Source organism: Myxocyprinus asiaticus, chromosome 21 (assembly GCF_019703515.2).
Source record: "Myxocyprinus asiaticus isolate MX2 ecotype Aquarium Trade chromosome 21, UBuf_Myxa_2, whole genome shotgun sequence".
In the NCBI taxonomy this organism is placed as follows: Eukaryota; Metazoa; Chordata; class Actinopteri; order Cypriniformes; family Catostomidae; genus Myxocyprinus; species Myxocyprinus asiaticus.
Window position 1 is genome coordinate 20,056,230 of NC_059364.1, and position 62,216 is coordinate 20,118,445.

A 62,216-nucleotide genomic window follows, 5' to 3' on the forward strand; every position below is an offset into this window, starting at 1 on the left:
TTCTTGTAACTATTGCTCAGAGCATTAGAATTCACATCACAAAAAAATGACTAATAAAATCATTCAATCAAATTACCAGCTGAAAGGAAAATAAAATGAGCCATGCATACTTGAAGACATTCCAAAGTAGGAGTTTCCAGCCATTGTCAACTATATTAGACCAGGCCTAAAGCAGAGGGCCAAAGCCACCATGGCCAGCTCTCTGTGCGCGGCTTAAGGGCGAGAGTCTTATTTGCGCTGGCGGGCCACAAGGGTGAAACCTCATCCCTTGTTTACAGAAAGGGGCTCTCTCGTTTTAGAGCAGGTCGGGAAGTATCTGCACATGTGCTGAGCCAATAGATATCAATTCTCCATTAATGGTGTGTTGAATAAATCATGGGGAGGGAGTGTGGCTGGGCCGTGTGGCAGACAGCAGGGCAGCAGGAACGTGCGGGAGATGTCTGGATTGCATCTCGCTGTGCTGCACATGTGTACACACACATGCACAAATACATCAACACAAACATGACAGTAACATCACCTAGTTATTTAAATGAAAACATAGAATGAATGGATGCACAAAGATGTACAGACAATGATCACCTTTAATTAAAGAGGAATGGAACAATTGTAGATGATTTTGCTGATTTTGAGACAGGAGAGGTTTGTGGCAAACCTCCAGTCAGTTATATCTCATTCACATTTTTTCATTCTGTTGCAACAAATTCCTAAAGTATAGTTCACCCAAAAATGAAAATTCTATCATCATTTACTCACCCTCATGTTTTCCAAACCAATATGACTCTCTTTCCTCTGTGGAACAGAAAAGGAGACTCACTTTTCACTTTCATTGTATGGAAAAAAGATGCAATGAATGTGAATGGTGACTGAGGCTAACATTTTGCCTAACATCTTCTTTTGTACAGGTTTGGAAGAACATTTTTGGGTGAAATATCCCTTCAAGTTAAGAAAACCCTTAGTGATAATACCCTTGCAATTATATTGCAAGAGCTCCTCAATTATTCACAATTAATAAAAAAATTTGTTTCACACACTTACCCATCATCTACAGTTATGACAGAATTTAAGTGCCCTCTTTTTAAAACACGGTGAAGACTTTCTGATGACTAACTGCTTTGAATCAAGACGTACCACATATTGGACCCTGACTGATATTACTGTAATTATTGATATCTTAAAAGGGGACATTTGCCCCTCCCCAAACTCTCCAGGGCCCTCTTTCTATCACCTCTGATTTGTGTTACTTGACTGCCCATATACGATTGTGAGGGTGCCCCCTCCCCAAAGCCCTACATAGAGCCCCAGTCCACCCCACAAGCCACTCGCTGATCCCCAGCACCCACCCTGTTGCCCTGGAGACATGCTGCACCACATCAATATGGCCACAAACCTGCGCGGACTTGGGTGGGTGAGTCCCACTGCATTAGCTTCTCTCAGTGAGGGGGTCCTTTTCAATCTCTCAGAGGAACAATTGTGTCCACAGACCCAAGATGAGGCTCAAGTCTGGCTTCTTTTTTATTTAAACGGTACTCTATGCACAGGAGGGCTTATTAGATTAACAGAGAACACTATTCTTCCTCACAGGTGCTCTAAGATGTACTGGCTAACTTTATTACTCTCTGTAGACAAGCCCAAATCTGCTGACAGCACAGGTCTATGTAAGTGCTAAGCCTAATTCAACTTGAATCGTAACAGTGCAGAAATGTTTCTATTGGAGGTCTTGGCATGTTCCCACCCAGGGTTTTTCATACGGAGACCCATTGCAGTTACCTGGAGCAGATGCGCAAATCCCAGTAACGGATGAAGGTGTCATATCCACAGGTGAGGAGCTGGAAGGGAGATTCATAGACAATATCCAACACACCTGCACTGCGGCGGAACTCTGTACCCAGACACGACACCAGGTAACACCTGGGAGACAGAACGAGAGACAAGAGAAGATAGTTACAAATTATACCTTGTCAAACATCATTGAAGAAGATTAATACAATAATAAAAACACAGACAAGGACTTAAAAAGCACCTGAGAGAGAATTACGTATGCTTGGAGGCCAATCATTCCAGCGACTAGACAAGTGAGGTCATCTTTGTCTCACATCTGAGTATCAGTTTATTCAAAGTGACTTTAGACTCATAAAACAGGTTGTGTTTACTTGTTGTTGAGATTGGAACATCTATAGTCTTCACTTCTCACTTGAGTCAAACCAAACACCTTCATTTGCTCACTTAATCTCTCATTACCTTTAAATCCCACTATATTCCTATGTTTCCAATGACTACAGACCACAAAAAACTAAAATTAAGTCTTAGGCCAAGGAGATAAAAAGTAAACACCTTTCTGCCTTTGAATGGGCTGGCAGGGCAGATTAGTTTGGCGTTAAGGTAAGTTCCCAGATATCCGCGAGGGAATGAAAGAAGCTGGAAAACTGAGAAGAGTGAAAGAAAGGAGGAGAAAGAAACAGATAGAGGGTAGAGGGGGGCTGTCTGGGCTAGCACCACGGTCCTATGATCACAGACCGAATGGGCCTGCAGCGCTCTCCAACCCCCCCACCCACACCGCAGAGGCCAGATTATTGTAGAATCACAATTTCTTTGTTGCTATTTAATCCCCTCCATGACCGTGACTGTGTGCGACTTGTGGACCTTTGATACCTGGTCCATAGCAACCATTTAGTAGAGACCAATGGCCATAGCGACCGCCCCCCACGTTTGAGGTCTCCTGTGAGCTTGTTCACCGAGGGCAGACTGGTAATCCCCAACCTTCGCTCTGGGGGAGACAAGGGGGGTCTCTTTCTTAGACACAGGCTCTTTAAAGATAGTCCTGCAGAACCAAAGGCCAAGACCCCAGTGGGCCTTAAGACATCTCTCCTCTAGCCTTTGGGCATATGCATAAAGCAAGAACTCATAATTTACCCCTTGCTGTTAAAATAACACTGTATCAACAACTTGAACTGATGACAGTCCTAAACAATGAGGACAATCAATTAATTGATGCCAAACATTTGTTTACAAAGCATTGTCTCTTGACTGCAATTTGCATGAGATATTTTACTGTAGTGCTTTAGGAAATTTAAACTCAGCTCAGGACAGCACGTCCGGCGTCTACCTGGGACTCTGCAAATGTCAAAGCGCGAAGTGAGAAACATAAGTGTCGTAAAAAAAAGTCCTCACATCTGTGCTCTGATTTTAAAGCCAGTAATAGCACTGTTCCAAGTATAACAGCAAACAGCCAGGATTCTTAAATTGTTAGGTCACAGGTTTTATGATTCCCATGTTTTTTCCCCTTTTTAGAGAGAACCTGTGAAGATTACAGGATGGAGGATAACCATATAATCTTTTAAATTACTGCATCTGCATGGCAGGCGACCTTGTTCTTCCATGGCCGGCCTAGCGTCTGATCTTACAGTGGTGTGGCTGTTTGGGAACGTATGGTGAGACTGTCTCTCCTCTAAACATTGTCTGATCACAGCGAAGGGAGCAATCGCTGGTTGAACAAGAGCTTTTGATTAAGTGAAACAAGGTTAGAGGGATGCTAAGGAAAAATTTATATTCAATTTAAACTCAAAGTATAGAAGTCATTTACCAGAGTGATGGCATGTTTTATTAAGGTTAGAGGGTGAAATAGACAGATTAATTAAGACATGAGAGTGAGTCGACATCCCTCCTTTGGACTGTCCCAGTGGAGTAATATATATACAGTGTGTTTGCCAGCCCCACTCACAATGGACACTCTTCCTGTCTCGAACACAAGTTCACACCAACAGTAGCTAAAGAAGTGTGGTGTGCCTTCTCCTCCTTTAAGCAACCAAAACTATAAATTACAAAACAATGAGTGGGGCCCTATCGTGGCTTTTTTGCAGCTCTTGCCGAAGGAGACATCTAATGTTCAGACATGTGGAAGCTGAGAGGTCACTAACAGACAAGTTGGGGGCAACTGTGATTGTTTCAATCTGCTAAAGTGATCACACGAACAATGTAGCCACCAAATATAGACAGACAAACTTGCTTAGGGAAAATGCTTTATTTTCTACATCCTTTTAAAGCACTCCTCAAAAGGCAGCTGACCTCAACCTAATCCTCTATGACCTCTGGATATGCTTAAGCGCAAGCAAAAAAGTACTCAATATTACTGGCTGATCTTGTGTGCTCTACTTTTCTGCAGAATTATTTTGCCTTTCTGCATTGATTTTAAGGGAAAGTCTGCAGAAATCTGTGGAATTGATTTAATGAAGTTCCAAAACAGAAGTTCGGGAGGAGCTTATCTAGGCCTACCAATCATATCCCAAGGATATCTAAGTGGCTGCTTTCCTCACACCGGTGACAATTCTTATGGTATCCCTCCACCTCCAGTTGTTGTTGCCATCCTGTACCTGTCCCACAGGTGTGATATTCAGATGTACTGATCCTGTGCAGGTGTTACACGTGGTCTGCCACTGTGAGGACGATCCTGTCTCCCTGTAGCGCTCTCTTAGGCGTCTCACAGTACGGACATTGCAATTTATTGCCCTGGCCACATCTGCAGTCCTCATGCCTCCATGCAGCATGCCTAAGGCATGTTCACACAGATGAGCAGGGACCCTGGGCATCTTTCTTTTGGTGTTTTTCAGAATCAGTAGAAAGATCTCTTTAGTGTTCTAAGTTTTTATAACTGTGACCTTAATTAATGACCGTTCCACAGGTGCATGTTCATGAATTGTTTATGGTTCACTGAACAAGCATGGAAAACATTGTTTAAACCCTTTACAATAAAGATCTGTAAAATTATTTGGAGTTTTACAAAATTATCTTTAAAATACAGTGTCCTGAAAAAGGGACGTTTCTTTTTTTGCTATCTAAATACATAAAATCCCGAAATAAGTGTATAATTGTATTGTTTTTACTTCAGGGAAGAAGAAATGTTATCATTTCTTAAACAAAATCCAAAAAAGTTATACCTGTACTCAGGGTAGGGGAGTAACGGAATACATGTAATGGGATTTTGTATTTAAAATACAAAATATAAGTAACTGTATTCCACTACAGTTACAATTTAAATCATTGGTAATTAGAATACAGTTACATTCAAAAAGTATTTTGATTACTGAAGAGATTACTTTGCATTTTATTGTCATTTGTTTCATTTAATATTTAGTCCTTTCAGATGGAAAAAATGTATACATATAAATGATGCGATCCAAAGTGCATTTGAACAGCAGTGAAACACTTTCTTATGATGTGTTACATTCATACGAGCAGACAGAGAAGTAAGTTTGAAGTAAGTTTGGAGCAGAAGAAATAGAAATAAACCTTTTGTAAACTGTCAGCTTTACGCTGAGCTAAAATGCTATTTCTAGCCATTTTACATGCACATGTTACCAGGCACAACCATATTTTTTTATCAAGAAAATTCACGTTGGATCATAATTTCTTTTTTTCTAGTAAGACCTTTGATATTAGGGCAAAAATCTTATTCTTGATAATAATTTTTGTATTGTTTTCCTGTAAAAATATCTAAAAATCCTTAAAACAAGATCAATTTGATTGATCTTGTTTTAGAAACAACACTGCATAAGATATTTAAGTTTTTCAGAGAATGTATTTTTAATGTGTATTTTGTCTGGCAGAGTTTTTATAGTCAAATCAAGTGAAAAAATCTACCAGTGCTTAAGAAGTAATCCAAAGTATTTAGAATACATTACTGACCTTGAGTAATCTAACGAAATATGTTACAAATTACAGATTCTGTAATCTGTAGTGGAATACATTTCAAAAGTAACCCTCCCAACCCTGCCTGTACTGTGTCCGGTCAAAAATAACAGCAAAGTAAGTGGCCCTACTTGATCAGAATACGACGGTTAAAGAAGAAACTGGCCTCTAAACTGTCTGCTTCTCAACTAACCACCAACTGGCTCAATTTATGTCTTAATGTCTTCTCAACAGCCTAATAAGACAGTTGCAAATAAATGTCCTCCCTTTTTAATGTTCTGATATTGTTTGGGAGTTTTTAAATCCCTATTCTGCACTATAAAGAAGGTCATGTGTTTGCAATTAGTTGTGAGTGATGGTCTCAGGGCCATCAAGAAAAATGGTGGGGCTGGCCTCCCTAATAGTCTTCCGTCTCTGTTTGACCATTTGGGCCACACACACACTTTATGAAAGGGAACTTTAATGAATTGATGGATTTTGAAAAAGGGCAATGTTGAGGACATTTCTTTGGGTGTTAGATCCACAGGAAAAGGTCATTTTGAGCTAACGCTCTTGTAAGGTTAAGTGTAGAGGGTAAACTGGCACAGGGAAGCTATGGGAAACAGCCAGTGCCTTGAAAGGATGTGAGACAGGTACATAAAGAGCCCTGCTGAGGTTTTCAGGTCCTAAAACAAACAGAAATCGCATTGCGCCGTCTGCATGTTAACCAATTTAGCCCACAGTTGAAATAACCACCAGCAAAGAGGAAAATAAAAGAATGCCATAGGCCAGGACAATGGAGACTTTTAAATGTCACACGCGTTCTCTTAAAAACAATGAGATTGCAATTTGTATAACACAGCTCTTGGTAGGTCCAGGCATTTAACCCTTACTTTGAGAGAAAAAATGTGAAGAATTTGGGGGCAATTGTGCTATTCTTTGATGGCAAGTGCTAGGAGTTAGGGGTCCTTTATAAGCACCACTTGTGTGTCCCTGACTCTGGGTGATCATAGGCTTTTCACCTTAAAGAGGAGAAAGACTTTAAAGAAAGAAGGGAATTGCCATGTACAGTGCAACTGAAGCATTGGGCAATCAGAAATGTTTTATGATTTCTTTATAATGAATGTTTCAGTTGACTCAGACAAAACTACTTACAGGGTTCCCACACCTTCTGACCAATGATAAGGATTTTTAAAAACCATTTTATACAAATTGTACTCAAGAAGAACAATTTCTAGCCAACAAAATATTTTAGAGATGAGCATAACTAGAAAAATGTATAGTCACTACTTCAATTTCCAAGACATGTCCATGAAATCACAATTTTAAAATTCCTGGTATTTCCAGGTTTTCCATAAGCTCGGGAACCCTGATACATTCAGTCTGACATAAAACATTTATCACTGACATTAACTGTTGTTTATTTAGCGTCATCATTTACAGGTAAATATGAACTGTTAATTAAGCTGAGAAAAAGGCGGAACACATATCCATTTCCATAAAACAATTAAAATTTGTCTGTTTCCACTGCGTTTGTGCGGGATGGTAGCTTCTGTTTCGAGCACGATCATTATCAAGTATGTTTTTTCCAAGCACTTTACTTAAAAGACAGTTCAGAAGAAAATGTGCTACTAATATGTTGACTTACAGCAGAAAAATCTTTATGTCCCTCATACACAAACTCTTTCATTCCCTCATAGTGCCGTAATTAGTGCCTGGTCAGGTGGCACTTTGAAACATGAGGGTTTGACTGATCTCGGTCTGTACACGTCTTCTCTATTATTTCTCCACCCAGTCAACAAGTGCTACTCAAAATGAGCCCCGATCTTTCAAAACCATGTTAAAAAAAATCTCAAAAGTATTTGAAAAGTACCTGGAAGTCCCAGGCTAAACAAAAATCAGGAATCAGAACATCTATCAAGATCATAGGTGCTTCCACTATCTTCTAAACAAACTATTTGAAAAACAAATGACGTCACAATGAAAATGGTGAACAGAAAATAAAATATCAATTTATTCTACAATGGAGGGCAGTTCCTCATTATAATTTGTTGATTGTTTTAATGCAAAAATAGTATATGAAATGTTAGGCATCAAAATTAATGTTTGTGAAGAATCTCTGTAAACCGTACCATCATACAATGGCAAAACGCAGTAACTACGTCAACATCGAAACTAAGAAAATTAACTATGTTTTTTGATTGTCCAGCCAAATGTACTGCACAGTACATACACACATGATAATGCACTGATTGGATATATACTTGAATCTGAGCATAGTTGAGCCAAACTCGTCTGTCACAGGACAGATCATAGCCTAAAAGACTTGATTTTGGCTAAAAGACTCATTTTTGACAAAATATGTGGTTACTGCATTTTGCTTTGGCGTGGCAGAGTAGCCTTTTTCCGAAACCTATCAAATGCTTTTGTTTTTACATCACCAATGTATCTAAATTTACTGCAATTTTTTACTCAAGCTTACTCTTAAAACTCTGCCTTACAGTACTGTGAATATTGTTGGCTCATTTATGATAAATTGCTTGTGATGTTCCTTATTTGTAAGTCGTATAAGTTGGACTTTGGATAACAGCGTCTTCAAGATGATTTAATGGAATGTAAAAATACTACACAATGTTAATTCTACATATTTAAAAGAATGATATACATACAAATAACAGAGTCTAACTCTCTAATACTACTGTGACTTTTTTTTTTTTTTTAATTGTGAAGCATTTTTGTGCTAAAAATATAACTGGGCAATGTTTGGCTGTTTATCATAACCCATCTTTATTCAGAAAGAGAAAAACATTACAGAGCTACGGTCGTCTCTGTTGTGGCAAACAGAATGGCTGTTTGTTCTGATGTCTTCCATGAACAGGGTAAATGTAACCACTCTAATGTGTCTCATGTTTGTGCTGGGTGTCTAAGGGTTATGCTGGTGGACTTATGCTGGTGGAAATGTTATAAAAGCGGACACACACACACACACACACACACACACACACACACACACACACACACACACACACACACACACACAGCCCCCATCCCTGTCAGCCTCCCAACCCTCCACTCATCAGTCGGTTTCTCAGCCCCCTGTGACTGGTGGCTTTGTGCTCCTCACACAAGGTGCACCTGATTACTAGACGGGAACACATTATGGCAGGATACAACTGACCCTAGTGCAGCCACACAAAGACAGGAGGAAAGAGAACACGACTCACTCCAGGACAGGTCATAGTGCTCCTGAGACCGGACCAGTGTTTTCATACACTTAAAAATAAGATGATGTCCTACGAGTTAAAATGCATCTATTTTAAAATCACATAATGTGTATGATACAAATCAATGGAAGGCTCCTTACAAGGTAGTACAGCATTAAAGAAATGGTTTACCCCCAAAATAAAAATGTTGTCAATGTTTACTCACCCTTATGTAGTTTCAATCTGCATGACTTCTTCCATATAAGACAAAAGGAACTTTTTTTAAAGAACAGCTCACAGGAGAGGAAGATTATCAAATAATAATGACTTTTTAACTAAATATATTGTAATGCTGCTGTAATGCTTCAGAAGACTTGGAACAAAGTGCATGTGTAGTATGAGCCACTTTTATGATACTTTTATGTTGCTTTTTTTAATTTGTTTATTTATTGAACAAAACACACAAATTAACAAGACAGCAGCTTATACAAAGTAAGAGACCAATGACACACACACACACACACACACACACACACACACACACACATATATATATATATATATATATATATATATATATATATATATATATATATATATATATATATATACACACACACACACACACACACATATAAGAAAAACAAACAAACAAACAAACAAAAACAACAACAACAACAAAAAAAACAACAACAAAATATATAGATGTAGTGTATACAGGTACAGTGATAAGTTTAAGAAATAGGTTAATTTAGTGTGATATAATAGTAATCACTATTATTAATTACATTTTTCTGGTGATGTTGTGGAGAGAGAGAAAAAGATATAGATATAAACTCACTGCCTGATAGATAGATATCAAGACAATTTGAAACAATCATATTAATAATAATAATAATAGTTGTAGTAGTAGTAGTAGTAATAATAATAATAATAATAACAATAAAAATAATAGTAATAGTATTAGCAGTAGTAGTAGTAGCAGTAGTAAATTAATAACAATAACAATAATAGTAGTAGTAGTAGTAGCAGTAGCAGTAGTAGTAGTAGGAGTAATAATAATAATAATAATAATAACAATAACAATAATAGTAGTAGTAATAGCAGTAGTAGTAGTAGCAGTAGTAATAATAATAACAATAACAATAATAACAATAACAATAATAGTAGTAGTAGTAGTAGTAGTAGTAGTAGTAGTAGCAGTAGCAGTAGTAGTAGTAGTAATAATAATAATAATATTATCTCAGCTTTATGAGATTTTAGACCAGTCAATAAAATGATTGCAGATATACACAACTCTCTAGGTCTGGGAGCCGCTCCACCACCACCGGCGAGCACAACCAACAGAACCCCCCCGACACAGACACCAATCCCACCTCCGATCCACCTGGCCCCCACTCCCCGCCACCGGCAATCCCAACCCCCGTACCAATGGCTAAGCCTCTGTTTTATGTTGCTTTTGTGTTCTTTTTGAAGCTTGAAAGTTCCAGTCTCCATTCATTGCAATCACATGGAACAGAGCAACCTGTAAATTCTTTAAAATTCTTCTTTTGTGTTGTAAGCAAGAAAGTCCTACAGATTTGGAACAAAATTAATAAAAAATGAAAGATTTATAATTTTTGAGTGAACAATTCTTTAAATTCAAACTTGGCAAGGATCTGCTGAGCATGATCAAAAATCCTAAACAGAACTGTAATATATATATATATATATATATATATATATATATATATATATATATATATATATATATATATATATATATATACAGTTGAAGTCAGAAGTTTACATGCACTTAGGTTGAAGTCATTAAGACTCATTTTTTAACCACTCCACAGATTTAATATTAGCAAATTCTAATTTTGGCAAGTCCTTTAGGACATCTACTTTGTGCATGATATGAGTAATTTTTCCAACAATTGTTTGCATACACTAAGTTAACTGTGCCTTTAAGCAGCTTGGAAAATTCCAGAAAATGATGACAAGCCTTTAGATAATTAGCCAATTAGCTTCTGATAGGAGGTGTACTGAATTGGAGTTGTGCCTGTGGATGTATTTTAAGGCCTACCTTCAAACTCAGTGCCTCTTTGCTTAACATGGGAAAATCAAAAGAAATCAGCCAAGACTTCTGAAAAGAAATTGTGGACCCCCACAAGTCTGGTTCATCCTTGGGAGCAATTTCCAAATTCGTGAAGGTACCACGTTCATCTATACAAACAATAGTATGCAATTATAAACACCATTGGACCACACAGCCATCATACTGCTCAGGAAGGAGACACATTCAGGTGGTTTTAATGTTGTGGCTGATCGGAGTATATATATATATATATATACACAGAGTATTATACCGTATATATAAAAATATTATCCGGAAAATTGTCCCGTGTGTTACATCAAAGCAATGATGGAAGTTTTAAATGCAGGCAGACTAAATAATGTGTGTTGGCTGTTCACTGACTGTCACACCTCTGTGTAACCTTAATTGGTTGACTTGGTGATTCAATGGCCTGTTTACCTGTGTGTGCATCTGCATTCTGATAGCAACCCAGCCCATGTGTACATAAAGCTGACACCGGATACCCATGCCTCACAGATAAAAAATCATCAGGCACATAGGTGGGTCACATTAATCTTGACTCAACTTTGTTTTCCAGAGTTCTATAGAATTTTTATAGAAGATTCCCAGGAAAATATGTGTGGAATCACCTCAACTCCTTCCACACAATTTTTTCCATCTCAAATTTGGTGCCAGAACACACGTTTCCCCCTCCCTCTCTTTTACTTTCCCTCACCTGCCAATATGCAAGCAAGCTGAATTCAGCAGGTAAAGCTGGGGAATTATAGAAATCAGTCTGGTTGTATCAGCTTTAAGCCTGGCCTTTCATGACAGGAATTTTTAAGTCAGCTTTGAACTTCCTAAAGAGAAAAGACTGTGAGCTGACGGGATACTGGTGCAGCAACTATCATCATGATAAGGTTCTACTGTCACTTGGTGTGCAATTAATTACACTGACAAATTGTTACCGATCTGGGTTTACACAGGTTAAAAAGCATGTTGCAGTGAACTGAATGCTTGTGATGCCTGTGCATTAAATTATAAAACCTATTTAAAATGTAATGGTCAACCTTTTTTGTGTTAGGTATCTCCACAGCCCAATCAGAGATACCAATTCACTGATTTAAAATCTGATGTGTACCTTTTAATTAATATTCTTGGATTTCATTATGCATTATTGTTAATATTATTAAAGGGACTGAAAACATTCCAAGGAACGAAAACGAACGAACTTTTTTGCAGAACGTAACCGAAAATGGGAACGAAGTCCCTTTCAATTGTTCCGAAGAGAAAATGTTATTTGTAAGGCAGCAGCTATAAATGCTAGCGATAGATGCTATTTACACTAAGTAAATAGCCTAAATAAATGTGAATAAGCAAAATCACTCACTTTCTTCATAGTGCACTCAGACTATTTTGGAGGGAACTAACCAGTTAAAAGCTAAATGCAGGTTGATTGAAGTTACCTCTGATTGATCAATTACATGTTGCATCCACGAAAAGTTAAAACATTCTTGTGGATGTGCTTGACAAGCGGAGCTGCCTCTGTTCTGCCGCCGCTCCCATTAAAAAATGAATAGGCAAACAAACCAACCAACCATTCATCCATTCATCCATCCATCTGTTGTATCTATGCACATATGTTCTGCTACAAATCTCATCAACACAATTTGAAAAAACTTACATATTATTACATATTATTTTGTTTTAATTTCTTTAAAAAGTAACTGTATGTGTTAAGCCATTAATTGAAGCCAATTTTTTTTTAAAATGTTTTTAATCTTTTGTCAACTCTTTTGTTTTTTATGTTAAAGTCGTTATTTCTGCTTTAAAGGTTTAACAAAGCAAAATCAAAATCTTTCTGAATACCCCCTGGAACCTGCTTAAGTATCCCTGGGTGGGAATCACTAGGAGTATCAAATACTAGAACATATAACAGCTGGATATAGTCACATACAATAAAATTAGAAATAAAATTTCTAAAATGTATTTAGAAATAAATAAATTGAAATAAAATCATCTAATCATCTACAATCACCTTTCTGTGTCCCAGATTCGAAGAGGAGCTAAATTCTCACAGCAGACTGTTCTAGTCACAAAGTTGCTGCAAAGAGAAAAATCTGTGTGCTTTAGTAATCACAGAAATTTCAAGTTTGGCTATTTTTTTAACGGCCTGTTAAAATAGCAAAACTTTATAATGATAATTATCTTCAGAATATAATTAATATGGATTTGTTTGTTGTTAATATTTATATTAATAAAAACCTGGCTTAAAAATCTGTAATTAAGAGTCTTCAGTCCCATGTCAAAACATTTGCTCAGTAATTTTTTTCTCCAGTATACTTAATGCTTTTAGCATTTAAATACAGAACAAGTGACGTAACAGTAGAGTAATATTTTTGCTCCTGTAGAGAATACACACAGGACATTAAAAACAAATTTTGAAAAATGAATGGAGCGTAGCGAGGTGTAAAGAGTGGCTGAAGGGTATGTTGAGACAGCGGATTTTTTCACAGATGTGTTTTCATTCATGAGGCATCTAGGGAAAAAAGGAGGAACGGAGGGAAAAGAAAAAGAAACAAAAACACTCTGATACCCCTTTTAGTTGGATGACAGGTTGAAATTAGTTGAGCAGGTATGGGTGGGTGGCTGTTAGGTGGGTGTGTGACTGCAGTAGTTTTGACCTGTGTGATAGTCAGGGATTAAAGCCCTCCTGGACAGCTGGGATTGACGGGCGAGGCTCTGTAGCTCTACAGCTCCTTGCATTGTGTTTGGAGGTGAGCTGAACAATAGAGCCCTCACACTAGTGAACACACAGGAATGTGCCTGTTTTAGCACTCAGGTATTCCTTCAATGCCCTGCTGGGATGGTCTCTTTCATTGACAGAATGGTTTCTTGGTCTCTGTGCCAACTATGTAAAGTGTGGTGACAGTGTACCCTGCAATAAATGCGTACTATTATAAAATGGATGGTTTTAACTCTAAATTCTGATTTGATAATTTGAAGCCGTTTTAAAATAGAAATACAACAAATGCAGATAGTTCTATAATAAATATTATAAAATGGATAGTTCCGATTCTCCATTCTGATTGGATGATTTAGAAGCTGGTGTAAAATGACTATAATCTTATAGAACACTTGAGAGCACACATTCCACATTAATGTACCAAGTTGAAACATTCTATGGCAACTGCAAACAGCCAACAGTTAGGGTAATAAAGTATATTATTGGTGAAATAATATTTATGGACCCTTTTTACAGACTGTGTTGATGCATTTCTGTAACAACGTATCTCTAGCAAAAACATTTTTTTTTCTATTTTCACAATTTACAACATTATTCTTTTTGTTATATTTCCCTGGCATTAATAATAATAAAAAAGTCAACATAGTTGTGATGGAGTTTCAAATACAGCTGCTGTGTGAGTGACATTAAATTTGGCATCTTTCTCTCTTCTGACTTCCGTAATCCATCTCTCTAATTGTTTTCTCTCTTTTGGAAAGTTATGAAAATTTACTAGTGGAGTTTATTTTTTTTTTTTTTGGGGCTGTTGAAGCAAATTGGAATGCCAAAAATATATATTTTCTGCGGTACCCCATTCACCGCTGTAGAAGTTAGCCCAGCTATAGTCTACTTCCACATATCAAGCCCGGAAATATAAAAAAGGGGTCCATTATGATAATTATTCATAATAAATGTAACTATTTTCTGAACAGTGTTTTTTTATTCATTGTGCTGTTGCCACAATTTTATAAAAGCAATAGGCCACACAAGTGTGTTAATGATTTTTACCTCGAATAAAGGGATTTAAGGCACCCTTAAGAGCATCCTTTACCCATAGTGAAATCACTGTAACTCACAGTCTCTCACGGCTTATTGCTTTAAACCTACCTAGCAAAAGACATATAAAAACACACTACAAACAAATCACAAAGCTATTGACTGACTATCTCCTTTCTGCATCTCCCACTCTCACATACTTTCATACCTCCAGAGAAAAACCCAGAGAAAGAGCAGGGGGCTCTTTGCCCTCCCACTAACATCAACCAAAGAAATGGGCTTCACAATGGAATACCAGTGTGGCCTCAAATTAACAACCAGCCTGTGTGAATAAGCTCTGTAGTGCCTGGTGTCCAACTCCGAACCCCCAGCACAAAAACAGAGAGGGACAGTGACCCTTCATCTCTCTTGCTCTCACAAACACACCCACACAAGTGAGCAGAGACAGTAAGACTTGAATGAAGAGGTGTGCATTACAGTTGTTTTAAGACCAGGACTTGATTAATTGCATGAAGAGAAAAGTTTAATTTCTTAAATATAAATTAAACAAATAGTGCCACACAATTTAAAGATGCACTCAGTAATACTGCTATTTATGTATGCTCACACCTAGCGGTGAGGATGCTGCATCGAGCAAAAACAGCTCTCAGTTAACAATGGCATTATAGAAATTAGTTTTTTCCCCCTTAGTGTAAATGTCTAATTAAATGGGATTATCGAGATAAAGAGAGTAATTTTAGGCAGGTCATATGATCTTTACATGGCGGCGCTCAAGAATGTGTGCCCAGCACCATATGTAAAATAAAACAGCTTTGTTCGAAGATTGATATGAAGCCATTTTTGGTGTGAATGCTTGAAGACCAAGGAGAAAAAACAACAACTTAAAAACAAAGAGAGAGGGAGAGAGAGAAAAGAGAGAATGCTAGTAAAGTTGAGGGAACGTGCATTTTCGTCTGTGATGGCTTCAGTTGGTTTGTTCATTGAGGGCCCAAGCATATTGGCAAAGACAGCCATGGCAGCTGTCAACCCAGTTAGCAGTGGCCCATCAACCATATTCAACTCGCCTGGCCAGTGCTGGCATTTTAACATTTTTACTGTTGGGTAAACTCATTTGCCCCAATGAAGGCTGTGTGCCCTAATACAATATGCAGGCTGCCTGACCTTTGAACCCGTGTGACACAAGATACAACAGGGGCAAGTCCAAAGCTCTCTCTTCCCAGACCTTATTACTTTCTATTACTTCAATTACTTATCCCTCAATGATTCCGATGTGAAAAAACACAAGGGAACGAGTGAAAAAGGGAAAAATAGAACACCACAATTAAATATATTTTTGTCTCCCAGACAAGTTCTGATTGATCTGAAAGGGACTCCTAGTGATATTATAGCTGTAAAAGGTCAAAGCCTCTCTCTCGCCTAATGTGGCTCCACATTCCCTCGACCTTTACACCCCCCCCCCCGCCAAAAGCAAAGACCATGCACACAATCTCCCTCCAAACCCCCTGCCCCATGCTACCCACTCCGGACCCCAACTTCTCTGCCCCAAAAAACCCCAGCACGCCTTAGGATCATTAGAACATGTCAGGAGTTCACTGCCAACAAAACTATTTTGGTAACCTAATCAGCTGACATCATTATTCGAGGAACTGTGCAGCATGAAATTAGTGCTGGGGTCACACAAACTTTAATTCAGCCCCTGCTGGGAGAGGAACTCCACAGTAACAACATTGTTAGGGCCAAACCAACACAAGCAACCACACATATTTGGTCAAGACCACCGCAAACGCTTTTCGTACCAACTGCACGCATCACTAGAAATGTGCCTGAGCATTCCATATGCTGTTTTTAAAAGATCCCTCAAATATTATTGTTACATTTAAAAAAAAATTTTTTTTTGCATATACAATCACTGAGCTCTTTATTAGGAACACTATGGTCCTAATAAAGTACCAGACATGGTCTTCTACTGTTGTAGCCCATCCACCTCAAGGTTTGATGAGTTGTGCATTCTGAGATGCAATTCTGCTCACTACAATTGTACAGAGTGGTTATCTGAGTTACCGTAGCCTTTCTGTCAGCTCGAACCAGTCAGGCCATTCTCCATTGATCTCTCTCATCAACAAGGAGTTTCCATCTGCAGAACTTCCACTCACTGGATGTTTTTTATTCTTGTGCGTGAAAATCCCAGGAGATCAGCAGTTACAGAAATACTCAAACCAGCCTGTCTGGCACCAACAATCATGCCACGGTTGAAATCACTGAGATCACATTTTTCCCCCATTCTGATGGTTGATGTGAACATTAACTGAAGATCCTGACCCGTATCTGCGTGATTTTATCTTCTGCACTGCTGTCACACGATTGGCTGATTAGATAATTGCATGAATAAGTAGGTGTGCAGGTGTTCCTAAAGTGCTCAATAAGTGTATTTCCCTATCTGTCACTCACTCGATGTTGTGTCGATGTAGTGACACTAGGGGTCACTCTTGGGAGCCCCGAACACCTCTGCTTTTTTGAAAAAAGGCCAATGGAAATTGGCAAGTGGAATTTGCATGCCACTCCCCCAGACATATGGGTATAAAAGGAGCTGGCATGCAACCACTCATTCAGATTTTCTCTTCGGAGCCAAGCGGTTGTATTCATTGCACTGAATTCAATTCCCTCCAAAGACGCACCTCAAAACTGCTGGATTTACGGCGCATTTCAGCGGCTTCTCCCCCTCTGCACCTGTGGAGTGCAGAGAACGCCCCTGGGCGCTTCGGCAGAGTGCAAAAAGAGAATATATTCTAAAAGAGTATATTTTCATTCACAAAAAGAGTGGCACACACGGAACGTCTTTTTAAAGATGTCTTTCCATTTGTGTGTTATTCCTGGTTGCGGTCGTTATCTCTCCGCTTCTGACGGCCACGATCGCTGTCTTATGTGTCTGGGCGCTGCCCATGCGGAGACATCGTTCATGGATGGGTCATGTCCTCATTGCGAGAACATGACCATGGCAACGTTGCGGTTTCGTAAGAAAGCAAGCCACCCCAGCGGCTCCCCGCACTGATCCATCTACCTACAGGTTTGAGGCCACGTTGGTTAGCACTGGGGACGATTTGGGGACATCAATGGGACCACCTCCGCTGGGTATCCCCCCACGGACCTCCCATTCCCCAGTATGCTCGCTTGCCCCGGTTGGGCACTTGGATGAGACCACCAGCTCGTCTCAGGGGAGTTCGACCTCTTGTTCGGATCCCGGGAAGACGATGAGTTCTCAAGCACAGCATCGAAGAGCGGGCTCGTCCAGTCGAATGCAGAGGTTTCGGCTGGGCTTCCTCCTTCGGGAATGGTCGCCCAGTCTCAGGCCGATGCGGAAATGACGCACATGCTTTCCCGGGTGGCCGAGAGCGTCGGGCTAGAATGGACGCGGAATTTGGGCGCGCGGCTCGCGCTTTCCAACCCGTTGCAATGGCTGACCCGGACCGTCCGACTCGGCTACGCGATTCAGTTCGCCAGGCGTCCGCCCAGGTTTAGCAGCGTCCGCTTCACCTCGGTGAAGGGCGAGAATGCCGCTACCTTGCGTGCAGAGATCGCGACCCTTCTGCGCAAGGGCGTGATAGAGCCTGTCCCTCCAGCTGAGATGAAGAAAGGGTTCTACAGCCCTTACTTCATCGTACTGAAGAAAGGCGGTGGGTTGCAACCAATCCAGGACTTGCGAGTACTGGACTGGGCTTTGCACAGACTCCCATTCAAGATGCTGATGCAAAAATGCATTCTAGCGAGTGTCCGGCATCAAGATTGCAGGTTCACCACCTGATCCCCAAAAGGGGTCGTGGGAACCTTGGGCACATAGCCCGGTCGGGGTCTCAGGATCACACGAGAGTAACCCAGACTGAACTCCAGGCACGATTCGCTGACAGAGAACATCTGCAGGTCCCCTACCCTCTTGATGGAAGTGAGCGCAGTCTTCAAGGAGAGTGCCTTAAGATCAGCTGACTCCAAGGGCTCAAATGGAGCTCCCCGTAGACCGCAAAGGACTATAGAGAGGTCCCACGAGGGGACGAGGTGCAGTCTATAGGGATCCAACCTCCTAGCTCCTCTCAGGAACCTGATGATCAAGTCGTGCTTCCCCAAGTACTTACCATCTACTGCATCATGATGAGCCAAAATAGCGGCTCCATACACCTTCAAGGTGGAGGGGGACAGCCGCCCCTCCAGCCTCTCCTGCAGGAAGGAAAGCACCGATCCGACTGCACATCTCTGGGGGTCTTCGTGTCAGGAAAAATACCACTTAGCGAACAGACGGCACTTCAAGGCATACAGGCATCTCGTAGAGGGAGCCCTAGCCTGAGTGATCATGTCTACCACCGCGGGTGGTAGGCCACTTAGGTCTTCTGCGTCCCGTCCAAGGGCCAGATGTGGAGATTCCAGAGGTCTGGTCACAGGTGCCAGATGGTGCCCCATCTCTGAGAAAGAAGGTCCTTCCTCAGGGGAATTCGCCGGGGGGGGGGGGGGGCTGTTGTGAGGAGCGTGAGATCCAAGAACCATGTCTGGGTGGGCCAGTAGGGTGCTACTAGGACGATCTGCTCCTCGTCCTCCCTGAAATTGCACAGGGTCTGTGCAAGTAGGCTCACTGGGGGAAATGCATATTTGCATAGTCCAGGGGGCCAGCTATGTACCAGCGCATCTATACCGAGGAGTGCCTCATCAGGGTATACCAAAGCGGGCAGTGGGAAGATTCCCGGGAAGCAAACAGGTCTACCTGTGCACGACCGAATCGACTCCAAATCAGCTGGACCACCTGGGGTGGAGTCTTCACACTTCACTGAGGGTAACTTGTCGTGACAGCGCGTCAGCTGCGGTGTTGAGGTCGCCCTGGATGTGAGTGGCTTGTAGCGACTTGAGGCGCTGCTGACTCCAGAGGAGGAGACGGCGGGCGAGTTGTGACATGCAACAGGAGGATAGACCACCTTGACGGTTGATGTACTCTACCATCGCTGTGTTGTCCATCCGGACAAACACGTGCTTGCCCTGGATCAACGGCTGGAACCTCCGCAGGGCGAGCAGTACTGCCAACGACTCTAGGCAGTTGATGTGCCAACGCAGTCGTGGGCCAGTCCAGGAGCTGGTGGCTGTGTGCCCATTACACACGGCACCCCAGCCCATCTTGGAGGCATCTGTTGTAACCATGACGCACCTGGAGACCTGCTGTAGGGGAACCCCTGCCTGTAGAAATGCAAGGTCGGTCCAAGGACTGACGAGGCGGCGACAGATCGGCATGATGGCCACGCGATGTGTCCCGTGGTGCCATGCCCATCTCGGGACTCCAGTCTGAAGCCAGTGCTGAAGCGATCTCATATGCCTCAACCCAAGTGGTGTGGCCGCCGCTGAGGATGCCATATGCCCCAGGAGCCTCTGAAAAAGTTTCAGTGGAACCGCAGTCCTCCATCTGAATGCCTTCAGACAGTTCAGCATCGTTCGTGAAGCACGCCGTCATCGAGACTGAGTCCAACTCCAAACCGAGAAAAGAGATGCTCTGAACCGGGGAGAGCTTGCTCTTTTCCCAGTTGACCCGAAGCCCCAGTCGGCTGAGGTGACAGAGCACGAGGTCCCTGTGTGCGCACAACAACTCTTGAGAGTGAGCTAGGATTAGCCAATCGTCGAGATAGTTGAGGATGCGGACGCCCGCTTCCCTTAGCGGGGTAAGTGCTCCACATGTGCTGGTTCTCCGAAGGTGACCCCATGTGATATCTTCCGCAAAATCTTTTCCCGGTCGCCATGCTTTTTAGAAACTCCTCCCCCTTCGGGTAGGACCTACCAAGGGACCTCTTCATATGACATACTTCCGACAAGACCATGTGACGTATTCCACTCAAAATACCCACCCCCCTCTTTTTGGGCGGGGTGTGGTCTCCGCGGTGTCTTCCCCTTGGGAGGGACACTCCCCGACGTAGACACTTATGGTTCCCAGTCGGTTAACAAATTCCACTCTTTTTGGGGAGAAAAAAGAGGAAAAGAGGCCTCGGCTGGGCTAGCCTGTCCCTATTGTTGGGCAGTCGACTTGTTCCTGAAGGACCGTTCAACGCTCATAAGAACGTTGGGGGAGGTTATATGACGGCCTGGTGCGCTGGATACGAGGCACATAGCGGTCTGCCCGTCACATACTGCCGGTTCACGTAACACAGTTCAGATAGTTGTGGCGTTTTGTATAGGGACCCCTAGTGTCACTACATCGACACAACGTCGAGTGAGTGACAGATAGGGAACATCATGGTTTCTTTCGTAACTGATGGAGGGAACGAGATGTTGTGTCCCTCTTGCCACAATGCTTAACTACCCCGCTGAAATGGCCGGGACCTGGTCTCGGCTCCTCAGCACAAAACCTGAATGAGTGGTTGCATACCAGCTCCTTTTATACCCGTATGTCCGGGGGAGTGACATGCAAATTCCACTCGCCAATTCCCATTGGCCTTTTTCAAAAAAGCAGAGGTGTTTGGGGCTCCCAAGAGTCACTACATCGACACAACGTCTCGTTCCCTCCATCAGGGAACGGAGGTTACGAAAGTAACCATGACGTTTTGTTATTTGTTTATTTGCAGGTAGAATGCAAGCTAAAAGTACATAAAGAAAAGGTTTAATATTAACATACCTAATGCAAACAGTACTCTTTTAACCAATAACAAAAACAACATTGACAGCTTTGAGCTAAAATACTGATGCAAATAATTTTTCCGCAAGAAGTGTGATGTATTGTGATAAAATACTGTATTGCTATATATTTTTTATTACATTTTATTATGCATGCAACTTTACAACTAAGTGAACTTAGGTTATCCTGCTGGAAAAACCAGGTCATAGCAACTTAAAATGGTCAAGCTGGTTTTTGAAACATGGTAGCTGGATTCATGGTAGTTTACCAACTCTAACCCACTCGAGCACGATGGTCTTACAGGTCCCTACCAACTTGTAGTAAAGTGGGTCAAGCACTTAAACCAGCTTAGACCAGCTACCAAGCATAGGTTTTTTAAGCAGGGGAATCAAATATTCTAGGATGATCTCCTAGAATGTAATTTCTCTCTCTCGTCTCTGGTTGGAAAATCAAAAGATTAATTTTAGAGAATCGGTTTATTCAGACAGTTCAGATTTCATTTAAAAAACTGATTCACCACAGTCCCTGTGAAACATTTTACATCTTCTTTTTTCCAGTCAAATAAATGTTCAGTTAAATGCTGCTGTTTTTGATTGAGGGTGTTTTTGTTGTAACTTCATTATAGTTAAGTGTAAAATTATTTGTTCCTGTTGGTATCCCAATTGAGATCCTAATTGTTTGTGTCAGTTAAATATTTCTGATTTTTAAAGAGATGATCATATAGTTAATAGATTGCCCCTTTAAATAGCATCAATTTGTTAGTACATTTGTTAGTAAATTGAAGTGTAGCAAATAAGGGTACTTCTGTTTTAATATATATTTAAAAAATATATTTTTTTATTGACAGAAGGATTCATTGAACTGAGCTTTTTCTGCACTCCCTGCAGAAAAAAAATTAAATAAATAATAATACTTATGTCATAAATTAATAACCACTTGCTTGATCTAAACAAAATAGATGCCATTTTATCAATGCAATTAAATTAAATAATGCTTTTTAAATTTGCTGACAAAAACTGTTTAGAACTGTTTTGTTCTCATAATTTGCAAATTTGTTACCACAATTATTAAATTCAGAGTTGGTAAAAACATAAAAAAGATAGCCATATGTGATATTTTGTTGGAAAGATCTCAATTAGTAATATGCAATGAGCATTTGTTTCACTCAGAGGCCAAACTCCAGTGAGTATTAATTTATGAAATTCCCACTGGCACACATAAAATAAACATGAGTGTTTTTTTGTCATGTTCTTCCTTATTACTTCCTGAAACATATATAACATAAACAATGACATATTATAACCTAAAGCAGACTATCCCAATTCAAATTAGCCCAAACATAATATGATAAGTAGATCTTGAAATATTCCTCAACGAGTGAACATGAAAAACGATGCACAAAAGGGCACTCAACACACGTTGTGTGTGTGTGTGATTGTATACACATGTCCAAGTACTTTGTGTGTGCAAACACACATCCACATTTGTGCTCATCTAAAGGACTGGGATGCTCGTGAACACTTAATATTTCTGTACTTTGTAGTCTAATCCATTAATTTCCAATGGCCGGTCACTTTAGACCGGGAAAACCACAGGTGTAACAAAGTGAAATAAAACCATTACAATTTTATGAAAATGATCTAAAAAAAATTTGTGTTCAGATGCCCTATGTAAACAAAGTCATGTAATTTTATTCCAACTGGATGCAATATACAACAGTTTAAAAAAAAAAAAAAAAAAAAAAAAAATAGAAAATAAAAAAATATATATATTTGGTTCTGGTTTTGACCAGAACACAATATAAGGGTTAAAACAAATATTTCTAATCAACAAAATATTTAAAAAATCCTAAATTAAAATGTAATTTAAATAGCCTCTGGAATTAGACAATTCTGACTATTATTAATTTGGAAAATATTTTACAATAAATCTATTAAATCCGAATGCATCAGTTTCTCCCAAAAGCACATGGGTAATGACAGGGTTCAAAGGGAGTTTAACCCCCCATACATCAGCCTTGCAGTGGATGTTGTTCATTTGTTATAGCTGACCCCTGGCTTTGTTCAAGGGGATGTTAAAGTGCTTTCATCTTAGTCTCTAAATATGTTTGAATTGAAAAGGGTTATGATGTATTTATATTGGCTGGAGGAGGACAATAGACAGGGTCTTTCTCCTTCCCTCTCTATGCCGACCCTCCTACCCAACCACCCCCCACCCCCCCACCCCCCGTTCAGCTCACACCCGAGTTCACAGACCTTTTGGCTTTCTGTTCATGTCCCCTGCATCTGAGGTCAAAGGAACATTCCACACACCACCTTTAGCTTAGTGGAATGGAACAGCCCCATGTCAATTTAGACGAAAATTACACAAAAAAATCCATGAGAAAGTCAGCAACCAGTTACGCAGACATGGCCTTGTGTGTAACGGCTTATAAATAGTCACCTGTCTCTAATAACATGACAAGGTGCATCACAAAGCTATGATGACCTAGATAATTTCTGCGCCCCTTGCGCTAGCACTGTTATTTCCATCTGGAATTTACAATCGTATTTTTTAAATACCCATTCTCTTCCCATTTGGAGCTGCAGGCTGCTATGCTGCTATATTTGAGATGTTCAGACACACTAGAGGTCGAGGGCAAAAATAAAAAATAAATATAATATTGCAAAGTATTGCAATATTTTACCTCACAATACTGTATTGATATTCTCATACCAAGAATATTTTTTTTGTTTGTTATATTTTTCACATTAATATTTTTGAGAAAAAAGTGACAGACAACCACTCAAATTTGAGAGAAAACAAAACCTACTGTGGCATTTGGCCAATGAACACTCAACTACTGTATTTACAGATCCATCATATAGCTAGACTGCAAGAATTGTTTTGTATTTTGATAAGTACGTTGGAACCAAGTTACACTATTCCCAATTGTTGTTGTTTTTATCATCGGACACTGATGTGTCTATGTTCCATGCTACTTCTATGGCTCTATGATGAATTAAAGCAGGAAGTTCAGCATGTATTGCCCAAAGCACCGAAGTCCAATGAAGATGAATGATAAACAAGCAATTAAATGATCGTAATATATCAGTTTTGAATTGCAATCCACTACAGAATTATTATCGTATCTTCTAATTCCTACCCCTAACACACACCTGTAAGGTTTGTGTACTATGGAAACATATAAAAGTTATACAAAGTAAGTAATCGTCTTTAAGTCATCACTGTCTGAAACTCATATAGTACTGAGGGCATTTAAAATGTATCTGAACAAATTTTAACAAAGCTAGACTGTTCAAATCATTATGTTGACAGTCTAACTCCTGGTTAAGAGAGAACACAGCCAGTTGTGCATTACACAAGCAGAGACTAACTTCTAAGCAAAAATGTTTTTTAGGGAATAACAAAAGTTTCCATCTCAAATGCGCCTGGAGAACACCTGTATGTGGCATGTGTGTAATGATCTGCTTGTGCAAAGCTTGCATAGAAGGGGCATATTGACTGCAATTATTCAGGCCACCACCTGCAGTCAGAGGCTATAGCTCCCATGCTGTGCTTTCAGTAGTAAGCGTCTTGTATTTAACGTGTGGGAACGCACATTCTGTCCGTTATCGCTTTATTGTTGCAGACTCTTTCTTGTCTTGCTTTCTTTCTTGTTTTTTAACTAATTGAATTCTTGACTCCTAAGACACAGCTCACCCTCCCAGCCATGAGAGAGAGAGAGAGAGGGAGAGATGAGAAGCAAAATGAATGACATGAATTTCACTCTTTCTTACTTTTCTCTCTCTCTCTCTTTTGCTTGAATGAGGTGGAGCAAAGGGGGTGAAAGTGGGGCGGGGTGAGCTTAGGTTGGTATAGAGGGGTATGTCTCGCTGTACTTTCATACAGGGGGTCATAGGTCATGCTTCCTCCGTTTGCCAGAGAGTGGTGTTTTGGGGGCGGTTTAACCGACAATCATTTTCCTTGGAAAATTTCAAAGGTAGTACCCCACAACATCTTTGTAGTTGTGCTTCACCAACTCTAAACAAAACAGGCCTCCCCAAAAAGAAGCCTTTCTCACTTCTCCTTGGGGTTGCTTCTCTTTTTGACGCTTGCGCCCTGTGCCTTTCATTCCCCCCTGCTTGGTCGCTGTGGGCTCATTGCAACTACTGAGTTAGTGTGTACTGTGCTCTTTGAGGCATACAGATAGATGAAGAGCTTCTGTCCTGTGGTCTGGCCTATCCCATTACATACAGAAATGGAGATTTTAAAAGTGTAGTTTAAAATGCATGGGTGAAGTCTTTGAAATGTAATCTTTGAATTTGTGTTGTTTTCATACATTAAAAAATAAAACATAATTATAATTATACCATTTGACCAAAAAAAATAAAAAATAAATAAATAATAATAATAATATAATGACTCAAGAATGGCACAAATAACATAAGTGTATTCAACTTAGTCAATATTTTCAAAAATAATTTTTCAAACACATCTTTGGACAACTAGACCATCTAGAAATTTTTTTACTTTAAGCCCCACAAAAATGATCTAAATAAAATGTAGAAATTTAATGTTTATCATAGATGTGTATTAAAATAATTTTTTCTATGATTTACTTTTTTTAATGCATTTTATTTTTTAATAACTCTGGAAAAATAATGACTGTCAGGTCATTTACCCTTACACAAAATATTATATTCTCTGCTAAGGACATTGATTAGTCATGTTGAGAAATTCTCTGGGTGAATAACACACACCAGAATTTCTGCATTGGCCAAAGCGGACAAGCACATCTGATCAACTGAGTGAGGCCTCATCAATCTAAACTGTAATTAAACAATGTCTGAAAAACCAAACAAATGTAGGCCTAATTCTCTTAAGATCAGAAATGTGCAGATGGTATTAACTTTGGATCAAATCACACAATTCAAGATTTCATCTGTGCATCTTTGCTACTGTCTCTGTAAGTGGAGTGATTCTATAATTTACATCAAACTAAAAACAAACAAACACACACAAACCCAGCTTTTATTTTAAATGTACTTACTGAACCAAATGACAGGCTCTGTTGTGTATGAGTGTGTTACAGTATATGCAAAAGGGAAGAGTACCAGACAAGTGCTCCCTACTAATTCTACATCTACTGGTAAAAGGGAAGGGCAAATCCTTTTAAATGGGACGGGTCAGACAGAAACATCAAGGCAGTGAAGTACAGCATATTTGAGGAATATCGGGAGACAGACATTTGTGTGCCAGTGTCCTGCATCATGGAGGTGAGATGGTTTATTTAAAAATCATCAAAAATGTGTGTTAAAGGAATATTCAGGGTTTAATACAAGTCGACGGTATTTGTGGCTTAATGTTGATTACCACAATAATTAATTTAGATTTTAATTAATTAATTAAATTCCTCCTTTTCTTTAAAGCAAAATAAGCAAAAATTGAAACTTTACATCTCAAATAATACACAAGTTTTAACAGAAGAATTAATGCAAGTGATTTTATAAAATTATAAGCTTCACATTTTTGCCTTTAAATTGACCAAAAATAGGCACCATTCACTTCCACTGTAAGTACCTCACTGTAACTTTGATTTTCGCTTTGTTTGTTTTTTTGTTTTTTTGTTTTTTTTGTGGTCATCAGCATTAAGCCACAAATGCTGTCAGTTGAACTTAACTTGTATTGAACCTGGAAAATTATTTTAAATTACCGTTCCTTAAATGTCAAGTGTGTGCTTTTTTTCTTTTTTTTTTTTTTTTTTTTTTACATTTAAATACTTTCTCCTATCCTAGCTTAAAGGATAGTTCATCCAAAAATTAAAATTATCTTATCATTTACTCACCCTCATGCCAACTCAGATATATATGACTTTCTTTCTTCTGCTGAACACAAACAAAGATTTTTACAAGAATATCTCAGCTCTGTATGTGCATACAATGCAGTGAATGGTGATCAGAACTCTGAAGCTCCAAAAGCATATAAAGGCAGCATGAAACTAATCCATAAGACTCCAGTAGCTAAATCCATGTCTTCAGAAGCGATATGATAGGTGTGTGTGAGAAACAATATTTTTTTATTGGAATTAATTGTTAGAAAGGATTAATCAAGTTTTACAAAAATGGAATAACATTATGGTAACATTACAATTAACATATAGCCTATGGCTGTGTAACAAACAGTCAGTTTAAGGTAGCTAAAAGTATTATGCTGTTAAATCTCAATATAACTTTTCTAAACTGCTCAACTGACCACCCTTTACTTCCGTCATACAATAGAGTTGTTTGGGGGTGGGGTAGTTATAGCAATGGAAATTTCACAATGGAGTTGCATTGTGGGATATGGAGCTACTCAATATCTAGGAGTTGTGGGTCTGTCAACAGAAACTTCCCTTACCCACTTAACTATGTGGAACAGACTTCAAAAATGGCGTTTCAAAAAAAAAGTGGTTGTTTAAAGTGAAGTGATATGCATCCCTTTTTTTACTATCAATCTCCACTTTCACTTTCACAATATTCTTCTTTGCTTTTGCCGATTTGCATTCTTCATGCATATTGCCATCTACTGGGCAGGTAGGATAATTTATAGTAAAAAAGAACTTAAAGTTAAAAAAGTTGCATTTTTTTTAATGAGGGAAAACTTATTGAGTGCACCTTTAAATATTTATCTGTTTGCCGATTTGCATTCTTCGTGCATATCGCCACCTACTGGGCAGGTAGGATAATTTATAGTAAAAGAGAACTTAAAGTTAAAAAAGTTGCATTTTTTTTAATGAGGGAAAAATTACTGAATGCACCTTTAAATATTTATCTGTTTTCTTAACAGGCAAGATTTATACAAAAGCCTCTGAAATTACAACTAAACTTTACCTGAACCTGTGACTGCATCAATTCCTGAAAACTTTGTCTTTTCAGGTGCAAAAATCACTAAGTAATTCTACAAATTGACATCAGCCTTCAACGTCCTTCTAGTGATTAAAGGCTTAGAGGTCTGCATCCCGACCCGGGCCTGACGGGACCCAAGAACCCGACGGGTTTCAAGTAAGTTTTTCAAGTAGGATTTCGGGTTCAGGTTTGTAATTAATGAAAAAATAAACAGGCTTACCGAACTTGTTTCACACACACTCTCACTCACAGACACTCACGAACGGACGAGTTAGGGGCAGAATGTGTTTTTGCGTGCATCTGTTCTGTTTTCTCACTGCTAAACTCATGCTGGACAATGTCTTTGACATTTGCACCGTGTCTTGCTTTTTCTTCAGCATCTCAAGTAAGGATCGGAACATTTTAAACACCGTGTCTAGTTAAAAATAACTTCAAATTGTCAAAAATGCATTTCAAGACATTCTTTGCGCTGGGTCTAGATTGTTTTCAGTGCAGGTGTCACAAATATTCAACATTCTAAACAAGTTCAGGCTGCATAGGGGGACTGTTGCAGTGTTTTATTTTATTCCAGATTGTTATGCACCCAGTGAATTTTCAGCGAATAAACGGTAAGTCAATACATTTTTTTTCCTTCTGCTCTAGTGTACTGATGGCCTGTAATGCCTTGTTAAAACTGTATGTTTAATGTTTCAATACTGTTATGAATATTGCCTATATGCATTCATATAATACAACCTATTGCAACAATACTTGCTAGGAGATGAAATTAGATAGTAAGTGATTTTGTGTTTAGTTCGGGCTCGGGCTTAAAATCTGACAGTATCGTTCGGGCCAGGTAAGGTCAGGTTTGGGTTTCATTTTAAGGCCATTGCAGAACTCTATAAGGGCTTAGGGTGTTCAAGTTAAACCCATTGCACGAGTTCCGCCAGTAGTGGGCATTCGCACAACGTAAGCAATGACGTACATCCGAGTCCATGGGTGTATCTCAATCAGCTCCCTAGTTCAGTAGTCAGGGCACTGATCAGGGAGTCGGCCATTTTAAGGGCTGTATCATTTGCAAAATCTTTCCAGTACACTGTGTTCCCTAAAAATCTCACAATGCACCGTCACTATGTTCACTTACCAGAAATGCTGTCATGTCTTCTGAAATCTCTCAAGTCATTAGAAGACGAGCACAAGTGTAAATATATGATGTCAGAGTCTTATTTTCTCTTTAAAAGAGATGTTTTGAGTAATGTTTTTCATCCATAGTTACCATGAAAGGGAAAAAATATTTTAAATATTAGAGTTGTTGGAACGTGATGCCATGCGAGGTTCAGACGTGTGAACGGCGAGCTATGTGCACCTTGCTAGTTTTAACACTACTATTGTCATAAACTGGTGAGATTCGATACACCCTGTTCCATAACTGTTCTAGGAAGACAATGTGTCAAAGAATTCAAAATCTTCATTTGGCCGGTGAAGTGCGGGAAATTCGGCGAGAATTTTTTAACTTGTCGGCAATGCTGACGAAGATCGATGCTGGCTTGGAGGATCTTGCTGTAATACGTCGATCGATCACAGCCATGGAGACAAAATTCACTGAGGTGGTTACAAGAGTGGGGGATGTCGAGAAAAGGATTGATTATCAGGAGTCATCGGAGAGGTAATTATCTGCTAATCCGCAACCAAGGTGGATTTGGAGTGCATCTGGGAGAAGCTGGAGGATGTGGAGAATTGTAGAAGGTGAATTAACGTCCATATTGTTGGAATTCCTGTGGGAGCAGAGGGTCAGAATATGGTGGAATTCTAGGACGGACTCTTTCCGAGTCTGCTCAACATAACAGTCCATAAGCTGGAAATCGAGCAAGCTCACAGGGTACCGTGCTTGGCAATACACTGAGGGAGAAAGGCCCTGAACAATTCTGGCCAAATTTCTGAGATCATCCGATAAAGATCTTGTGTTACGTGAGGCGAGGAGTAAAGGAAGGCTTTCTTGGAAAAACCACAGCATTTTCTTGTTTCCAGACTTTGCAAATTCAACAAGAGAGAAATGTGATCAATTCAAGGAATGCAAGAAACTCTTACATCAATGGAAGGTCACTTTTGCACTGATGTTCCTTGCCAAATTGAGAATAGATGCTAAGGATGGCCGTAAAACATTCACATGCCCACAGCAAGCATTGTCCTTCATAAAGTCAATGGAGTGAGTAAGTTATTTTGTGGTACTCACTTTGCAGCCAAGTGGGCCTGACTCACTGAACATTCACTAGACTGTTCAAGGAACTGAGCTCCTTTTTTTTTTTTTTTTTTTTTTTGTGCTGGTTCCGCCTAGCAGATGGAGTTTGTTTTGTGGAATAACACTCCTTCAGGACAGCGTTGTGGATGAATCTACACATTCTTTTTGCTTATGCCTCCTATTGGCTGGAGTTTGTTTTGTGGAGTATTTCTTGCAAGACATTGAAGTGATTAGGTCATTTGTTGAACTCATGTGGCAGTCAAAGACATTTGTTTGACTGTCTGAGGAAAATGAGCTGTTTTTTTTTTTTGCTGGTTCCACGTAGTGGCTGGAGTTTGTTTTGTGGAGGAACACACCTTCGGGACAGTTATGTGGATGAATCTACACGTTATTTGTGTTTATTCCACCTATTGGCTGGAGTTTGTTTTATAGATTATCTTTTGTTGTGTAATTCTGTCTCACAACATTTTTATAGAAACACCAGACTTGAGCATTCTGATGGCAAAAGTTTGCGGGGGCTCTCGTAGGCGTAAATGGACTGTTTGAGTTTAGAGGGATGGACGCCAGTTGGCGCTGTCGTGCACGGGGTTAATGCGCACGTTTTTCTTTTTTCTGTTTGTTTGGTTCTGGGGGAAGTTCAGGGTTTGATCGTTGCTCTAATATTGGAATGTGGTCTTTATAATTTTGTTTTTGACACACAATCTATTTTTTCTTGTATGTCAAAATGTCAAATGTTAATATGAGTGGATTGTCTCTCACCACATAGAATGTGAATGGGTTGGGGCACCCCATAAAAAGAAGGAAGGTTATTTCTCTTCTTAAACGTAAGAAATATGATATAGTGTTTCTTCAAGAAACGCATATTTCCCCACAGGTGTAATGAACTGGCCATGGAGACGGTGTTAGGATCCATGTGCAGGACGTTTATTAGAGAACACAAGCAAACAATCCAAATCGGCAGGCAGATAGACGTAGTCAATAAGCAGGCGGTTAAATCCAATATACCAAACAATCAGTCAAACAAAACAAAGGGTTATCCAAAAATTAGTAAATCCAGTAAAACAGCCAATGGTCATAACATGAGAAAAAAACGTCATAGTTACCTCCATTCCCTGATGGAGGGAACGAGACGTTGTGTCGATGTAGTGACACTAGGGGTCACTCTTGGGAGCCCCAAACACCAAAAAAGGCCAAAGGGAATTAGCGAATGGAATTTGTATGCCACTCCCCCGGATATACGGGTATAAAAGGAGCTGGTATGCAACCACTCATTCAGGTTTTGTGCTGAAGAGCTGAGACCAGGTCCCGGCCATTTCAGCGGATAGTTCAGTGTTGTGGCAAGAGGGACACAATTTCTCGTTCCCTCCATCAGGGAACGGAGGTTACGAAAGTAACCATGATGTTCCCTATCTGTCACTCACTTGACGTTGTGTCGATGTAGTGACACTAGGGGTCCCTATACAAAACGCCACAACTATCTGAACTGTGTTACGTGAACTTGCAGTGCGAGACGGGCAGACCGCTGTGTGCCTCGTAGCCAGAGCACCAGGCTGTCATGTAACTTCCCCCGACGCTCTTATGAGTGTCGAACGGTCCTTCAGGTACAAGTCGACTGCCCAACAACAGGGACAGGCTAGCCCAGCCGAGGCTTCTTTTCCTCTTTTTTCTCCCCAAAAGAGTGGAATTTGTTAAGCAACTGGGAACCATAAGTGTCTACATCGGGGGGTGTCCCTCCCAAGGGGAAGACACCACGGAGACCACACCCTGCCCAAAATGGGGGGGGGGGGGGGGATTTTGAGTGGAATACATCACATGGTGTTACCGAGTCTTGTCAGAAGTATGTAATGTGGAGAGGTCCCATGGTAGGTCCTACCCGAAGGGGGAGGAGTTTCTACAAAGCATGGTGACTGGGGGCAGAGGGGCCTCTGCCCAAGGAAGATGCAGTTTACCTACAGGGAAATGATTTTGCGGAAGATATCACATGGAGTCACCTTCAGGGATCCAGCACATGTGGAGCACCTTCCTCAGTACAGGGCCTCATTAGCGCATGTACTGGGCCAGCAGTGAGTTTCTCCGCAAACTAAACTGCCAGAGGGCAAAGGAGGAAAGTCATCCAGGAATCACAGTCTGTGAACACGACTGGAAGTCAAGAGTGCACGTCTTCACCTCAAGGGAGGGGAAAGGTGCTATGCGCAAGCGGTACACCCAGCCAGCTGTCCCGGAACTTACCTGCTCGTGCCTGCCAATACATGGTACGAGACCGGCTCAACCCGGAGATTGTAGAACCTTGCAAAGGTGTTGGGTGCTGCCCAGCCCACTGCTCTGCAGATTTCTGCCAAAGAGGCACCACTGGCCAGGGCCCAGGAGGCCGCCACACTCCTGGTAGAGTGGGCTCGTAACCCCACAGGGGGTGGCACATCCTGAGCCTGATATGCCATCGCGATGGTGTCAATGACCCAGTGGGAGATCCTCTGTTTGGAGACAGCGCTTCCTTTCCGCTGTCCATCCAAAGCAGACAAAGAGCTGCTCGGAGCTTCTAAAGCTCTGCGTGCGATCCAAATAGATGCGTAATGCTTGCACCGGACATAGCAATGCCAAGGCTGGATCTGCCTCCTCCTGGGGCAGCGCTTGCAGGTTCACCACCTGATCCCTAAAAGGGGTCATGGGAACCTTGGGCACATAGCCCGGTTGGGGTCTCAGGATCACGTGAGAGTAACCCGGACCGAACTCCAGGCACGATTCGCTGACAAAGAACGCCTGCAGGTCCCCTACCCTCTTGATGGAAGTGAGCGCAGTCAGGAGGGCAGTCTTCAAAGAGAGTTCTTTAAGCTCAGCTGACTCCAAGGGCTCAAAGGGAGCTCCCAGTAGACCCCGAAGGAGGTGTGGTTTGGAGGGATTCAACCTCCTAGCACCTCCCAGGAACCTGATGATCAAGTTGTGCTTCCCGAAATACTTACCATCTACTGCATCGTGATGAGCTGAAATAACGGCTCCATACACCTTCAAGGTAGAGGGGGACAGCCGCCCCTCCAGCCTCTCCTGCAGGAAGGAAAGCACCGATCCAACTGTGCATCTCTGGGGGTCCTCGCGGAAGAACACCACTTAGCGAACAGATGCCACTTCAAGGCATACAGGTGCCTTGTAGAGGGAGCCCTAGCCTGAGTGATCGTGTCTACTACCGCGGGTGGTAGGCCACTTCGGTATTCCGCGTCCCGTCCAAGGGCCAGACGTGGAGATTCCAGAGGTCTGGTCGTGGGTGCCAGATGGTGCCTCGTCCCTGAGAAAGAAGGTCCTTCCTCAGGGGAATTTGCCAAGGGGGGGGGGCTGTCGTGAGGAGTGTGAGATCCGAGAACCACGTCTGGGCCAGTAGGGTGCTACTAGGACAATCTGCTTCCCTTCGTCCTCCCTAACCTTGCACAGGGTCTGTGCAAGTAGGCTCACTTGGGGAAACACGTATTTGCATAGTCCAGGGGGCCAGCTGTGTGCCAGTGCATCTATACCATGAGGTGCCTCGGTCAGGACGTGCCAAAGCGGGCAGTGGGAGGATTCCCGGGAAGCAAACAGTTCTACCTGTGCTCGACCAAATCAACTCCAAATCAGCTGGACCACCTGGGGGTGGAGTCTCCACTCTCCCCTGAGCGTAACTTGTCGAGACAGCGCGTCTGCTGTGGTGTTGAGTTCGCCCGGGATGTGAGTGGCTCGCAGCGACTTGAGGTGCTGCTGACTCCAGAGGAGGAGACGGCGGGCGAGTTGTGACAATCAACAGGAGCATAGACCACCTTGTTGTCCGTCCGGACCAACACGTGCTTGCCCTGGATCAATGGCTGGAACCTCCGCAGGGCGAGCAGTACTGCCAACAACTCGAGGCAGTTGATGTGCCAATGCAGCCATGGGCCAGTCCAGGAGCCGGTGGCTGTGTGCCTCATTGCATAGGGTGCCCCAGCCCATCTTGGAGGCATCTGTTGTAACCATGACGCGCCTGGAGACCTGCTCTAGGGGAACCCCTGCCCGTAGAAATGCAAGGTCAGTCCAAGGGCTGAAGAGGTGGCGGCAGATCAGCGTGATGACCACGCAATGTGTCCCATGGTGCCATGCCCATCTCGGGACTTGAGTCTGAAGCCAGTGCTGATGCGGTCTCATATGCATCAACCTGAGCGGTATAGCCGCCGCTGAGGATGCCATATGCCCCAGGAGCCTCTGAAAACATTTCAGTGGAACAGCTGTCCTCCGTCTGAACGCCTTCAGACAGTTCAGCACCGACTGTGCGCGCTTGCTCGTGAGGCACGCTGTCATCGAGACTGAGTCCAACTCCAACCGAGAAAAGAGACGCTACGAACTGGGGAGAGCTTGCTCTTTTCCCAGTTGACCCGAAGCCCCAGTCGGCTGAGGTGCCGGAGCATGATGTCCCTGTGTGCGCACAGTAAATCTCGAGAGTGAGCTAGGATTAGCCAGTCATCGAGATGCGGATGCCCACTTCCCTTAGCGGGGCAAGGGCTGCCTTTGCGACCTTAGTGAAGACGTGAGGGGACAAGGACAGACCGAAAGGGAGGACCTTGTACTGATACGCCTGGCCTTCGAAGGCAAACCGCAGAAGGGGTCTATGTCGAGGTAAGACCGAGACGTAAAAGTATGCGTCCTTCAGGTCTACCGCCCAAACCAATCTTGATGCTGCACGCTTGTTAGAATGTTTTTTTGAGTCAGCATCTTGAACGGGAGTCTGTGCAAAGCCCGGTTCAGTACTCACAGGTCCAGGATAGGTCGCAACCCACTGCCTTTCTTCGGTACGATGAAGTAAGGGCTGTAGAACCCCTTCTTCATCTCAGCCGGAGGGACAGGCTCTATTGCGCCCTTGTGCAGAAGGGTCGTGATCTCCGCACGCAAGGTAGCGGTGTTCTCGCCCTTCACCAAGGTGAAGCGGACGCCACTGAACCTGGGCAGGCGCCTGGTGAACTGAATCGTGTAGCCGAGTCGGATGGCCTGGGTCAGCCATCGCGACGGGTTGGAAAGCGCGAGCCACGTGCCCAAACTCCGGGCGAGGGGGACCAAGGGGACAATCACGTCGGACGTACCGGCGGGTGGGTCCTCGCGGCGGGGCAGAGCCTGAGGTGCCACATCGAGGGGTCTCGAGCCCCGTGGCCGTGCTGAGTCCAGGACATCGAAGCACTTACCTGGCTCCTGCCACCCACCATAAGATTGGCTGAGGAGGGGGGAGGAGGCATCTCGTCCCCGCAGTCCATCGGCACCAATCCCGTGTGGGCGTGTTTGTGCCACAGCTGGGCGCACAGGGGTGGGGGGTCTGCCGCTGGAGCGCCATACCTGCCAAAATGGGATGGTGGACGGTGGTTGTGAAAATGGCCGTGCGCACCGGACATGTGACCCAGGAGACAAGGAAACCATTCTTTTGTCAAGCTTTTGGGTGCCGCAGCATCCTGGGCATGTGGCGACAAAAGATTCTCCTCCCGGCCCTCCACCGGGGGATGGAGTGTTCTGTCCATCAGCTCCAGAGAAGCAGGTCTCCACGCCCCTGGGTCGCCCATTTCGGGGCGCTTTGAAGCCTTCCTCGGGTTCTTAGCGGCCGGCTGCGAGATGGGTGGCGTCTGCTTCCTGTGGTGGGCTCCACGCCACGGGGGCGGGCTGCTGCAGAGCCAGTGTTGTTTCTGCAGGAGGATGCCCTTGGCGATGAGCAGACAGGGTGTGGGGTCTGAAGCCGCGCTGGGGCAGGATATGTTGTAAGGCCTCCGTCTGCTTCTTCACCGCCGAGAACTGCTGGGCAAAGTCCTTGACGGTGTCGCCAAACAGGCCAAGCTGGGAAATGGGGGCGTCAAGGAACCGAGCCTTGTCCGCCTCTCCCATCTCGACCAAGTTGAGCCAAAGGTGGCGCTCCTGGACCACCAGGGTGGACATCGCCTGCCCGAGAGACTGCGCCATGACCTACGTCACCCGGAGAGCGAGGTCGGTCACCGAGCGCAGTTCCTGCATCAATCCTGGGTCGGAACTACCCTCGTGCAGTTCCTTTAGCACCTTGGCTTAGTATACTTGCAGGAGAGCCATGGCATGCAGGTCGGAGGCGGCTTGTCCAGCGGCACCGCAGGCCATAGTCGTCAGGGACAACGTAAACCTACAGGGCCTGGATGGGAGCTTTGGGCGCCCGCGCCAGGTGGCGGCACTCTGCGCGACACAAGTGCACCACAAGCGCCTTATCCACCTGGGGGATCACCGAATACCCCCTGGCCACTCCACCATCGAGGGTAGTGAGAGCGGGGAGCTGAAATACCGGGACCGGGCAGTAAAAGGTGCCTCCTATGATCTAGTCAGCTCCTCATGCACTTCCAGAAAGAAAGAGACCAGGGCGGGGCGTGGCCATGGGCTGTGCCCTGAGCCTAGGAACCAATCGTCAAGCCGCGAGGGTTCAGGGGAGAGTGGAGGGTTCCACTCTAGCCCAATGCTCGCGGCCACCCGGGAAAGCATGTCCGTCATTTCCACGTCGGCCTGAGGTTGGCCGACCATTCCTGTAGGAGGAAGCCCAGCTGTGTGCCACTCTTTTATGAATGAAAATATACTCTTTTAGAATATACTCTCTTATTTTCGCTCTTCTGAAGCACCCAGGGGTGTTCTCTGCACTCCACGGGTGTAGAGGGGGAGAAGCCGCTGAAATGCGCCATAAATCCAGCAGTTCTGAGGTGTGTCTTTGGAGGGAATTGAATTCAGTGCACTGAATACAACCGCTCGGCTCCGAAGAGAAAATCTGAATGAGTGGTTGCATACCAGCTCCTTTTATACCCGTAAGTCCAGGGGAGTGGCATCAAAATTCCACTCGGCAATTCCCATTGGCCTTTTTTCAAAATGTGTCACTACATCGACACAACGTCGAATAAAGGCAATGGAAAAATGCTTGGTAAGGCAGGGTAACTGGCAGTACTTCGCAAAGAAACAATGGAGGTGAATGGCTATTTATACATGGTGAAAACAGGAAATGAGCAGAGAAGAAATGGGAGACGATCAGTATTCAGGAGAGGGCTCCCTCTGGTGGTTGGTAGGAGGGGTAACAACCTTGGATGTTACAGAACCCCCCCCCTCTACGAACAACTCCTGGTGTTCTTCTGCTGGGATGTCCCCGTGGTCGTGGTGCTGGACAATTAGGATGGGCTTGATGAAATTCTTGGATCAGGGACGGGTCCAATATGTCTTTGGTTGCTACCCATGATCTCTCCTCTGGTCCGTAGCCTTCCCAGTCCACCAAGTATTGCATCTGGCTCCCTCATCGTCTTGAGTCCATGATCTCTCTGACCATATACGCTGGGGCTCCATCTACCTTCAATGGAGGCGGAGGCTCAGAATCCGTGTTTCCAGAGCCAGACGCCGGGTAGATGGGTTTCAGCAAGGAAACATGGAAGGAAGGAGAGATGCAGTAGTTAGCAGGAAGCTCTAAACGGTAACTATGTTTATTTGACAGATAATTCTGAAAGGACCCACATACCTTGGACTGAGCTTCCTGCAGGGTAACCACAACTTAAGATCCCTTGTGGACAACCAGACCCTCTGTCCTGGCTGACAGTTGGGATGGGGGCGCCTCCGTTAGTCAGCCTGGAAGCGTTGTGCTCGGGCCGCTCGCTGTATCCGGTCATGTGCGCTGTCCCACACCCTCTCGCTTTGCCTAATCCAATCGTCCACTTCTGGCACTGTAGAAGGTTCTCCTGACCAAAAGAACATTGGGGGTTGGTAGCCCAGCACGTATTGGAAGGGGGTTAGTCCCATAGAGGTATGAGTGAGGGAATTCTGTGCATATTCGGCCCAGGGTAGGAAGTTGTCAATAGTGGTGATGTTGATCGTTGGGAAGCATTGAATGGAGGGTATATTGAGCTCTTGGATGATCTCTTGATTAATGAGATTCACAGCAGCCCCAGAATCCACAAATGCTGAAAAACATCTTGTAAGATCACCAATGGAAACCTCTACTGGCAAAAAAAAAAAAAACCTGTGAAAGGTGGGTAATACAAAGTTCGGGGTACTCACATGCTGCCTTGATTTCATAAAACTTGATTTCTTGTGTGGGCATGCAGCATTGAGATGACCTGGTAAACCACAGTAGTAGCAAAGCTTTTTGTTCTGTCGACATTGGTGTTATTCCATAGAGACATGAGTGTAAGCAACTTGCATGGGTTCAGGTAATACAGTGGATGCCTGGGCCTGTACTGAGACTGTAGAATTAGAGGTGGAGATAAACTGAGGCCGTGGAGCATTCCGAAGCAGGTTATCCATCTTGATAGTCATGGTTATGAATTCAGAAAGAGTAGTACCCTCACCCTTGCATGTCAGTTCCGCCCTGAGTTTTAGGTTAAGCCCTTTGTGGAAAACAGTCTTCAGAGCGATATCGTTCCACTCACTCTGAGCCACTAGTGTCCTGAACAGAACTGCATAATCCACTGTGGATTTAAGACCTTGGCGTAGATGAAGCAGCTGAACAGAGATATCTTGACCACCTGCTGGATACTCGAAAACTTCATTGATTTGTTGAACGAAGTACTTAAACGAGACCTGGATTTGAGGATCTTTGTCCCAAACAGCGGTGGCCCAATGGAGTGCTTTACCGGTAAGCAGTGACATCATAAAGGCACATTTCTTGGCATCATGATTAAATGATTCAGTTTGATTGGAAAAATAGACTTTGCATTGTCGTAAAAAAAACCTGGTACTTTTCAGCAGAAACATCAAATCCTCAGGGAGAGCAAAGCTTACTGGTTCAGCATGGGGAGCTGGCAGTGAGTGAATGTAATGAGTCAAACATTCGTTGGCAGCTCGTAAGTTGTTCAGCTGGTCTTGATTACCCTTTAGAACCTTGCACTGGTTTGCGAATGCGGCCTGGAGCTGTGAGACTTCCACTGGATCCATGGTAGGCGAAGTATTCTGTAATGAACTGGCCATGGAAACGGTGTTCGGATCCATGTGCAGGAAGTTTATTAGAGAACACAAGCATACAATCCAAATCAGCAGGAGGATAGACGTAGTTGGTAAGCAGGCGGTTAAATCCAATATACCAAACAATCAGTCAAACAAAACAAAGGATTATCCAAAAAGCAGTAAATCCAGTAAAACAGCCAATGGTCATAACATGAGAACAAACAGTAAAGGCAATGGAAAAATGCTTGGTAAGGCAGGGTAAACTGGCAATACTTCGCAAAGAAACAATGAAGGTGAATGGCTATTTATACATGGTGGAAACAGGAAATGAGCAGAGAAGAAATGGGAGACGATTAGTATTCAGGAGAGGGCTCCCTCTGGTGGTTGGTAGGAGGGGAAACAACCTCGGATGTTACAACAGGAAGCTGAAAAATTTGGGAAGATATGGGGTGGACAGGTTTTCTTTCTTTTAGTGTTGGCTCATAAGAGCAGGGGAGTCATAACTCTGATAAGTAAACATCTACAATTCAAATGTCTCAAACAGATTATTAAAAAGAGTCAAAAAGAGTCATTATTGTTTTAGCAGAAAATCAGGGGCAAAGTCTTATTTTGGCTAATATTTACGCACCTAATGTTGATGATCAGGGCTTTTTTTATAGATCTTGAAGGGATGTTGCAAGCCGTTGGCACCCCTCATGATATAATATTGGGAAGAGACTTTAATCTTTTGATGGACTCAGTCCATAGTGAAGCAAAAGTGTACAAGCCCCTTAGAGCAACACTGATGCTTCATAGGATGTGTAAAAATCTTGGTCTTACAGATATTTGGAGACATTTGAACCCATTTGGTAGGGACTATACATTTTTTTCATCAGTCCATAAGATTTACTCTAGAATAGACTTTTTTATATCTAGGTCCCTCATTTCATCTGTTGTTGATTGCTAAATTGGAAACATTTTAGTCTCAGATCATGCCCTGGTATGTTTAGAGGTGTTGCCACATACGGGGAAAAAGAAATCATATAGTTGGTGCTTTAATGTATCCCTTTTGTAAAATCTTGAATTCCAACAAATGCTAAAGGCTGAAATCAATGATTATATGGAGACCAACTGGTCCTCAGTATCCTCTGTGGGCGTGGCTTGGGAGGCACATAAGGCCAGATCATACAGTATGCCTCATTCACCAAAAAATCTAAAGCACAAGAACTCGTGGAATTGGAAGGGAATATTAAAAGTGCCGAAGCAGAGCTGAAGGCCGAATGTCCTCTAATGGCCTCAGAGAATTGACCCGATTGAAATATAGATATAATACTATTTTGTCACGGAAGGTGGAGTTTTGGCTACTCAGGGCAAGACAGTCATACTTTGAGTCAGGGGACAAAGCAGGGAAGCTTTTGGCTAGATATATAAAACAGAAAGAGTCTTTTTCTACCATTCCCTCAGTGAATTCTGATGGTGGTGAAATATTTACCTTGGCCATTGATATTAATAATGCTTTTAAAGAACTCTATCTTGAGCTCTATAGTTTCACAAAACTTTGTCTACTGGTGAAGATATTAGAAACTTTGTGGAACCATTAGAACTTCCAAAACTGACAACTGAGCAAAAAAATTATCTTGATTCTGAGATAAACTTGGAGGAGCTTTGCGAGGTAATTAAGGCCTTGCCCACAGGAAATGCTCCGCGGCCAAACGGCTTTGCTGCTGAATTTTTTAGATCTTATGCTACAGAACTGGCTTCACTTTTGCGAGAAGTTTATATGGAATCATTAAAGAATGGAAAGCTTCTGCCAACCATGACACAGGCCTGGATCAGTCTGTTTCTTAAAAAGGACAAAGATCCAAGTGAGTGTAAGAGTTACCGTCCAATTTCCCTGATCCAGCTAGACATTAAAATATTGTCAAAAATTCTGGCTAACCGATTATGACATCTCTTATACATATTGATCAGGTGGGGTTTAATCAAGGCTGTAGCTCTTCTGATAACATTAGGCATTTCATCAATATCATGTGGTCAGTGGCGAATGATCAGACCAGTCGCTGCCATCTCACTTGACGCCGAAAAGGCGTTTGATATGGTAGAATGGGATTATCTTTTTAAGATTCTGGAAATACACGGGTTCGGGAATACTTTTATTGGATGGATTAATTTACTTTATAGACACCCGGTAGCAGCGGTACAAACAAATTGATTAATTTCAGATTATTTTACTTTAGATAGGGGCAACCTATTTAATATCCCCATTATTGTTCTGTCTTGCCCTGGAACCATTAACAGCCGTGATAAGAAAGGAGGATGATTTTCCAGGAGTGGTGGTGGGAGGTATGCAGCATAAATGTTTGCTTTACACAGATGATATTTTATTATTCGCCTCCGACCCTACTAGATCTATGCCTTGCCTCCGTGGAATTATGAATTCCTTCTCTAAATTCTCAGGATACAGAGTCAATTGGTCTAAATCCGAAGCTTTGGCTCTTACAGCCCGGTAACGGCTTTTCAGCCAGATGCCTTCAAGTGGCCCAAACAGGGCATTAAGTATTTGGGCATTTTATTCCCAGCAAATTTGTGTGATTTAGTTCGAGTCAATTTTGACCCTTTAATAAAATGTTTTTCGAGCGATGTGTACAGGTGGGCTTCATTACATTTATCTATGATTGGGAAGGTTAATGTTATTAAAAGGAATTGTATTCCAAAATGCAACTACCTGCTACAGTCTCTCCCTGTAGATGTCCCCCTCTCTTATTTCAAGCAATTTGATAGCATAGCGAAGTCCTTCATTTGGAATGGTAAACATCCCAGATTACATTTCAGTAAACTGCATAGGCTGATTGACAAAGGTGGGCTAGGCCTACCCAAGATTTTGTTTTATTATTATGCATTCGGTCTCAGACATTTGGCTCATTGGTCATTTCCACCTGAGAGAGCCAATCCCTGGTTTTGTATTGAACAGGAAGTTCTTGCCCCTATTTCGCCATTGCAAAGTCTGTCTATCAAACTAATCGGAAAAGTTAAGTTAGTGGTCAGAGTGGATTGTGAGGGGGGTTAATACACTCGGTGACCTATATGAGAGTGGAGTGTTGAGATCCTTTCAAAATGTGGTTCAACATTTTGGAATTCACAGATCTCAGTTCTTTAGGTATTTACAGCTGCGCCACCTGCTCTGTACTATTTTTGGGAGTAGCATACACCCCACTAAAGCAGCAGATACTCTGGGAGAGGTGATTACTGCTTTGGAAAAGGAGGCATCAATGTATTATTCCCTGTAAATTCAGAGTCTGGGGGATGGAGCTTCAACTTCTCTCAAGAGATTATGGGAGAAAGATTTAAACTTGGTATTGGAGGAGGGAGTGTGGGCTAGGATTCTAAAAATCGTCAAGTCTGCATCTAGAGATGCAAGGGTGTGCCTTATGCAATTCAAGATTTTACATCGATTTTATTGGACCCCCTCTAGATTGTATAGGCTTGGTCTTAAAGACACACCCACCTACTGGCAATGCCAATCAGAAGATGGAGACACAACTCATGTTTTTTGGTGGTGTGTTAAGATCCAAGAATTTTGGTTGAAGGTTCAGAGTTTGATGTATGATGTATTGGGCACTCAAATTTCATTTTGCCCCAGACTCTGTAATTTAGGAGATGGGGCGGTCATCAATATAGGAGATAAACATATAGAAAATTGGGTTCTAACCAGTGTCATGATCGGCAGACAAATTGTTTTAACGGGTGGAAGTTGGCTGGAGCACCCTCATTTCAAGAATGGTGCACGGAGATGGGAAGGGTGGCGGCTTTCGAGGAAGCGTCATGTAGAAGGCTGGGGAGTTGTGATTCATTTGATGGGAAATGGGGCAGCTATTTGGCGTTTTTGGAGGGCTCTCGGGGAGGGGCAGTGGAGAAAGAAGTTTAGTTTTAAATCTGTGTGATTATTATATTTTTATTTAGTTTATTTTCTATGCCAGATTTTTTTTTGTGTGTGTGTCTATAATCATTTGTGACCACAGGGATGTTGTTGAGTGTCAGGGTGGGGTTGGATATTGGGAGGGGGAGGGGTAATAGTGGTGTTAAAGGTTGATTCTGTAAATATACGTTTTGCTTTTCTTTGTTATCTATATGAATCAATAAAAAATGTTAATCAGGAAAAAAAAAATATTAGAGTTGTTAAAAGTAGGTTTAAAAAAACACTCTTTTATATTTTTATTTCTTTATTTAAATTTCTTTCATAATAAATGTGCATTTGAATATCTTCAATGTAAATTAAAGATAGTGTCAGCATGGTGCTGATTAATAACAGCTGCACTTGAATGCACAAGCTCTTTATTGTGTCGCAGATAATTGAGTCATAAGTGTCCCAATGTTCAGTTAACACCCTTGCCAGTGCCCGAATTCGTGTTCACGATATATACTGATTCACAACATAGGGAGCTAGGGAGCTGATTGAGACACCCCATGAGACGGAGGGAAATTAGCGAGGCAAGGGGGTACATTTTTGAAGGGGAACACAGCCAAGGACTTAAATATTGATTTGTTTCTCAACCATGCTTATAATACACATCTTTGATGGTATGAGGGTGAGTAAATGTTGAGAGAATTTTCATTTTTGGGTGACCTACCCCTAATATGCAAAGAAAACTATAAGTAAGCCATTTGTAGGTAGATTTTTCCAGAAAGTTTAAACACTGTAGTTCTGTGGCACTATGAAAACATTGCTTTGTTTGTTTTGAGTGGACTGTCTAGCCTGACACAGGTAGCTCAACCAATGCTGTGCTTTTGGGGCAGATTATCCGTTTGGTCGACCAATGGGAAAGTGTTCAGGAAACCCTTTTCAAAAACCCTGGTTTCAAACATTCCCCTTTGGGCTACTATTGCTGCAGAAATGACAATGTTCGTCTTTAAAGACAATTTCTTAAATGAACTGTTAATTAAATAAAAAAAGTTCAAAAGTAGGTGAATGTAAAATGGTGGGGGGGGGGGGGTGGAGTAGTTAATTTTTTATTCAGGCCATGGCCTTTTTATTGCCTTATTGCATTAATTTTACTCATATTTCATCTGTAAATATGAACGAGCATGAACTATGAGATCTTCTCTCGTGGAATAAAAAATAAAAAATTGCAATCCTTATTTTAAACTTGAATTTTCTAATTCATTTTTTTACACAGATCTTTGGTAACTCTTGACTATTTTTTTTTTTTTACCATAGTAAGTAAACTTCCTAGCAAACCATGTTATTATGGCAGAGAGTATGATGGTTAATTGCTAAGTAAACTGTCAACCAATTCTACCTCCAATTAGGGCAACAGAAAGACTTGAAAGAGTTGCTTTCTCCTATGAGGGCCATTACCAACTGAACAAGTCATTCCAGGTTCTAAAACAGTGTCTTCAAGATAAAATGTATGCTAATAAGAGGCCATTAGTAGCAGTCAGGGCCTTTCCTTGGACAGGAGCAGATGAATCAACATTTGGGGTGAGATTCTAAAGTCTGACATGGATGACAAAGGCTAGACTGAGATGGGGGGTGGGTGGGAGAACTATTCAAGCTCATGGGTTACAGATCAAGAATCAGGAATCATTTTGGCTGCTTTGAGTGATGTTTTTTTTTTCTCCAACATGGCCGCGGCTTCTTTGATATGGGGTGGTAAATGGAATTCAGAACAGAAGAGCAGCTCACTGGAGTGAAATGAGAACAACGTAGGGAGCCAAAGTGCCCATTACCTTTGCAATGGGAGAGGGGTCTTTTTTTGGATTGGTCTCACAGTTAGGCTGGGACCGCTAGCCATATGACACCATTTAGGGAATTTCGAAGCTAGCGTTTACATTGCAACATCACTTGTGAAAGTCATGTAATCACCGTAGAGTGCTTCAAGTCTGCACAAGACTAGTCCTGCCCACTGTTCGCACACATTACGCTGTGATATAACTTTTGAAACACCAGAGACTGTTCTAAGAAGATGGTCCAATATAAAACGAATAAAAAACTGAAAATTTTTCTGTGACTATTGATCAGTCCACTGCTTCTCCTTCACCACAGTTTAAGAGTCTGGGTGTCGTCCTTGATAGCACCTTATACTTTGAAGCCCATGTTAATAATATAACTCGCTCTGCATACTTTCATTTAGGTAATATTAATCGTCTTCCTCCCTCTCTCACATTGAACAGCACTGCCATTCTCATTCATGCACTGGTTACATCACGTATTGATTACTGCAATGCTCTCCTCTCTGGTTTTCCTTCCAAACTTCTTCATAAACTTCAGCTGCACGAATCATTTCTAGAACCCCCTCTACTGAACACATTTCACCTGTTCTTCAACATTAGCATTGGCTTCCATTTAAGTACCGAATTGATTTCAAAATCTTGCTTCTTACCTACAAGGCCTTAAATAATCGTACTCCTTCATACCTCTCTGATCTTTTTCATATCTATACACCTACTCGTACCCTCAGATCTTCCTCGTCAACTCTTCTTGTCATACCACGTATTCATCTGAACACTATGGGGTCTAGAGCCTTTAGTTATACTGCCCCTCACTTATGGAATTTCCTTCCTCTGGACATTCGTAACAGTGAAAGTCTTCATACTATTAAATCTCGTCTTAAAACTCACCTTTTTAAACAGGCTTTTTTATGACTGTGCATGCATTGAGTTCATACTTTGTATCTTCCAATGTTTTATTGTATATCATAGTATTGTTTGCTTAATGTTGTTATTGTTGATGCTTTCAAGGATGACTTTTTTGTGTTCTGTTTGTAAGGTGGCCTTGAGTGTCGTGAAAGGCGCCTATAAATAAAATGTATTATTATTATTATTATTATTATTATTATTATAAAACTGTGTGAAGTACCCAGGCTCCCAAATTCAACTATAAAAAGCAATCTCAGAAAAAAGACAAGGGCCACTGGACACACGGTAAGGATCAGTGATGTTGTCTACAAAAAGATACAAAATGGACGAAAGTCAACCTTGGCATTTCGCTCCAGACAGAATTTCCCACTAACAGACCTTGATATAATGTTCATTGGAAAAACTGACAGCAAAGAGGGAGGGAAGGTTGAGAAACAGATGAGGAGGGAAGATAAAGTGATGAAAATTGAAAATTCTGACATAATTTACTCACCCTCATATTGCTCCAAACCCATATGACTTACTTTCTTCTGTGGAGCACATGAACTCAAGAACCAGATCAGTCAGATTTGTGAACAAATCATTTAGAATAGTTTTGTAAACTGGATCAACCGATTCATTGACCAGATCTGACTCAAAAGAACAATTCGTCACAAATTGGACATCAAGAGAGCTAGGGATTGCGATGTCAGGATTTCAGTAAATAACTACTTAAATTTAAGCCCATTTCTCACACAAAGCTATCGCATAGCTTCAGTAGACTTGGAGTATAATGGAGTCATATGGACCACTTTCATGATGTTTTTTGTCTTTTTTTTTGCTTGACAGCCCCAGCCCGCATTTCCTTCCATTATATTGAAAAAGTTGCCAGGACATTGTTTAAAAAATCACCTTTGTGTTCCAAAGTAATTCATGATCTATTTCTTTAAAAAGAAAGTGGCAAATAAAGTCAGTCAGAAAGAAATACAAATCTAAGCCCAAGCAAATGGTGTGGGGGAAAAGAGAATGGCTATATTTTCTTACACAGTTCTTTTGTTTTATACACAAGTGTGATTCTGCACTGGGTTGAAACAATACAGCCCCTAACGCCTTAGTGTCAGAGGCAACCATATGCAAACCCTCTCGACATCTCTCTCTCTGTTCTTCCTCTCTTTGTTGTCCCTAACCCCTTCTCTCAGAACCGTTGCTCACTGCAGCTTCTCCTCTCTTGCGCTTTGCACTTTAGATACCTCAAGCGTGAAGCTGGAACAATTACATTTGCAACACAAGGGGTTCCCATTTCTTCCTTCAGGTTTCCAAATTAAAACACACTGAGCAATCACTACTTTGAAACCCTCACTTTTAGAACTTATCTGTCTATGGTTTCAGCTCTTGAAGAGATTACTGAACGTTGAATGAGTGAAAGCAAAACATGCTTACTCTCAATTAGAGAACATCTGCTGCTCTTTTTAATTGGTGGATAGTCAGGAGCTCAATCTACTGAAAATTTCAGAGGACACATCATTTTTCAACAAATGAAAACTGCAAATTCATTTCAGATTTGATGAGCATGTCATGACTGAGATTAAGACATGTGCAAAACTACATATTTTCAAAATCGACTGATAGATTTAGGCAGAACAAATGAAGCCCTGTATAATTTGGTTAACCCCAACCAGATGCGTTTCTTAAGGGCTGTTTATATTAAAAGTGTTCTTGCATTCAAAAAAAGCGAGATAGCGCAACAGAATGGAACAAAATGCGGGGGTCTTGAGATGAGTTTTTAAAAGTTAGACTAGGCGTCTTAAAAACACAATGCTCATGGCCAAATGCGATACATGAGGCAATGGCCAGTGCCATTAATCAGAATTTGTATCTGCAGTGGTGGTGATTTAAAAGGGATACATTTTAGGCTCTTCAAAGAGGGTTTTTACCATGCAAACTGTCTAACAGTTAAAGCACAGAAAGCTGTCAGCATACTATTTAAAGTACCACATTAAAGTACCACTATTTACAGTATAAAGTATATAAAGTGTATATAAAAAATCTAAATAAACTAGTTAACCTTAAAAATCAACTAGTGGGTCGTTGAACGAATAGTCGACCATCGTGACACATCACTAGATTAAAGGTAGTCCCAAAAAAGTTTGTCTGACTCAAGTCAAGTCATTTTAATTTGTATAGCACTTTTCACAGTACACATCGTTTCAAAGCTGTTTTACAAAAAATCATGATGTAATACAAATGTAAAGTCAAAAGTTACTAAAAAATTACACAGTGGCTGACAAAGTGGAAATTCTAATTTTCAATGTTTTTTTGTGTTTTAATTTACTTCCACATGGCCACCAAACCACAGAATGTTAAGTCAGTTTATAGGTTAGTTGACGCCTCTATTTCAAGGCAATTTGATTAACTTCTCCCACCGTCAATAAGTGTAAAGAAGTGTGGCCCATTATCTGAGTGCAGCAGTCTGTTTCAAAGGCCTGCTATTTCAGCCATCAAATTGGAGAATTAATGACGTGGATAATCGTCTCTTATTTTGAAATCTAAATTCTTGGTTGAGGAGACAGGGTAGCAGGGATTAATAACTCGACTGAGTGACTAAAACTGCGTTGAACCATTGCATCTGCTCAAGTATAAGTGGCTTTCTTCCGTTACACACAAGCCTTGTCGTGACAAAAGATGAGACACCGATGAGAATGAGACTGGGCCAGCCGGTGTCCTTTAGTGTCCCCCGGAACACAGTGTTTCCATTTGTTCAGCAGGGCTGGGAAGGTGCGTTTGACAGATCAGGGGCAGGTTGAGGCTCTGTGCTAGTGTTACAACTTCATGTGCCTGTGTGTCATTAAGTGTGTGGGAGTATACATGGCCGAGCAATCAAAGGCAGCAGCAGCAGCAAAGGCAACCCTGCTTCACCATAATATCCTACACAGTTTTTCCTCTCTCTTTCTCCCTCTCTGCCTGTCTCACTCCATCCCACACTTGTTTAAACAGCTCATCACATTGGGAAATTTCCCAGATGTATTGGGGGAGAAACGGTTAACCAGCACTAGACTGAAAGGGGGTATTTACACTTGGACACTTCACTCATTTTTACTTATCTGACAGCTATCTGACTAAAGGCTAAGTTCAGAATAGCATACTACCATACAGTATATACTATTTATCCATATACTGCAGAAATAGTAAGAGTAGTATGGTAGTATGCTATTCTCAACACAGCATAAGTGTTTACAAAGACGAAACAAACAGCAATACGATCACTCAAGATTGTGGTTTGAGGCGCATACAAGACGCGAAGTGGCCAAATGTAAATGCACCTGGTTTTTCAGGCAATATAAATAAACTTTACTTCTCCCAAATGGAACTACAGTAGAACGTTTGGGAGTCCAAAGACGATAAAGAAAATGTGCCATAACAGCTGTTGCCTTTTGTACTGCCGCCTCCTGTTTTTATAAATTTCACTGCCCATCATTAGCATCATCACACAAGTGCATGTAGCGCAGGAATGTGCTTACCTACTCAGACAGCAATCTGATCGATCAAGATGCATGAGTTGACTAAGAATAAATATGACTAAAAAGTGTGTAACGATCTATTAATTGGACGGTTTTCAAATACATTTTTAAGTTAAAAGTGACACCAATAAAACAGTGTTCAGCAAAATTCAGCGACATGTATAAATGTTAAGAAGACCTAAAAAAGGCTCTTGTTCCATACCATGAGGGGGCACAATTCTGCTTTCTAAGCCTTTACATTTACATTTACATTTATTCATTTGGCAGATGCTTTTATACAAAGCGACTTATAAAAGAGGTAAACATAAGCAAATCATCTTAAGGAGACAGTGGTATGAAAAGTGCCATATTACAATGTTTCACTAGCATCAGAATAGTATTCAAAACAGAATAAAGTGCAACAGGAATTTTATTTTATTTTTTTTAATGACTGGTTAAGTGCTCATGGAAAAGATGTGTTTTTAGTCGTTTTTTGAAGACAGAGAGTGAGTCAGCTTCACGGATGGAGTTGGGAAGGTCGTTCCACCAAAGTGGTATGATGAAGCTGAAAGTCCGGGAAAGTGTTTTGATGCCTCTTTGTGTTGGTACAACAAGGCGACGTTCCTTAGCCGACCGCAGGCTTCTAGTGGGCGCGTAGCTCTGCATAAATTATTTTAGGTATGCTGGAGGGTCTGGGAACACATTCTTCTCCATCTGCATTTCAGAGGTGTGAACTAATTGACTTCAAAGCAATGGTGTGGCAATAAATTGAAGTGTATGTATTAAAAAAGGATCTGGCCACCTGCTTTGGGTCGTAATGATGCCACCACCCCCACTCCCCGCTTTAACACTCATTGATACATTCTTTATTTGAAAGATCTCAAATTCTCCTTGATGAAAGCAAAAGTTGATGTTCAGGTCTGCTGATGATTCATATGGTCAAAAGAATAGGGAAAGCCAGTGAGTATGAAGTATGCAACAGAATCAAGTGAGATGGACTGCAACTAGAAAAGCATCATGGATATAGTAGAGTGGGCAATGTATTTGCACACAACCATATACAGAGGTAACAGAATATTAAAAATACAGGATGTGCACTCTTGGTGATGATGGAGATATTTGACATGATCAGATGCTTTTAAAGTAACTACTTACAGTAACATTCTTTTTTTATGTTTAGTACTTTTTGCAATACTATACAAGAGGTAGTTCTGGTCCTCTAAAGCCCCATTTGGACGGCAATTATTTGACATGGGGACGTGAGGTAATGGCAGCATTTACAGGGGGCAGTCAGTGATTTTATTGCCATCCAAATCCAAAATGTCTGTGTTTTTCTCCCACTTCCCACGAGAAAATTCCCGGCCGAATTACTTACAGTTTTTTGACAAACACCAAGGTCTTTGGTAGACTATATTGTAAGCATTACTAAGACTCTTAACCACAAAAACCAGACAAGTAAACTCTTGAGGATAAGTCATTCTGCTAATAAGAGAACCGACTTACCATAGAGACGGACTGATGGCCACTGACCACACTCTGTCAAACGTGGGAATTGTATGCAAGAACTGTACGAATCAATCTGGAGTCAGAGTCCAAATCTACAATGAAATGTTAAACTATTTCGCATTGCACAACAATATCAGTATGGAAACTCAAATGTTTATAGTGCAGCAGACCAATTTTGTATTGCTTTTACAGGAAGTATGAATTCCTGATGTCTTTCCAAGGCTTTTCACAAATTAAAGCGTGCATCATTGCATGCATCTAATAATGGGGTCGTACACTACAGCCCCGTGCAAAATATGACATCATACCAAACAGAACTGCCAAACAGAAGCTCGACATAGCAGATTTCATTGATGGCCGTGTAAAGGCATGCTTGAATATAAATATAATTTACATTGAGTTACTGTGATTGAATTGGACAGGGTCCAAAATGAGAGGTAATAACTTAAGGAGCAGAGAGTGATCACTCAAAGATTTATTTCCCACTATTGAATATTAACTGTCCACTGTTCCTAAATGCTTCTCTATAAAGTGACCTTCAAAATCAACCGAATACCACGCAGTGGAAAGAGGCCAATGAAATATAGCAATGGAGAAAGTCAACCTAGACTCGTCTACCATTTATACTTAAAGGGATAGTTCACAGAAAAATGAAAAACCTGTCAGCTTTTACTCACCCTCATGTTGTTTCAAACCCATATGACTTTCTTTGTTCCACAGAAGAGAGAAAGCATACGGGTTTGGAACAACATTAGTAAATTATGTCAGAATTTTCATTTTTGGGTGAACTATCCCAACAGATAAACAATGCCTGAACAGCTCTCACATTTGCAGTCTTGTCTCTGGAACCACTGACTCCTTTAGAGTCAATGCAGTTCACCTCTAGATTGTGAGCGTAGCACTCAACAGAGTAATCGCTTCCTCTGTCATGAACAATTATTTTACCATCGCTAAAAAAAAAATATATAGTGATGATTCGTAGGAATACAGCATAATGTTGAAATATCATTAGTTTAAGCAGCATTACAGGAAATGAGCATTAATTAAATATAATAAAGCTCCTCTATTATTCAGGATGATGTGTTTTTAATTGCAAACTATCCCAAACAATCTAGCCACAAAGTGTGGTCTCACTAAATGGCTGAACTACTGTAGTTAATGTGTAACAAATGTTTAAATTTAGGAAATAGGTTAACAAGTGGCACAATATCAAAGAGGAGGAAAAACTAGCACATTACTGTTTTACTTTTTAACCAAAGAATACTGGCTGTTGCTAGACTCTCTAAAGGGAACTTATTTTTGGATCTAGACACCAAACTAAACCTTCATTGCATAGGCTATGTTGCTATTGATTCTATGTTTAAAAATCTTATGTAGATTTGAAATCTACACTATAGAATTCAGTGGAAATCACATCAGTTTCTTGTTAAAAGATTTCTTGCTTTGTAATCACATCAATTTAGACAATTGCTGAAATGATGATGATGCTGAAGAACTGTAAACAGAGAACATGGATTTACCCTCCTGCACTGATAAGGTGTGTGTCTGTCAGAGTGAATCTGCACACATCTTCTTGGTGTCCTGTGAACAGGGCCACACAATTGTTCTGCAACTTTCCCCCTTCAGCTCTCAGATGGTACACACTGATGTTTGCTGCCTGAGAGATATAGAGCACATCACAGTCCAGCTGTATCCATGGCAACAACCTGTGGGCGAACAATCAAGGAATGGAAATTACTCCTACACGTTTTTTCCGTAATTCACTCTGTATCTTGGGGCTTAAGGTGACGTGGGGGCTAATAAAACACACACACAATAATGCCTTGTTCATATTGGCAAGGTCAACGACACTCCCTAAGCCAGAGGATACATTTCTGAAAATATGTATGTTGGGGTTGGACAATGAAAGTATGTCATCTATTTACTTTTAAATTCTTCTTTTCCCTTCTCCTTTTCGAAGGACAGGGGTGGGTCACATTTCGACTAGTTTTAGTCCACTAGCTTGCACAAGAGCATTTCTGTATCTGTATATGGCTAGTTATCCTCTATACGATTCAGGTTGTTTTTGCATTCAAGTTTGATGCAGCTTAATTAAATTAAGTGCACATCTTATTTGACCAGGGTGCACAAAGGTTTAAAAAATATAAAATAACATGGAACTCACTTAATTTTCCACTTTAAAAGGATTTCTTTATGATAAACTCCATGTATCCAGTTGTGGGACACCCTCACTCTGTCCTTAAGAGGAATGGTGGGACACCTGAAATAATTGGTGATGAATGATCGGGGGTTGCGGGTTGACATTATTGTACCGTGTACATTTTGGGTTAATTTTAAATAATTGGCAAAACTAGGAGAAATATATGCATTTAAATTCTCTCTAAGAAACAGCCCGAGAGGACACTGAAGTGACATGCTGATTGTTTATACAGTAAGTCTTAAATTTGTAAAGTGTATAAAAGTGCATAAAGTGTATAAAATTTTAATATTAAGCATTTGAAATACACAAAGCCATCAACTTGATAGTTTGTGTGCCAGGTGTGACTAAAAGACGAGGTGACTTAATGGAATCTTAATGAAATATATGAACCATTTTTGCCGTTGTAAATGAGTATAAATGTCAAATATTTCAGGACTTAATAACAGGGCCTTCTTTTCCCTACTGGCGGTGACTAGCATATGTTGTGATTTGAATGCTGGCTACAACACAAGATGCTGGTGTGGTACTTTTTTAAGAAGGCTTTTAGCCAGCAAGACTTCCTTGGCTAACCTGCATTACCAGAAAAACTTCACTGGTAGGCCAGCTTGACCAGCTCAGTTTTGCTTGTGACATATGCTAGTCCAAATTAGCACTGACCAGCATCAACCAGTTTAGACCATCATGGGAATTGCATGCTGGTTAAACTGGTCTTGTCAGCAGGGTTATTCTGATTGAGACTGCTCAAATCTAAAATAAGAAAACCATCATCCAAACAAAAACAAAACAAAAAAACTATTTAAAAAAAAAATCAGGTTGATTACAATCAAACTTCTTATTTATCTATGCATCGGTACTATTTAACATTTGCTCTCTAAACTTTGTAATACTTCCCTCTCACGTGCAGGTTGTGCATGCAAACAAGACCCATATCACTGTCAGAGTAAATACTTCAGTGAATCGCAAGCTACATTGTTTTCTTATTACATCACTGCTTCTATGAGTGCATGTTGCTCTACGCAGTCAAAGTAGCTGGGTTTTTCAATGCCTAGGCCGAGACCTACTAGTTAGCGGCACCGCCAGTGTTGTGTAAATTCTTACATGTCTATTCCTTGTCGTCAAGGTTGGGAGGGTTACTTTTGAAATGTATTCCACTACAGATTACAGAATACATGCTGTAAAATGTAATTTGTAACATATTCCGTTAGATTACTCAAGGTCAGTAATGTATTCTAAATACTTTGGATTACTTCTTCAGCACTGGTAGATTTTTTCACTTGTTTTGACCATAAAAACTCTGCCAGTACAGTAAGACAAAATACACATGTTAAAAATACATTCTCTGAAAAACCTAAATATCTTATGCAGTGTTGTTTCTAAAACAAGATCAATCAAATTGATCTTGTTTTAAGGATTTTTAGATATTTTTACAGGAAAACAATACAAAAATTATTATCAAGAATAAGATTTTTGCCCTAATATCAATGGTCTTACTAGAAAAAAAGAAATTATGATCCAACGTGAATTTTCTTGATAAAAAATATGATCGTGCCTGGTAACATGTGCATGTAAAATGGCTAGAAATAGCATTTTAGCTTAGCGTAAAGCTGACAATTTACACAGGGTTTATTTCTATTTCTTCTCCTCCAAACGTACTTCAAACGTACTTCTCTGTCTGCTTGTATGAATGTAACACATCATAAGAAAGTGTTTCACCGCTGTTCAAATGCACTTTGAATCGCATCATTTATATGTGTAAATGTTTTCCATCTGAAAGGACTAAATATTAAATGAAACAAATGACAATAAAATGCAAAGTAATCTCTCCAGTAATCAAAACACTTTTTGAATGTAACTGTATTCTAAATACCAATGATTTAAATTGTAACTGTAGTGGAATACAGTTACTTATATTTTGTATTTTAAATACGTAATCCCGTTACATGTATTCCGTTACTCCCCAACACTGCTTGTCGTGTCAACTGATAATCTTTTTAGATATTCTTCTCCACACAACGTCACTAGAGTTCAGCTGGTAGCTTCTCCTGCACGTTTGAGAGAGGCAACAGAGCGATGTGTGATCCAGGTAGGACAGGACGAGGAAGAGCACATCCTCGGGTAAATGAAATAGAAACATGGCAGCTCTTTCTCCAGACTGGCACCTCTTCTGCTTTCTTTGTCACACTGCGTCTACCGCGACTTATATGAAGATATATATTAAGAAGACGTTCGTCTGTGTTACGCAGGAATATGCAGAAGCCCATGTTTTTGTCAAAGCGTGTAGACACTGTAAGCGCAGGAAGCCATCACAAACACATGAGTCACATGAGTCACGTGACCTACGCACGCTGATCTTTACTCACAGTTGATTGCCATACAAGAGCCAGTGTGCTTACGACTTTGCTCTTATTTTCTGTGGTAGTTTTAACTTGGGCTATATGTATGATCAGTAAATGAAGAAACATTTATTTGTTGTTGTTGTTGTTGTTGTTGTTGTGCATGATGGAGATGGTTTTTGTCAATGAGGAGGATGATGGTATCAGATTTTAGTCATCACACCATAACACAGTATGGACCATTACAGAATAAAAACTCTGTTATTTAATATTAATTATTGTATAAACCTCCGCAATAAGACAAATGAATAATATACAGAAACGTATAATATGTATAATAGGAAAAATTTATTTGGTGTAATCTGATTACAAAATAATTAGTTGCTGTGATCTAATCACTTTTTAGTCAGAAAATAGTGTAATGCATTACATTTTAAATTGTAGTAATCAGATTACAGTGACTTATTTTCAATTAATTATTAAGGGCAGGATATTGATACCCGATTTGATTCGATTTAGATTCACAAGTTTTTGATTCCAATTTAGATTCAATTTAATATAGATTCATATGAGTATATTTTATTTATAATGTCCATTTTGCTTAAATATGAAAATTATGAACTCTCAGCTAACGCTGTTCATTATACACAGGACTTTCTATCTAGGTACATTATGAAAAAATTTTTTTTTACAAATTATATTTTATTATTATTTTTTCATCATATTGGTCACATTTTTGCTTTTTAAAAATGTCCAAATTCATCTGTTCCATCAACATATATGTTGTCTTGAAATTGCAAATATTACATTGCATGTGTATATACTGTATATACTGTATACAGTTGAAGTCAGAAGTTTACATACACTTAGGTTGAAGTCATTAAAACAAATTTTTTAACCACTCCTAAGATTTAATATTAGCAAACTATAGTTTTGGCAAGTTGTTTAGGACATCTACTTTGTGCATGACACAAGTAATTTTTCCAACAATTGTTTACAGATAGATTGTTTCACGTTTAATTGACTATATCACAATTCCAGTGGGTCAAAAGTTTACATACATTGTTAACTGTGCCTTTAAGCAGCTTGGAAAATTCCAGAAAATGATGTCGAGCCTTTAGACAATTACTCAATTAGCTTCTGATAGGAGGTGTACTGAATTGGAGGTGTACCTGTGGATGTATTTTAAGGCCTACCTTCAAACTCAGTGCCTCTTTGCTTAACATCATAGAAAAATCTAAAGAAATTAGCCAAGACCTCAGAAAACAATTGTGGACCTCCACAAGTCTGGTTAATCCTTGTGAGCAATTTCCAAATGCCTGAAGGTACCACGTTCATATGTACAAACAATAGTATGCAAGTGTAAACACCATGGGACCACGCAGCCATCACACTGCTCAGGAAGGAGACCCATTCTGTCTCCTAGAGATGAACGTTGTTTGGTGCGAAAAGTGCAAATCAATCCCAGAACAACAGCAAAGGACCTTGTGAAGATGCTGGAGGAAACAGGTAGACAAGTATCTATATCCACAGTAAAACGAGTACTATATCGACATAACCTGAAAGGCTGCTCAGCAAGGAAGAAGCCAGTGCTCCAAAACTGCCATAAAAAAGCCAGACTACAGTTTGCAAGTGCACATGGGGACAAAAATCTTTTTGGAGAAATTTCCTCTGATCTGATAAAACAAAAACATCTTGTTACTTTCGTAACCTCCGTTCCCTGATGGTAAAATAATAAAATAAAATAAAATAAAATGAAAGTAACCATGATGTTACCTATTTGTCACTCACTCGACGTTGTGTCGATGTAGTGACACTAGGGGTCCCTATACAAAACACCACAACTAGCTGAACTGTGTTACATGAACTGGCAGTGCGAGACGGGCACACCGCTGTGTGCCTAGTAGCCAGCACACCAGGACGTCACGTAACCTCCCCCAACGCTCTTATGAGCGTCGAACGGTCCTTCAGGAACAAGTCAACTGCCCAACAATAGGGACAGGCTAGCCCAGCCGAGGCCTGTTTTCCTCTCTTTTCTCCCCAAAAAGAGTGGAATTTGTTAACCGGCTGGGAGCCATAAGTGCCTGCGTCGGGGGGTGTCCCTCCCAAGGGGAAGACACCGCGGAGACCACACCCCGCCCAAAAAGAGGGGGGGTATTTTGAGTGGAATACGTCACATGGTCTTACCGAGTCTTGTCGGAAATATGTCATTTGGAGAGGTCCCATGGTAGGTCCTACCCGAAGGGGGAGGAGTTTCTACAAAGCATGGCGACAGGGGGCAGAGGGGCCTCTGCCCAAGGAAGATGCAGTTTACCGACAGGGAAATGATTTTGCGGAAGATATCACATGGGGTCGCCTTCGGGGAACCAGCACATGTGGAGCACATACCACAGTACAGGGTCTCATTAGCGCATGTACTGGGCCGGCAGCGAGTTTCTCTGCAAACTCAACTGCCAGAGGGCTAAGGAGGAAAGTCATCCAGGGATCACAGTCAGTGAACACGACTGGGAGTCAAGAGCACACGTCTTCACCTCAAGTGAGGGGAAAGGCGCTATGCACAAGCGGTACACCCGGCCAGCTGTCCTGGAACTTACCTGCTTGTGCCTGCCAATACATGGGACGAGACCGGCTCAACCCGGAGATTGTAGAACCTCACAAAGGTGTTGGGTGCTGCCCAGCCCGCTGCTCTGCAGATGTCTGCCAAAGAGGCACCACTGGCCAGGGCCCAGGAGGCCGCCACATTCCTGGTAGAGTGGGCTTGTAACCCCGCAGGGGGTGGCACGTCCTGAGCCTGATATGCCATCGCTATGGTGTCAATGACCCAGTGGGCAATCCTCTGTTTGGAGACAGTGCTTCCTTTCTGCTGTCCACCAAAGCAGACAAAGAGCTGCTCGGAGCTTCTAAAGCTCTGCGTGCGATCCAAATAGTTGCGTAAAGTTCGCACCGGACACAGCAATGCCAAGGCTGGGTCTGCCTCCTCCTGGGGCAGCGCTTGCAGGTTCACCACCTGATCCCTAAAAGGGGTTGTGGGAACCTTGGGCACATAGCCCAGTTGGGGTCTCAGGATCACGTGAGAGTAACCCGGACCGAACTCCAGGCACGATTCACTGACAGAGAACGCCTGCAGGTCCCCTACCCTCTTGACGGAGGTGAGTGCAGTCAGGAGGGCAGTCTTCAAGAGAGTGCCTTAAGCTCAGCTGATTCCAAGGGCTCAAAGGGAGCTCCCCGCAGACCCCGAAGGACTACAGAGAGGTCCCACGAGGGGACGAGGCATGGTCTGGAGGGATTCAACCTCCTAGCGCCTCTCAGGAACCTGATGATCAAATCGTGCTTCCCCAAGTACTTACCATCTACTGCATCATGATGAGCCAAAATAGCAGCTACATACACCTTCAAGGTGGAGAGGGACAGCCACCCCTCCAGCCTCTCCTGCAGGAAGGAAAGCACCGATCCAATTGCGCATCTCTGGGGGTCTTCGCGTCGGTAAGAACACCACTTAGCGAACAGACGCCACTTCAAGGCATACAAGCGCCTCGTAGAGGGAGCCCTAGCCTGAGTGATCGTGTCTACCACCATGGGTGGTAGGCCACTTAGGTCTTCCATGTCCCATCTAAGTGCCAGACGTGGAGATTCAAGAGGTCTGGTCATGGGTGCCAGATGTTGCCCCGTCCCTGAGAAAGAAGGTCCTTCCTCAGGGGAATTTGCGAGGAGCGTGAGATCTGAGAACCACATCTGGGTGGGCCAGTAGGGTGCTACTAGGACAATCTGCTCCTCATCCTCCCTGACCTTGCACAGGGTCTGTTCAAGTAGGCTCACTGGGGGAAACGCATATTTGCGTAGTCCAGGGGGCCAGCTGTGTGCCAGCGCATCTATACCAAGGGGTGCCTCGGTCAGGGTGTACCAAAGCGGGCAGTGGGAGGTTTCCCGGGAAGTAAAGAGCTTGTGGTGGACTTCAGGAGAAGAGATAGAGAACACAGTCCAATCACCATCAATGGAGCACCAGTGGAGAGAGTCAGCAGCTTCAAGTTCCTGGGTGTCCACATCACTGAGGATCTAACATGGTCCATCCACACTGAAGCCGTTGTGAAGAAGGCTCATCAGCGCCTCTTCTTCCTGAGATGGCTGAGGAAGTTTGGAATGAACCGCCACATCCTCACACGGTTCTACACCTGCATTGTAGAGAGCATCCTGACTGGCTGCATCTCCGCCTGGTATGGCAATAGCACCGCCCACAACTGCAAAGCACTGCAAAGGGTGGTGCGAACTGCCAGACACATCATCGGAGGTGAGCTTCCCTCCCTCCAGGACATATATACCAGGCGGTGTGAGAAAAAAGCTTGGAGGATCATCAGAGACTCCAGCCACCCGAGCCATGGGCTATTCTCACTGCTACCATCAGGCAGGCGGTATCGCAGCATCAGTACCCGCACCAGCCGACTTCATGACAGCTTCTTCCCCCAAGCAATCAGACTTTTGAACTCTTGATCTCCCACGATCAAATACATCAGCACTGCACTTTATTACTCTTATTCTTATATCTCACACCGGACTGTCATAAATTATTATATTCTCTCTTAACAACTTACTATCAACCGACAGCCTGAATGTCAATACAGTACAATACAACCTACTGTACATTCTATATATACTATATATACTTTTTTATTGTATAATGTGTATTCTATATTGTGTGTATTGTATACTGTACATTGTATGTTATTATTTGTATATTGTGTTGTGTGTAATTATGTGTATATTAGATTTTAAATTGTGTTGGAAATCTGATGTTTATTGTAAATTGTCTCATCACTGTCACAAATACTATGTTGCTCGGAACTACACCCAAGAATTTCACACACAATTGCACTTGTGTATATGGTTGTGTGACAATAAAAGTGATTTGATTTTTATTTGATTTCTATCTGTGCTCGACCGAATCAGCTGGACCACCTGAGGGTGGAGTCTCCACTCTCCCCTGAGCGTAACCTGATATGACAGCGCATCCGCTGCGGTGTTGAGGTTGCCCGGGATGTGAGTGACTCGTAGCGACTTGAGGCGCTGCTGACTCCTGAGGAGGACACGGCGGGCAAGTTGTGACATGCAACGGGAGCATAGACCACCTTGACGGTTGATGTATGCTACTGTCGCTGTGTTGTCCATCCGGATCAACACGTGCTTGCCCTGGATCAATGGCCGGAAATGCAAGGTCGGTCCAAGGACTGAAGAGGTGGCGACAGATCGGCGTGATGGTCACGCAATGTGTCCCGTGGCGCCATGCCCATCTCGGGACTCGAGTCTGAAGCCAGTGCTGAAGCGGTCTCATATGCATCAACCCGAGCAGTGTGGCCGCCACTGAGGATGCCATATGCCCCAGGAGCCTCTGAAAAAGTTTCAGTGGAACCGCTGTCCTCCATCTGAACGCCTTCAGACAGTTCAGCACCGACTGTGCATGCTCGTTCGTGAGGCGTGCCGTCATCAATACGAAGTCCAACTCTAAACCGAGAAAAGAGATGCTCTGAACCTGGGAGAGCTTGCTCTTTTCCCAGTTGACCTGAAGCCCCAGTCGGCTGAGGTACCGGAGCAAGAGGTCCCTGTGTGCGCACAGCAACTCTTGAGAGTGAGCTAGGATTAGTCAGTCATTGAGATAGTTGAGGATGCAGATGCCCACTTCCCTTAGCGGGGCAAGGACTGCCTCTGCGACCTTCGTGAAGACGCGAGGGGACAAGGACAGGCCGAAGGGGAGGACCTTGTACTGGTACGCCTGGCCTTCGAAGGCAAACCGCAGGAAGGGTCTGTGTCAAGGTAAGACCGAGATGTGGAAGTACGCGTCCTTCAGGTCTACCGCCGCGAACCAATCTTGATGCCGGATGCTCGCTAGAATGCGTTTTTGCATCAGCATCTTGAACGGGAGTCTGTGCAAAGCCCGGTTCAGTACTCACAGGTCCAGGATTGGTCGCAACCCACCGCCTTTCTTCGGTATGATGAAGTAAGGGCTGTAGAACCCTTTCTTCATCTCAGCTGGAGGGACAGGCTCTATCGTGCCCTTGCGCAGAAGGACCATCATTATGTTTGGACGAAAAAGGGTGAGGCTTGCAAGCGGAAGGACACCATCCCAACCGTGAAGCATGGGAGTGGCAGTATCATGTTGTGGGGGTGCTTTGCTGCAGGAGGGACTGGTGCAATTCACAAAATAGATGACATCATGAGGAAGGAAAATTATGTGGATATATTGAAGCAACATCTCAAGACATCAGCCAGGAAGTTAAAGCTCGGTCGCAAATGTGTCTTCCAATTGGACAATTACCCCAAGCATACCTCCAAAGTTGTGGCAAAATGGCTGAAGGACAACAAAGTTAAGGTATTGGAGTGGCCATCACAAAGCCCTGACCTCAATCCGATAGAAAATTTGTGGGCAGAACTGAAAAAGCGGAGGAATGGGCCAAAATTCCAGCAACATATTGTTGTGAAGCTTGTGGAAGGCTACTCAAAATGTTTGACTCAAGTTAAACAATTTAAAGGCAATGCTACCAAATACTAACAAATTGTATGTAAACTTCTGACCCACTGTGAATGTGATGAAAGGAATAAAAGCTGAAATAAATAATTCTCTCTACTTTTATTCTGACATTTCACTTTCTTAAAATAAAGTGGTGATCCTAACTGACCTAAGACAGGGAATGTTTTCTATGATTAAATTTGGGAATTGTCAGGAAACTGAGTTTAAATGTATTTGGCTGAGGTGTATGTAAACTTCTGATTTCAACTG

The 62,216-nt window shown here is 41.9% G+C and overlaps 1 pseudogene; it reads right to left on the bottom strand.

The window, feature by feature from the left end:
• Positions 1-1,766: 1,766 nt before the first annotated feature.
• On the bottom strand, positions 1,767-55,251 carry LOC127412225 (F-box/WD repeat-containing protein 4-like; annotated as a pseudogene).
• Between the last annotated feature and the right edge of the window lie 6,965 nt (positions 55,252-62,216).